This window comes from Primulina eburnea, chromosome 8 (genome assembly GCF_022965805.1).
Source record: "Primulina eburnea isolate SZY01 chromosome 8, ASM2296580v1, whole genome shotgun sequence".
Classification (NCBI taxonomy): domain Eukaryota; kingdom Viridiplantae; phylum Streptophyta; class Magnoliopsida; order Lamiales; family Gesneriaceae; genus Primulina; species Primulina eburnea.
The window spans coordinates 34,347,536-34,419,624 of record NC_133108.1 but is presented as its reverse complement, the minus strand read 5'-3'; the positions used below and the strand labels follow the sequence as shown (position 1 = coordinate 34,419,624).

At 35.7% G+C, this 72,089-nt stretch overlaps 5 protein-coding genes and 2 long non-coding RNA genes across 10 annotated transcripts in view; 3 read left to right on the top strand and 4 right to left on the bottom strand.

Annotated features, from left to right (window-relative positions):
* The first annotated feature begins 15,816 nt into the window (after positions 1 to 15,816).
* On the top strand, positions 15,817 to 20,007 carry LOC140839423 (protein LSD1-like). Of its 2 annotated transcripts, none has more exons than XM_073206109.1 (6): positions 15,817 to 16,270; positions 17,796 to 17,906; positions 18,893 to 19,002; positions 19,204 to 19,284; positions 19,407 to 19,478; positions 19,548 to 20,007. In XM_073206109.1, exons 1-6 carry the CDS (start codon positions 16,159 to 16,161, stop codon positions 19,569 to 19,571), a joined length of 510 nt encoding a protein of 169 aa, XP_073062210.1. In that variant the 5' UTR covers positions 15,817 to 16,158; the 3' UTR covers positions 19,572 to 20,007. The 2 variants fall into 2 exon arrangements, with proteins under 2 accessions (XP_073062210.1, XP_073062209.1); XM_073206108.1 differs by having other exon boundaries at positions 15,818 to 16,270; positions 19,567 to 20,007.
* Positions 20,008 to 35,544: 15,537 nt separating this feature from the next.
* On the top strand, positions 35,545 to 37,442 carry LOC140837898 (homeobox-leucine zipper protein HAT2-like). The gene is made up of 3 exons (XM_073203976.1): positions 35,545 to 35,983; positions 36,781 to 36,860; positions 37,009 to 37,442. Exons 1-3 carry the CDS (start codon positions 35,624 to 35,626, stop codon positions 37,343 to 37,345), a joined length of 777 nt encoding a protein of 258 aa, XP_073060077.1. The 5' UTR covers positions 35,545 to 35,623; the 3' UTR covers positions 37,346 to 37,442.
* A 3,596-nt stretch (positions 37,443 to 41,038) lies between these two features.
* On the bottom strand, positions 41,039 to 42,858 carry LOC140839421 (uncharacterized). Of its 3 annotated transcripts, XR_012119721.1 has the most exons (4): positions 42,422 to 42,858; positions 42,313 to 42,336; positions 42,011 to 42,077; positions 41,039 to 41,427 (listed from the first exon to the last, which is right to left on the bottom strand). It is a non-coding gene; the product is annotated as an uncharacterized lncRNA (long non-coding RNA). The 3 variants fall into 3 exon arrangements; XR_012119720.1 differs by lacking the exon at positions 41,039 to 41,427 and having other exon boundaries at positions 41,484 to 42,077; positions 42,303 to 42,336; XR_012119719.1 differs by lacking the exon at positions 41,039 to 41,427 and having other exon boundaries at positions 41,484 to 42,077.
* Positions 42,859 to 43,929: 1,071 nt separating this feature from the next.
* Positions 43,930 to 47,896, bottom strand: LOC140839189 (uncharacterized). The gene is made up of 5 exons (XM_073205820.1): positions 47,806 to 47,896; positions 47,144 to 47,709; positions 45,919 to 46,913; positions 45,034 to 45,352; positions 43,930 to 44,889 (listed from the first exon to the last, which is right to left on the bottom strand). The coding sequence occupies exons 1-5, from the start codon at positions 47,894 to 47,896 to the stop codon at positions 43,930 to 43,932; spliced, it is 2,931 nt and encodes a 976-aa protein (XP_073061921.1).
* A 74-nt stretch (positions 47,897 to 47,970) lies between these two features.
* On the bottom strand, positions 47,971 to 50,114 carry LOC140839422 (uncharacterized). Its single transcript, XR_012119722.1, has 3 exons — positions 49,529 to 50,114; positions 49,224 to 49,290; positions 47,971 to 48,656 (listed from the first exon to the last, which is right to left on the bottom strand). It is a non-coding gene; the product is annotated as an uncharacterized lncRNA (long non-coding RNA).
* Positions 50,115 to 57,775: 7,661 nt separating this feature from the next.
* On the bottom strand, positions 57,776 to 62,490 carry LOC140839420 (nucleotide-sugar uncharacterized transporter 2-like). The gene is made up of 7 exons (XM_073206106.1): positions 62,155 to 62,490; positions 60,189 to 60,340; positions 59,891 to 60,099; positions 59,706 to 59,799; positions 59,226 to 59,392; positions 58,948 to 59,118; positions 57,776 to 58,291 (listed from the first exon to the last, which is right to left on the bottom strand). Exons 1-7 carry the CDS (start codon positions 62,225 to 62,227, stop codon positions 58,003 to 58,005), a joined length of 1,155 nt encoding a protein of 384 aa, XP_073062207.1. The 5' UTR covers positions 62,228 to 62,490; the 3' UTR covers positions 57,776 to 58,002.
* An 8,390-nt stretch (positions 62,491 to 70,880) lies between these two features.
* Positions 70,881 to 72,089, top strand: part of LOC140839418 (uncharacterized) — a 2,058-nt gene continuing 849 nt past the window's right edge. The window contains exon 1 of the mRNA XM_073206105.1: positions 70,881 to 71,254. Coding sequence (XP_073062206.1) covers positions 71,065 to 71,254 — 190 coding nt within the window. The 5' untranslated portion in view covers positions 70,881 to 71,064. The remainder of the gene's footprint in view (positions 71,255 to 72,089) is intronic.

The window sequence follows — 72,089 nt, the reverse complement described above, 5'->3', positions numbered from 1 at the left end:
AGGTAGTTGTTGTGGGATGTAGAATAGATACAAGTGGGGGCTAATTGTGTGTCATTGACACACACCACTTGATTTTTAGTCGGCTCAAAATGGGGCACTAAGGACATATCATGTTCATTTGGTAGGCTCGAAGGCTCAAAACGGTTTCCAAAGATCGCCTAAATCATTCCTATGTCACATATTATCCGTATTTCGCCTCGAAAAGTGTTTAAACAAGTTCTAGACTTCCGTCAATCCATTAGTCAACTCATACAAACCAATCACATGCAATTTTCAATAGAAATGATATATGAAATAGGTGCACGAAGAAAATTTAAGCATCTCAATTAACTTGAAGCTCAAAGGGCTACAATTGACAGTAAACAAGAAACACAGGCCCAAGGATATTGTGAAACACTGCCTAGCTCATTTCTGTGATTGCAAAAGTGTCAACCAATGTCATGTAAGAATTACCAAAAATCAGATCCTCCTCATCTATTTAGCATCACAGGCATGCAACTTGTCTCTAAACAACGATAATATCAACAAACACGACAGTGCAAAATAGTTGTGACATATGAATATCAGGATTGCAATTCAGTTTTCATCATCGGCTACAAGTTTTACTTATCCATGACTTTTCCTAACAAATATAGAATGCAATAATAAAAATCAAACTAACTACTATGCAAAAAATAAAAAATTAACTAACAAAGCAATTAAACTAAATAAGCAAGCAATTAAACTAACTAAGAAATTGCACCCCCCCAAACTTAAAATATGCATTGTCCTCAATGTATGGAATTAAAGAACATGACAACACATACCTCGCACCCGAGTGTCAGAACTCGGGGCTCGAATTATCATCTCCAGATCCCTCATCATCATCTTGTGGAGCGTACTGTGGTGGCCAAGCTGGAGGTGGTGGCCAAGGTGCATCCTCGGGTCCAGTCGGCGGAAAGCGCTGGGCGAAAACCGACGTGAAATCCATCATATGTGTCATAAAAGCATCAGTTCTGTGTCGATGTGCAGCCTGCTCACGGCGTTCGACGCGCATATCCTGTTCCAATCGGAACATGCGATCTCCCAAACTTGATCGAGGGCGTGATGGGGGTGGCGGATTTCGTGCTCTGGCCCTCTGGTTGTATTGTGCTCTTTCCGCTTGTCGTTCTATATCGGATTCAAAGCGTGAACGATTGACCTCAAATACTATGATTGGGCTCTTGGCTTTCAAGATCTGTTCATCGTCTCCCCATCTCACACCGGCATAAAGGCATAAGGCGGTGATAGTGTGTGCACAAGGGAGGCTGACCGTCATGAGTCCCGTGCCGGCACGCATGATATAGCTGTGAATGAGCTTCCCAAGATCAACGGTTCGCCCAGTCATGATGGCGTAAATCAACGCCACTTTGTCTTTTGTAATTTCAGTCTGATGGGAGGAGGGCGTAATCCGTGAGAGAATAAATGATGCCCAGTGGCGTGGGTCACAAAGTAGATCAGATCTCTTCAGTGTAACCGGGGAGCCCTGATTCAGTCTCCACTCTGCACCCTCGATGCATAAAGTCGTTATAATCCGCTCGTAGTCCACATCTCCAGTGATCAACTCTGTGTACCCGTCATTATCAAAATCCGGCAGATTGTAGATGGCATTAATGGTGGCCGAATCAAAGTAGACAAGTTGCCCACGCACCAATACTCCGTACTCCTCATGTCTGATTCTCAAATTTGCATAAAATTCACGGACTACGGGTATAATGGCGTCTGACGGAGATTGTGCTATATCGACCCATCCACGTCGCACAACTTCCGTAATTATATCACAATCCAAGTGGGTCATATCAAGCCCTCGTTCAGGGATGAGAGATCGAGACACGGTGTTTTCATATACCCGAGAGGCTTCCTCGTTCCAAAATTTGTTCGCATCGTAGGAACGAGAGGAGGAAGCCCCATCCTTTGATTTTTTACGAGGAGCCATAATTATCACTTGGTATCAACAATAATACTCAACAAATCGAGAACACAAATTCCACCAACACAGCTAGAATTCTGAAACTCATCCCCAAACAATAATATTGTGGAAGGAACGGTACCCTTACTTGAAGCAAACGACTGGACAGAACACCGGCGCTTGGCGGCAGGAGGCGGCGACGGCGGCGGCGTGCCTGAGAGGGGGCGGCGGCGGCTGTTGTTGGTTGTGGGAGAGATGGGTTGTTTGTTTGTGAGAGAAGGAGGTGGTGTATTGTAGTAGTTTGGGAGAAATTTTTGCAAGGTTGGGTGTTGGATTTGTGGAGGAGAGGATTTTGGAGAGAAGAATGATGGAGGGAGGCGGCTGTTTTTGCTGAGTGGAGGAGAATTTTAGGGAAAAAAATCGGGATAGGTAGGGTTTTTATAAAAAAAATTATGTGCGATGCGCGCGGTCGCGCGAGAAGTCGCGCTACCGCGCGGCAGCCACTGTCTCGGAACAATCATTGAGGCGCGCGATCGCGCGAGTTATGACGCAATGGCGCGCTTGCTTCTGTAATTCGGTGATAAAGGAGTACGCGCGGTCGCTCAAGAAGTCGCGCTATCGCGCGTGACCTACTGTCTTCATCGAAGTTTGCTGTGCGCGCGATCGCGCGTAACATGGCGCTGGGGCGCTCGAGCTTCTATAAAACCGAGTGGTCCTGAGCGAGCTGCCGCGCGAGATGTCGCGCATGGGCGCGCTTGCCTCTGTCTCTTTTTTCTTTTTTTTTTTTTTTCTTTTTTTTTTTTACGATTCAAATTAGTACTTAATTAACGAAAATTAAAATATTAACTAACAAAGTTAAATAGAATAATGAAGCAGAACGAATGCGAAAATAATTAAATGCGGGTTGCCTCCCACACAGCGCTTGGTTTAACGTCGTCAGCCCGACTGTACTCTCTCTGATCAGATCAACTTGTAACTGTCGATATTTCTTGCTTCAGTCCCATAATAAGGCTTAACCCGCTGTCCATTTACTTTAAAAGTTCGTCCGTCATTGCACTTTAGCTCGACGGCTCCATAGGGGGACACCGTTTCCAAGACAAATGGCCCTGACCATCGTGACTTTAGCTTACCAGGGAACAACTTCAGACGAGAGTTGTACAGCAGTACCTGTTGTCCTGGTTTTAGCTCCCTTCGAATTATGAGTTTGTCATGCCACTTCTTAGTCTGTTCTTTGTAGATCTTGGCATTCTCATAGGCGTCATTTCGGAATTCGTCCATCTCGCTCAATTGCAATTTTCTAACCTCGCCAGACGCTTTCAGATCAAAATTCAACTTCTTCACGGCCCAAAATGCCCTATGCTCCAACTCCAATGGTAGGTGGCATGCTTTTCCAAATACTAGCCGGTAGGGAGACATCCCAATAGGCGTCTTGAATGCAGTTCTGTAAGCCCATAGCGCATCATCCAACTTCAATGCCCAATCCCTCCGGTTTGTGTTGACAGTCTTTTCCAGTATCTGCTTAATTTCCCGGTTGGATACTTCAGCTTGTCCATTTGACTGTGGATGATATGCTAGTGCCACCTTGTGCTTCACATTGTATTTGGCCAATAGTGAGTTGAAGATTCTATTGCAAAAATGTGTACCTTCATCACTTATGATGGCCCTCGGTGTTCCAAACCTGGTGAAAATGTTTTTCTGTACGAATTTCGCTACAACATGAGAGTCATTAGTACTGGTGGCGATTGCTTCCACCCATTTCGACACATAATCAACAGCTAACAGAATGTAAGAATAGCCAGAGGAAGGGGGAAAAGGTCCCATGAAATCTATGCCCCAAACGTCAAAAAGCTCCACTTCCAAAACATTTGTCAGTGGTAATTCGTGACGCCTAGAGATGTTTCCTAACCTTTGGCATCTATCACATGATTTCACTAAGGTATAACTATCCTTAAACAAACTAGGACAGTAAAAACCAGATTGTAATACCTTAGCTGCTGTTCGTGATGCTCCGAAATGTCCACCATATGGTGAAGAATGACACTTCTCCAAAATTTGTTGTGCTTCAAGACCTTCCACGCACCTCCTAATCACTTGGTCAGCACACCTCTTATACACGAACGGATCGTCCCAATAGAAGAACTTTATATCATGGACAAACTTCTTCTTCTGATGATAGCTCAAATCTGGGGGAAGAGTGCCGCAAGACAAAAAATTAGCAATATCAGCAAACCACGGGAGTACAGAGTTTACCTCAAAAAGCTGCTCATCTGGAAATGTCTCTTGTATAGCTCCCTCTTCTTCCTTTACTTCTAGCTCAAGTCTTGACAAGTGGTCAGCCACTTGATTTTCACACCCTTTCCTATCCTTCACTTCAAAATCAAACTCTTGGAGCAACAAGATCCACCTTATCAAGCGTGGTTTGGCATCCTTCTTGGCAAAAAGGTATCGAATAGCTGCATGGTCAGTGAAAACAATTACCTTTGTACCAACCAAGTAGGGTCTGAACTTGTCAAATGCGAATATTACAGCAAGCATCTCCTTTTCAGTAGTTGTGTAATTCTGTTGTGCAGCATCCATGGTTCGACTTGCATAGTAGATTGATCTAAACATCTTTTCCCGTCGTTGGCCTAAAACAGCACCCACGGCATAGTCACTTGCATCGCACATCAGCTCAAAGGGCTGCCCCCAGTCCGGCACTATCATAATTGGTGCAGTAACCAATGCTTTCTTGATCTTCTCAAATGCCTGCAGACAATCATCATCAAAAATAAAGGTGGATTCTTTTTCAAGCAAATTACACAGAGGTTTAGTAATCTTAGAAAAATCTTAGATAAATCTACGATAAAACCCGGCATGCCCTAAGAAGCTCCTTATTCCCTTGATGTTCTTTGGCGGAGGGAGTTTTTCAATTGCAACCACCTTGGCTCTGTCAACCTCTAATCCCTTGGAAGATACTTTATGTCCAAGAACAATGCCCTCTTGGACCATAAAGTGACACTTCTCCCAGTTAAGAACTAGGTTCTTTTCTTGGCATCTCTGCAAAACAAGGGATAGGTTATGTAAACAGTGATCAAAAGAAGAGCCAAATACCGAGAAGTCATCCATGAAGACTTCCATAATGTCCTCCACCATGTCTGCAAAAATGGCCATCATACACCTCTGAAAAGTAGCAGGTGCATTACATAGTCCAAAAGGCATCCTTCTAAAGGCAAACGTGCCATAGGGGCATGTGAATGTTGTCTTCTCCTGATCTTCTGGTGCTATGGCAATTTGATTATAACCTGAATATCCATCTAAGAAACAGTAGTGACAATAACCTGCAAGTCTATCAAGCATCTGATCAATAAAAGGCAATGGAAAATGATCTTTTCGTGTGGCATTGTTCAACTTTCTATAATCAATACATACTCGCCAACCAGTTACAGTACGAGTAGATATTAACTCATCGTTTTCATTTTTGACCACTGTCATCCCACCCTTTTTTGGTACAACTTGCACAGGAGATACCCAGCTACTGTCAGAAATAGCATAAATTACACCAGCATTTAACAATTTCAGTACCTCATTCTTCACAACCTCTTTCATTGCTGGGTTCAACCTCCTCTGGTGATCCACATAAGGGGTATACGTCTCCTCCATCAAAATTTTATGCATGCATATAGTGGGGCTAATTCCCCTAATATCAGAAATCGACCATCCTAAAGCAGTTTTATACTTTCGCAGCACTCTCAGTAATTTATCTTTTTCATCACATGAAAGGGAGGAAGAGATAATTACCGGATACGTCGACTTCTCACCTAAAAATGCATAGCACAGGTGGCTTGGCAACTCCTTCAAATCAGGGGAAGGTGGTTTTACCTCTAGTTTCTCATTCACATTCAGCTCATCATGCGGTGCATCTTTTCTCTTTTCTTTTGGCAGCGCATCAAGAGCCACTAATTGCTCTTTCACTTCCCAATTATCTTCATCGACAGTTCCTGCCGCACCTATCAGACAGCTCTCCAAGGGATCTCTCATTCATGCACAATCAAGAGACATACATGAGTTTATAACATTAATGCTTTTACAAGTGCTTACCTCATTGTATCCCTTCATGGCGTGATAGATGTTAAAAATAACTTCTTCACCACCAACTCGCAAGGTGAGTTCACCCTTATGAACATCGATCAATGCCCTTCCAGTCGCCAAGAATGGTCTCCCAAAGATCAATGGAGCATCATGATCCTCTTCCATATCTAAAATCACAAAGTCAGCAGGAAAAATAAATTTATCTACTTTTACCAGTACATCCTCGACGACCCCACGTGGATATGTGAGACTTCTGTCTGCAAGCTGTAGGGTGATAGTAGTTGGTTTAACTTCTCCAAGCTCCAATTTCCTGAAAATAGAAAAGGGCATCAAATTAATACTTGCTCCTAAATCACATAAAGCTTTACTACAATGAGAACCACCAATAAAACAAGGAATAGTAAAACTCCCTGGATCTTTCAATTTTTGTTGTAATTTCTTTTGCAAGATGGCACTACACTCCTCCGTAAGCTTCACTGTCTCAAACTCTTGCAACTTCCTCTTTTTAGACATCACATCTTTAATAAACTTGGCATAGTTCGGCATTTGCTCCAAAGCATCAGCAAATGGTATGTTGATGTGTATCTTCTTGAAAATTTCCAAGAACTTTGCAAACTGATCATCCAAGCTCTTCTTCTTGAATCTCTGAGGGTAGGGTAGAGTCGGCTTATACACTGGAGGTGGTTCAACTTTGATTTCAGCCGTGGATTTCTCCATTTCACCTTCTTCAACTGTCTTCCCACTGTCCACTCTCTCTTTGGGATTCTGTACCTCTAATTCCTTCCCACTCCTCAAAGTGACTGCCTTGCACTGTTCTTTTGGGTTAACCTCCGTGTTACTAGGAAATTGACCCATGTTCTGATCTCTCAAGGCGTTGGCCAACTGTCCGATTTGTGTCTCCAGAGATTTCATTGTGGCCCCCATATTTCCCATATGAGTCTCCATGTTGTCCAGACGAGACTCGGTTCTCGCCATCCTTTTTCCAGACTCAGTAACAAATGCTCCTACCAAATCTTCCAATGAAGGCTTTCCCTCCCCCTTTGATGTATTGAACCCCGGTGGAGGATTCAACACATTTTTATTGTTTGCGTAAGAAAAGTTTTCGTGATTTCTTAATCCAGGATGATAAGTGTTAGGGGGAGGGTTACCTCTATATCCGCCATATCCACCCTGATTTCTGTTGTTGATATACTGTACTTCTTCAGGGGTAGATAGTTCTTCAGCAACAGTCGATGGACTCTCATTTTCTGATATGCTCACTTTGTTCATAGCAGCGAGTTGAGTGGTCAGTGCTGATACCTGTGCAGTGAGTGACGTAATGGGATCCACCGCATAAACTCCAGCTGTCCTTTTTACTCCTGCCCTTTCCGACGGCCACTGGTAGCTGTTTATCGTCATCTGTTCGAGCAAGTCATAAGCTTGCTCAGGGGATTTGGCAAAGATCGTGCCACCAGCTGCAGCATCCACTGTTCCTCTTGTTTGCCCATTTAGACCGTTGTAGAATAATTCAATCTGCACCCAGTCTTCGAAACCATGGTTTGGGCACTTTCTCAACAACTCCTTGTATCTTTCCCATGCCTCATACAATTGTTCAAAATCAGTCTGCCTGAACGTGCTAATCTCAATCTTCAACTGCGCAGACTTTGCAGGGGGAAAGTACTTTGCTAGAAATTTCGTCGCCAGCTCCTGCCATGTTGTGATACTTCCCAAGGGAAGCGATTGGAGCCATCCCCTAGCTTGATCCCTGAGAGAAAACGGAAACAAACGCAGTCTAATAATATCATCAGGAACATTATTAATCTTTACCGTATCAGTTATCTCCAAGAATGTCCTCAAGTGAACATGAGGATCAGAAGTGGCAGTCCCAGCAAACTGGTTTTGCTGAACCATATTAATTAGGGCTGGCTTCAATTCAAAATTATTTGCGTTGATCGTCCCTCTTGCAATACCAGAGTAGTGATTGTTGATCACTGGTCGGAAGTGATCTCTGATAGGAATAGCCTCTGGCGGGATGTGTCTGTCATTTTCTCTGTTCTCAGCCATTGCTTGGATCTCTTCTCTTCTTGCTTTTCTTAATCTTCTTGCAGTTCTTTCGATTTCCGGATCAAAAATAAGCAAGTCAGGGCTTTGCGATCTTAGCATACACTGTCAAGCAGAAAAAAAATGAAAAACTAAATCAATATGAAATAAAAATAAAAGCTCTAAATTAAAATCTAGACTAATTGGTAACAATACTGATATAAATTCAAATTTGACACTCCCCGGCAACGGCGCCAAAAACTTGTTGCGTGTTTTCACTACCGCAAGTATACGGTGCCAAGTTTTAGTACTGGTTAGAGTACAGATATCGTTCCCACGAGGAGTGTGTATAAAAATGTATATCAATTCTTGTAATTCAAATAGCCAAAACTTTATTTAGAAAAATCAATAATCAAATTAGTTTGTTTAATTGAATAGCTAGAAAACAATGACTCAATTAAATCACCGAATTGAGAAGTACCAATGAGATAAAATATCTAGAGAAATGATTTCGCAAAGTTTCCACGACAATTATTCACAGTTGAATTATTATTCCTGAATTCCAATCGTTTAATGGCCAAGAACACTTAATTGTTTTATTCCCCTTTCCCAAGTGACGAATAAAGTGTACCGATTAAACTTCACTTTTATTATTCCTAATAAAAATCTAAGTTTAAAGGATAAATGCAAACAATGTTCTTACTAAGCCTCGCTAAAGTTATACGCCTTCCGAACGCTATAAACATTTAACGATGTGTTCTAATGATCTATAATCCTAGTTTCTCTCCCGAGTTGTAGAATTAATCAAATAACAAACAATTTATGGCCAGTAAATTGCAGTGCATTAAATACAGAGAACACAAGTAAACATAAAATGGAATTCAATCAAATAAAATAACCACGTCAAATTATCGTGTCCACAAAGCTACGTCATTCTCTAGAATAGGAGATTAGTTCATCACGAAATCCAAGAGAAAACAAGACATGTTTATGACTCTAGACATCGCTACGCACTAAAACGAAGAAACAAAAGGAAAGATAACAAATCCGAAGTGTCGTCTCTGTCCCCAGATCCGTCGCTCTTCGTGTTTGCGATTATTCTTCGCACTCTGAATCTCTGTCCCGTGTATGCGCTCCGTTTCTCACCTCTTTTTCTTCCCAAGAAGGTGTAATTTCGTGTGTTTCAATGGTGACGGCTGCTCTCCTCTTTGACCTAGACGATTCGCGCATTTTATACTTTTCTGGACGCGGCGCGCGCGCGGTGGCGCATGAAGTGGCGCGATGGCGCGCATGGTGTTGCTCATCTGCCGAGTGCTAGCTCGCGCGGGTGCGCGAGAATTGGCGCTGTGGCGCGTCTGTCTCGGGTCTGTGCGCGCGGGTGCGCGAGATCTGGCTCTGGCGCGCGCTGCTCTCAGGTTTTCTGCTGCATCTTTATGCGCGCGATAGCGCGTGTTTTGGCGCTGTGGCACGCGCACCACTGGTCATTCGCTTGTATCGGTGCGCGCGAGTGCGCAAGAGTTGGCGCGATGGCGCGCGTACCACTGTCGATCATCATGCATCTCATTGCGCGCGGCTGCGCGTGAACTCGCGCGGGCGCGCGCGATGTTCTGTCCGAGTATTCATGGCAATTCATTTTTCTCTTGGTTCACTTGGCTTCGTGATCGCTATTTTCACCATTCCTGAAATGACAACAAACACAAACCAAAAAAACGCATAATTCTGTTCGAAACAAGCATAATTCAAAATGGATTCTAATATAAATTAAGTGCAAAACTTGCACTTATCAACAGCCCCTATACTCCGCAACAAAATGGAGTTAGTAAAAGGAGAAACAAATACATCTTAGAAATGACTAGATGTATGTTGCATGAAAAGAATCTACCCAAACATTTTTGAGCAGAGGCAGCTCACACTGCCGTTTTCTTGTAGAATAGACTGTCAACAAAAGCTGTCAAGGATCAGACAACTTATGAGGCTTGGTATGATCATAAACCATCTCTAAGTTTTCTCAAAGTATTTGGTTGTTTGTGCTTCACTCATGTTCCACAAATCAAGATAGACAAGTTAGACAAAAGAGCACTTACAGGCATCTTTATCGGTTATAGCACTGTTGCGAAAGCTTTTAAAATTTATCTAACCGCAAACTGAGAAAATTTTTATAAGCAGAGATGTTCATTTCGTGGAAGATGAAAGAGTAGAACTGAGATGAGGCAAAGAAAAATGGCCAACTGTAGCAAATCTGCATCTTAAGTTTCTATTTCAATCACTGATGAAAATTGGCAGAATGAGATGATGGATGATGCTCCTGTAAGAGGTACTAGATTACTCACTGACATTTATGAAAGGTGCAATATAGCCGTGTGTGAACCTGCGGATTTTGAATCAGCAATGAAAGACAAAAATTGTATGGCTGCAATGAAGAAGGAGTTGTCCATGATTGAGAAAAACAAAACATGGGAGTTGGTTGATCAACCCCAAAATAGGAAAGTGATTGGAGTTAAGTGGCTGTACAGAACCAAGCTTAATGCAGATGGCTCAATCAATGAGCATAAAGCAAGACTTGTGGTGAAAGGCTATGCTCAAGTTTTTGGTGTGGATTACTCAGACACCTTCACACTAGTTGCTCGTTTGGACACAATAAGGCTTTTGCTTGCTATAGCTACTCAAATGAATTGGAGAGTGTATCAGCTTGATGTGAAATCAGCATTTTTAAATGGCATTTTACAGGAATAAATATATGTTGAGCAGCCTGAAGGCTTTGAGAAAAAGGGAAAGGAGGACAAGGTATGTCTCCTCAAAAAGCTCTTTATGGGTTGAAACAAGCCCCAAGAGCTTGGTACAGCAAGATAGATGAACATTTTCTGAGCTTAGGTTTTAAAAAAAGCCTGTCTGAGGCCACTCTTTATGTAAAACATCAAAGTAATGATGTTTTGATAGTCTCTCTTTATGTCGATGATCTTTTGCTGACAGGAAATAATGCACAGCTGGTTGAGGACTTCAAACAAGAAATGATGAAGGTTTTTTTATGATAGATCTTAGGTTGATGACCTTCTTCCTTGGAATGGAAATTAAGCAGGCTGAGCATGAAGTCTTCATCTGTCAGAAGAAGTATTCCAATGAGATTTTATAGAAGTTTAAGCTTGAAGAATGCAAGGAAGCAAGCACTTCTATGAATCAAAAGGAGAAGCTGTATAAGAAAGATGGAGCTGATAAAGTTGATGGAGGATAATTCAGAAGTTTGATTGGTTGCTTGATGTATCTTACAACAACACGTCTTGATATTTTAAATGTTGTAAGTATCTTATCTAGGTTTATGCATTGTGCAAGTGAATTACATTTCAGGGCTGCCAAAAGAGTGATTCGGTATGTCAAAGGTACAAGTGATTTCGATGTGAAATTTACAAGAAGTAAGGAGTTCAATCTGGTTGGATTCTCTGATAGTGACTGGGGAGGTTCCATTGATGATATGAGGAGTACCTCAGTCTACTGTTTTACTCTTGGATCTAGTATTTTCTCATTGAGTTCGAAAAAGCAAGAAATCGTAGCTCAATCCACTGCTGAAGCATAATTTTTTGCTGCAACAGCTACTATCAATCAAGTTTTGTGGCTGAGGAAGACTTTAATGGATCTCAATCTGGAGCAGAAAGAAAGAACTGAGATTTTTGTTGAGAACCAAGTTGCCATTGCCATTTCCCATAACCCTATGTTTCATGGGAAAACTAAACATTTCAATGTCAAGTTGTTTTTTCTAAGAGAAGTGCAGAAAAAAGAACTTGTGACTTTAGTATACTGCAAATCTGAAGATCAGTTGGCAGATTTGCTTACAAAGCCACTTCCAGTCAGCAAGTTTGAGTTTTTAAGGCATAAAATTGGTATTCGCAGCTCCTAAAGCAAGGAGGAGTGTTGGAATAATGCTTAGAACCGCTAAACAAGTCTAAGTTTGATTGAGTCAGGTTGTTCCTCATTCTTAGGAGTTGGTTGGGGTGTGCTGTTCATATTCAATTTTTCATGGCTTTTTTTTAGGATTAGTTTGTTAGTGGTTTGTTATTTAAATTGTAATGCTTCACGTTGAAAATTGTTTTCTGATTTCTCTTCAAGTTGCAGCAACTTATTTCAGTTTTCTCTTCTTTCTCATTTTAATTACCAACAACCTTGACCTGTTCCTTCATCAGTATTAGCATGCATAACAATGGAATCATCATCACGGAGCCATCGACTACCTTCAGTATTTGTATTTTCTCTTATTGGTGAACGAAGCCATATTCTCCATTCTTTTTTAATATCATCTTCAGGAATAGCAAAGAGCTTGTCACAAAATCCTATCGGTATGCCCAAGCAAGCCACGGATGAAGCAGAACTGTGTCAATCGTTCATACTTGAAATTGAGAATCGTCCGGTCTTCTCCTTACTTTCTGATTTTTTTTTTAAACGCTCAAGTGGCTTGCTTACATCAACTGTAACCCGAATTCGCATAAAAAGAATTGTTATTGATATCATATGTAACAAACTTTCCAATAAAGTTTCCTAGTAATTTGCCAATATGTTCCGACATGAATCCTATCGGTAAATCATACACTTGAACCCAGAAATCAACACTGTGAAGGGGGACCTAGAGATGGTATTCCTCTCGATTCCACTTTGTGCAGAACAAGAAGATGGTTATCAAAAGACAGGGACCACCATCCAAGACACGCAAAATTGGAATTGGTACAAGTTGCCTTGTAATTCTTTTATGCATATACCCTTACCTGGTCTCCATATGCTGGCCTTCATGGCATTAAAGTTGATGGATCGATCTGTAAGGAATCGTCCAATCAAACAAAATTATAGATCAGAGCTATTTCGGTGAGTGGAGTTTTCCTCATCCTCATCCGTTGACAATGTCAGGTTCTCCATAAGCCTTTCCATTTGAGATTTATACTTAGGAAGCAGGTTTTGGTGTGTGAATCATACATATTAAATCATGAGAAAACCTCTCTCTCAACACTTTTGAAAATAACACTTTGGATTTGGATTTTCTAAATCTATGGATTTGAAATTTACTTTTGTATTTGATGAAAATTTCAATTAGTTTGAAATAAAGTCACTAAATTTTGATAAAATAAGCTTTTAGAAAAATAATTTATATATTTTAAAATATACAAATAGTTTTAATTGACTATGAATTAAATTTTTCAAAGTATTAAACGAAGTACCTACGTATATATTAATATTTGGAAACCCGTTGTAAAATTTGGAAATTAGACTAAAAATTTACTTTAAGCAATACAAATTTAATTTTTTTTTTGTAAAATTTGAAAAATAAACTAAAAATTAAAATTAAGTTATACAAATTTAATTTGTGAAATTCCTTAAGTTTTGTGCAGATTAATTAAATCAAATCCATCAAAATCCTAAAAAATAATAATTGCAGAATAACATCTTATAGTACAAATCCAAAAAAATATATCTTTTTTAATAAAATTCTTATGTTTTAAAAAATTAGATATAAATTCCTCAACAAATAGTACAATTTTTTTTTTTTTAAATAAAAAAAAACTCAAGTTTGGCTATTTCTAAAGGCACTAAATTGTAAAAGAACTATAATTTTACATTTTAAAAAAAAATTTGGTCATACTTTCAATTTGGCCCGTTTCATTCAGAAAAGATTGGTCTCTTTACCATTATATATAAAACACACATTTCAACTACTTTAGGTTCATGGATGCCAAAAGGCTCTCGTCGTCGTCTGATTCGACGGAGATAATCAATAGGATCAACGATTTACTGACATTAATTTTCCTGTTCCTCCCAGCAAGACCCTTGATGAGATTCCAATTGGTGAGAAAACACTGGAGATCTCTCATCTTCGACGAGCGGTTCTCTTATCTCCACACCCTCTGCTTCCTTGCCAATAAGCGGCCTTCGTTCATCCTTATAAGGGCGAACTTACCAGTTTTTTTTTTACTTCAATCACATGTATAAAACCTTCCGCCACTTCCGTATCAGGTTTTCCTATCCCAGGATATTGCAATCTTGTAATGGGTTGTTATTGCTGGATTGCAGAAATTCTCCCTTCGGATGGAAGAAGTACTACGTCTGCAATCCCACAAGTAAAAATATTAGAAAATTGGTTTTCGAGAACAAGAAGAAAGAACTTATTCCAGTACTATGTTTAGCTTTCGATTGTGTAAAATCAGCAAATTATAAGGTTGTTTGTGTGGAAGGTAAGGAAGATTCACTTTTGGAACACATCATCGAAGTTTATGATTCCAAAGATCATGCATGGTCCAGCTTGGGCCCCCGATTTTCAGATTTATCCAACACTCAATTCTGCAATGGGATATACTTGAACAATGGGATTTACTGGATCAAGCCTCGCGCAAGATCTCGTTTCTTGGATCTTGAAAAGGGATCTGTAGCAGTTCTTCCAACAATCAGGTTTCCCCGAAGGAAAACGGGGGAAAGTAACAAGAACTTCGTACTTGAATCCAATGGACACATTCATTGTGTTTCTTTGTATTTACAAGTTAAGACAAAATATGTCTTGGTATTGGAGTTTTCAGAGGATAATTCTTGTTAGGCTCAGACATTTCGCGTTGATCTGAGTCCTATTTCAACTGTTTTTCGAGAGATGAATGATGCAAAAGTTAATTTTTTTAGTATTGTTAGAGGAGAAAAGGAAGAAGATTCCATTGTCTTGCTTCATTTTCATCATAAGATTGTGTTGTATAGGATTTGGGACGGTGAATTTGTGCTCATCTTCGACTTGAAAATACAAGAATTTGGTAGATATTGTAGGCTTTATTTTGATCGGAACCATGTGTTCCAGTTGGTTGAGACTTTGGATTCCGTTTGATGTCCACCGAGACTCAATTTTTTTTTTTTTTTTATGTTTTTAATATTAAGACGTGTTTGGATGGACTCGGAGGGGATTCAATATCCTTCAATTTGATATCCCTGTCTCTATACATTTTATTTCGCACGAAGTTTCCTTTAGTCTAAGGAGTGGGAAAATACACCTAAATTCAATTATTATCTAGATTGTGTCCTTCCATAATTTATTATTTTTATTACAAGCTCTAAAGTATTTATAACTAAAAAAACCTAATAATTTCACAATATAGCACGTTATTTTGTCGTCCAGTTCCAATAATTGGAGATTATTATATTTCTATATTGTAAGAAAAAATGGCAATTTTTTTTATTCTCTTTCTAAAGAAAACTCTATGCCTTAAATTAACAAAACACATATCATATTTTTAATATATATTTTTCATAAATAAATATATTTTATTCTATTCCTCACCACAATACATGTTTTTAATTAAATTTTTATAATTACACAAAAATAATTCTACTAATATATTATCTTTTAACTAATGCACTATTTTATATCTTATGTATCATCAAAATAAATAAATACCGTGAAATCACTAATAAAAGTAATGACTAAACATGAATTCAATTCTATTTTTTTAAAAATAAATTATAAATATATCTTTTTTTTAATACGGAAAAAAAGATTGTTACTATTGAATCTCGAATTCGATCTCTAGTTCCAAATATGTACCACTAAAGTTGTCCAAATAATTCAAAAAAACTGTTAAAAAAAACAAATAGATTATAAATATATCTTTTTTTTAATACAAAAAAAGTGATCATTACTGTTGAATCTCGAATTCGATCTTTAATTTTAAATATGTACCACCAAAGTTGTCTAAAGTATTCAAAAAGACTGTTAAAAAAACATGCATGCATTTTCAAAGAGAGATTTAAAAAAATAATGCTCTGTTCCTTAAGTTAAATGGTATGCAGTAAAAAGTGAAAGGGGCATCCACCGTAGTGGATAAAGTGGCCAAGAAACTGCCAATACACGGCATTCGCTTCCCTCTCCGATGTGACAACTGATAGAAAATTCCGATTCCATTTCCGATTCCTACCAAGTACCCTATCCTCAATCATCCCTCTGTTGCCCCATGAACACTGAATACATCCACCGTTGGTTGTTTTTTTGATCAGATCTGTCTTGTTTCTTGCTATAGATTGAGCATATTGATTTTTTTTTATATTTTTTTACTTTTGGGTTTTGAAGGTTTGATTTGGCCTGTGGGTAGTGAATTTGGCTGTGTTATTTTTTGAGAGATTTTAGCGCGAGCGGAGGAATGCAGAGCCAGATTGTATGCAGCGGGTGTAGGAGTCTGCTGATGTACCCGAGCGGGGCAACCAATGTGTGCTGCGCTGTGTGTAATGCCATCACTAATGTGCCCCCTCCAGGTAAATTTTAAAGTTTGCACGATAATTTGTACCCTTCAGCCGAAATTTGGATGGGAACAGATAAGTTTCCTGTTATTTCTCCATGTGCTTCTGCGAGGAAAAAAAATAGTGCTGTTTTTTTTTTTGACTTTGTGCTGTTAGTGATGTTTATGATATGATTTTGTTCTTTCTAGTTAATTCCATCGCTCGATAGGGTGAATCTTTTAGAAAGAAATATCGTTATGTTGCAATGCTTCTCCTCTTATGGTCCAAAAATGTTTCAACAGGCAAAATATTGCTGTATTTTGTTTTACCAAGTCTTGGGGGAGTTTGATGTAGCTCACGTGGATGTATATTCATATTTCCGAAAATGTATGGCACACGAATTATTAGAAGAATTTGTTCTTCTTGCAACTGCATTTTTATGATAAAAGTGCTGCTGTTTGAATATATATCTGTAGTTATCTATTATGCATCAAGCTCCAAAGTTTGAATCTTGATTCGAGTAAATTCATCTTTTCTTTAGGCTGTCGCCTTTTGAGGAAAATAAAATAAAATTGAAGCTTTTACGCCTGATTTTTCATGAAATTCAAGTTTTCCCCTACCCGAATCAATTGATTCAACCCCTCATCTTTAATTAGGGTCCACTCCTCTTTCAAGATGAGCACTCTTCTGTCAGTTTAGAGCTTTTTGAATACTATACTCACATGATATCATTATTCACAGGTTTAAGAGAAGGAAGGCAAGCATGTGTATATGTTATTTCTCATCCATAACGGCCTTAACAATCAACAATCATCTTGTTTATAATTAATTGAGGGGCATCATCTGATTGTTTTATCTTGGTTGATTGGAATTTTCTTTTGCATCATGACGATTGCTTCTTTCAGTGTTATACATGGACCACTTTGAATTTAGTAATGGAATATGCATTTTTATTTTTGGGTTTGAGTTTTAGAATCAAGGAATTGCTTTGTTGGGTTCTTGATACAACTCGAGAACCCAACTGTCAGAGGTCTTTTGATTTTTTCCCTAATTTTCACTTCATTCATTATTTTACTTGTTAAATCAACTGTTAAGACCTTAATAGTTACTCAATAATCTTTATACTTTCTACTATTTCCCACAAGTCATTATACTCTTTCATACTTTCACATAATATATCTCGTCAACTTTAAAAAAAATTTAACCAAACAATATCAAAGAATTATATTCCTAAGAATTACACAACTCTATTAAAAATCATTAGTTGAATAAAGTGTAAAGCCTAACTAAGCACCAGTAAAACCTTTCTTTTTATGCTGTGAGCTGTACATGTGTGTTAATATTCTAGATTGATCTTTATGTTTGTCAATATTTATGTACTAGAACAAAGAATGAGGTCATTTCTGAATCATGCTCTCAGATGTCTATATGTGCATGTAGCTCACATCTATGAGACCGCTTTGTCGAAAACGTAGCTTAGGGCAGAGCAATTCTCTAATATTTCCTAGTTTTAGGCTTCAATTTCATGATTTTTATGCAATTTAACAGCGTCTCTCCTCAGGAATGGAAATGGCCCAACTGATATGTGGGGGTTGCCGTACCTTGTTGATGTATACTCGTGGAGCTACAAGTGTGAGATGCTCCTGTTGTCACACGGTGAACCTGGCACCAGGTGATAATCATTGTTTATTGTAGATACTGTTTTAGTGACCACTGTTAAGGGATCATGTCTTCTATCTAGAGTATTTTTTCTTGTATATAAATATCATAAATGTCAGATCTTGGTATCTTTGCTTATCCATGAAAAATTTAGCTGTATTTTTGTTATTGGTGCAATGAAATGTGCATGGCACATGCAATGATTTTCTATCAAGTTATACTAGTGGAAAGATTGGATTATGCATTCCCTGCCGCTTTATCTCTCTACTTGTTAAAATTGTTTCGTTAATTCAATATGTGATTTATTTACTTCTCCCCATTGAAAGAGATATTCATGTTTCAAGACAAAAGTTATATCATGATAATTTAGTTGAGCCTTGAGCGTACTACTAATATATTTTTGGTGGATAGATTGAATAAAAATTTTCTCTTGTAATGGTTGTTAGTTCAGAAAGGAACATATAAGGCAAATAATCGGTAAAATGTTAAATGAATTATATACTGTAAGGAACACTCCAAAAGTTGATATTTGATGCCCGGATAAAGCCTTCTTGGTTGTTGCTTCTCCTCCAAGAGTGAAGAGATTTGTGTTTCTTTTGCCCAAGCCACATTTTATGGCCAATCCATTAACAATTACAGGATAATAGGCTGATAGATGTGTTTTTATGCTTCCAAATCTGCATTAGAATTATTGTATGCTTGATTGTGTAATTGATAGCATAAAAACAATGTACGCTTGATTGCGTAGAGGGAAGAATTATTACTTAATATTTACTTTCATTATTTATGGCTGGTGATTGCTATTTTCATTCTTACAGCCTGATTATATCAGTCAAAACCCTCATAATGATAAGATACTGTCGAACACACCATGTAAATCCAAAAGATATGCGGAAGCAACAACGATAGCTTATTTTCTCCATTGCCTGTCAAGCATCTTAATGTCAAGTCTATTCCGAATTTCCTTCGTGTTTATTTTGGAGTTTGGTTCTTTTTTAGCATCTAATGTCGCTCATGTGAACTGTGGAAATTGCCGGACAACACTTATGTACCCATATGGGGCTCCTTCTGTCAAATGTGCTGTATGTCAATTCGTCACTCACGTCAATGTAAGCATCCCAATATATTTCTCATTTATTTTTTAGATTTCGAAGCACAGTTAAGATCACTGTCAGTTTTCTCCTTCTTAACTAAATTCAACAAATGCTCAATTCCCATGTAGTATTTAAAATTTCATTTTGAGGTTATAAGAAAGAGACGAACGTTGTTCCTCTTCTGTGCTTGTACTATATATTTGTTTTGTGTTGCAGATGAGAAATGTTAGGGTGCCTATTCCCATGCATAGGCCAAACGGAACTCCCCCTTCGGCATCTCCACCTTCAAGTTCAGCCGTAAGTTCCTGATCTTTTTAGCTACTAAGTCAGAGCTGCATATGTGGATTAAAAATACCATTCACTGGAAAATCTTCTTTCTGAATGTTTTATTGTTGTCATGTTCTATTTTTTTTACACAGGCATTATCCAATTCTCAGAACCAAACGGTGGTTGTGGAAAATCCCATGTCCGTTGACAAGAGTGGGAAACTGGTAGATCTGCTGTTTGTGACATATGTCTCATAATCGCTCATACTCCCTTTCTATATGACCGAGTTTTAGACAATATCTCAAATTTCAGGTTAGCAACGTTGTTGTTGGGGTCACTACGGATAAAAAGTGATCCGGATAGATACTTTGTTGGATCACTGCAACCATCACCAAGCCAAGAAATGCATTCACCATTTTGCTTTTTGGGTATATGAGGTATGTATATTTGGCGGGAATATATCTTAGTGATGTTGCTGCTTTGTTATCGAAAACAGAAGTGTGTGTGTGATCATGTATATTGAATATATGTATAAATATAATGTGATGAAAGCTCTACCTTCTTCATCATTTGTAAGGAAATTGTTTTAAGTGCGGAGGAGGGAAAACTAAGATCGTCGTTGTCGAAATGTCTAGATTTGTTAGGCTGAACTTGCTGTGCGAAGTGTGATAACGAAGATGAAGATAACAGTTTCTTGTAATATCATCATCATCATCATCTTTAGCTCTTATGCTACCAATGATCTTTGATTTGTACTGGGAAGTATATCTGCAGCTGGGGGTAGCAACCTTGTTATTTTTTAAATGGACTAACTCGTTATTTTTTTTTTATAAGTAGTAACTGACTAATTATAAATTAAAATCAATTATAAATTATTCTTTTTTGTGAGAAATAAAAATAAGATTATTTATTTATTCTAATAAAATTATATGTTACACAGTGAATTGATTCAATGATTTGATGTTATATAAAATGACTGGTATGTCATTAAATCAAGAAATGAACAAACATTCATATAATTATTTGAAACAAGATAAAAACTTGTATGAAACGGTCTAACGGGTTGTATTTGTGAGAGTGAGACGGATCTCTTATTTAGGTCAAATATTTATGCTAAGAGTATTACTTCTTATTGTGAATATCGGTAGAGACCCGTCTCACAGATTAGGATCCGTGAGACGGTCTCACATGAGACCCATTTTTTGAACAATCAATCGATTTTTTTTTTCTCATAACACAGCGACATTAACGCAAGTTAAATTTTAAAATTAAACCAATCTACGTAACAAAATATCACGAATAGGATAACTATTCAAGTAATTTGAGAAAATAAATATTTATTCACCCGATCAAATTTTCGAATATTTTTTAAAAAATAAATTTTAGATATTAAAATATAATCTAAGATAATGGTGAGATGTGGTGATACGATGCGAAAAATCGCATATATGATTCTTTTAAATCAAGTTGATATTCAGACATGACAATTGGAGAAAATACCCAAAAAACTGGCCAAACATTCCAAAAACGTGTTCGATTTTCTTAAATTTCGATACGATACCCAGGCTATGCCAAGAAACAATGGACGAGCACTTGAAGAGTAGGAAGAACAATTTAGAAAATGGTAGGATTATTCTCTGTGAAACAATTGTAAGGTCCAAAATGAGATAACGTAATCTATTTATATGCAAATCTAAAAAAATGAAAAATATTTAATTAAATTATTTTAACTGCATTAATTAAATGTGGTATGCAGGGACGTGCTTATTCAGACTCAAATAAGTCTAATGACTCAGGTCCATGTCTTTTTTGGGGCTCAAAAAAAAATTTTTAAAAAATATTATATATAATACTAGATAGTCCAACTATTGAATCTCTCTAATATATATTTCAGTATTTAATTCTTTATTTGCATGAGTATCGCCGGAACCAACTATTAAATCTCTCTAATATATACGTCAGTATTTAATTCTTTATTTGTAAGAGAGTATTATACTAAAATTTGACTGAATATCTAAAATTAAGGGCCAAAACTAATGTTATACACTGAGTGGGTCCACCCAAACTTAATAATTGAATAGAAATTTATTAATCTATACATAATTTTAAGATAAACTAATGCACCGAGACTGACGCACATGTTGTGTACATGTATAATATTTTTATAATTTATTTGAGTTATATTTAAATAAATATCAAAATGTAATTATAAGAAATAATGAGTGATTACACTGTAATTTTGATATATGACTCTATCCACTAAGCTATATAAGTAAAAGATACACACGTGTTGCATGTGTTATTATTATTTTTAATTTGATCAAATAATACTAAACAATTAACACGAAATATTTTTAATTTAAAAGGGTTTTTTATTTAAAAGGGAAGTTTTGTTTAGATTTTTTTCTATATAAATGTGAAGTGACTTGAGGAGATTTTTAATAAGTTGTAATTATGAATTGAATATTTTGGTTGTCCTCTAAGGGTCTCACAATTAATGGGGATGATCTATTTTCGGAGTTGACATTTTTTAAGTACTCATTACCAAGAGAAGCAAAATATGTCATTGATGTAGTGAATTACTTGAAGAAAATGGATGGGTGTTTCCCAAATGCTCATATTGCTTATAAAATTTTTTTGACAGTCCCGGTCACAGTAGCAAGTGCAGAGCGAAGTTTTTCAAAGTTAAAGCTCATCAAAACTTTTCTCTGATCAAGCATATCACAAGAAATATTGAATTAATTGGCTATGTTAGATTGAGAAAGAAATTACTGAATAACTTGATTATACAGACGTGATTAGTATTTTTAGCTCTAAAACTATTAGGCGAGTTGTTTTTTAGTGATCATTTTGGACATGCTTGATATTTTTTTTCATTTAGTTTTTTATATTGTCTTTAACGTATTGATTTAATTTGAAAAATTGTTTTAGAACTAAAAAAAATATGAACACACATTATGATTCAGAGACCTCTTTTTAAAAGTTAGACTCATGTCCAAATATTATTAGGATCGGCCTTGGTGATATGCATGTTTACATATTTAAGATATGAATTTCTAGTAGAATGCATAAAACAGTATTTTCAAGGCTATTCGAGATGCGAATTAGGAACGGAGACCGGGGACTGTAAAGGAAAAATATTTTTTTATTGAATAATTATTTTAATTACTTAATATATGGTATAATTAATAACTAAATTTCAAAAATGATTTCTTTTGATATACTTTTACGGGTCGAGTCATATTTAAACAGGTAATTGATTTTTGACTAAAATAAAAACCTTCCTAAAAAAGATATTTTTCCTACATTATAATGTTAGCCTAGTTGTGTACCCAATTATTTGTATTCTAAACCTTGACTTCCAAGTCCTAAATCCCCTACAAATTCACGCCTAAAACACAAAGAAACCTAGCATGTTCTCCCCCTAGCAGCACCGCACAAACCACATGCCCCCAAGCCTCACACGTGATTTTGAAGGCCAAAAACACAGCAAGGTGTTCCTCATCGCTCCGGCAACATTTCTCCATGTCAAGACTCAAATATTCGTGTGTGAATCACGCAAAGGCACGTCTTATTCCTTCTTTTATCATCATTCATGCCATAATACGTGTGAATATATATGTTTGCATGAAATATCTGATATCCTTTTTAATATTTTCGTTTTTATGATATATATATATATATATACATGGAAAAACTTGGATTTCTTGCTATGAAACTCATGATATTGATATTGTACAAGGGGATGCCAGGTTAGGGATGATAGGGGCATGATTTAGGGGTTGTCTAAGAGTCCTATATGGGGCTGTACAGGGCATAAAGGAATGGCAAAGGGGCTGAATGAAATTGGGCTCCAAGGGAGCTAGGGTTCGCCTTTTTTGGTTCATGAGGGGTGCAAGCGTGTGCGAGGGTTGGGCTGCATCCATATGACCTTGGAGGACTGTCTAGTTGTCCTAGATGGGTTGAGGGGTGGCAGATGCAGGGGGCAAAGGCTGGAGTCGTGAGGCTTGACCGTGCGGCCATGTTGTGCACGGGTTGGGGGACTTCGCGCGCATGGCATGTTAGGAATGGTCCAACACTGTGCTAAGGGTTCGGCCATGGTCCTAGTATGGTTTGTTAGGGTCTGGTCTCGTTGGTTTGAGGCCAGGGTCGAAGAACTTGTGGTTGTTCTAGGGCTAGGGTTTGATCGATGCATGCAAAAAATTTCATTAGGGTCCTAGGAATTTCTAAAAATTATATATTGCTTGAATTGGGTTGAAAAGGGGCTGGTAGGATGTTATTAAGCTATGCTTAAATTTTGAGAAAGTTTGGTTAAGATTCGAGATGAATCGGGGTAAAGCCGAGACTTCGGTCCAATTTTTAAAACGAATTACGAAATTTAGTCAATGGGCTTAAGTTTACGTCTAAGAAATGTTCATGGACGTGTTTTAAGGTATTATGGTAAGTTTGGATGGATTCGGGTCGAATTTTTAAGGTCTAGGGATAAAATGAGAAAGTTAGGGTTTCAAGGACAAAACGATCATTTTGCACATGAAAAATGTTAGGAGTCTTGACAGTGCCCCGATAACTGTAATAAATGTTAAAAATATTTATTTTGAAGGTTATGGAATTTTATGATGAAAATTGGAAAAAGATAAAAGACGTGTTTGCATGCTTGATTTAAAAAGAAAATGATGTTTATGCATGTATTTTCATAAAGTGATGGAAATGATAAAAATGTTTTGAATGAAGTGATTTCATTGTGGTGGTAAGAAAATGAGGATTCGTGAGGCAAAAAACTCCAGTGGAACCCGTTTATGGGACAATGTCCCGTGGGAACCCAACACCGAATTTTCATAGGGCAAGGCTCAGTAAAGGAAAAAGTGGTTGCTGATGTCCCCGCCAACTATAAGCCAAGGCACAGAACGGAAAAGTGGTTACTGTTGCCACGCCGCCTAGTACTAGGTTACAACTGAAATTGATCAATCAACTGAAAAATGAAAAGATGGTCACAATTAATGAACTAATTTTCACTCCAAAGGAAATGTATATGATGAAAGAAAATATTTATGTTTGTGTATGTTCATATCAAACATATCTTACTAAAAGCATTTTTCACTGTTGCATGTGGATGGATAGTATTACTTATTACTATGGTTAAGGCGTGCTGATTCATAGACTCATTGGATGTGAATGATGCAGGAGAAGATATTTCTGTTGAGACAGGAGAACTCGATGACTGAACTGGCTGGACTGATGGTGCACTGAACCCAAGGACCTTGCTACTTTTCCGCATAGTTAATATTTTTATAGTATTTTAAATATTTTCATGACTTTTAGGCGTAGAAGTGGTTTTTGAGAGGATTTATGACATTCATGCTACTTTTGAAAAATGTTAGTTTTAGGTTTGGTTTAACGTTTAAGATTTTATGGCTTTTACTACACTTACTGAGTTTTGAGTAAAACAGTTGATGAATTTATTTTAATGGTGCAAATAGTAAAAGTGTACATATATATATACATACATATATATATATATATATATATATATATATATATATATATATATATATATATATAAGCCGAAGCCTGTTTTTTTTTAAAAAAAATCTTGTAAATTTTAAAGAAAAATGAGTAAGGGATGTTTCAACTTTGTGTGGAATATTTGTTGGAAATTTTTTCAGCTTAATAAATTGAAATTAAACAAAGAATACAAAGAAAACTCGAATGAAACAAAAAAAAAAGAAGAAAAGATCTCACTTCTAAAAGTTGCCTGGAAAGCTAAGCCGCAGGGGCACTCCAATTCCTAGGCAGCTTTTAGGCACAAGGGCGCCCAAAAGGAGGCGCCCCTGATCCCTATGCTCCTCCCGCACATAGCAGGGAGGACAGGTGTAACGCCCCAGATTCGACGAATGTACTCATTGTACCAAGACGAGTCTTTCCAGCGTACTTATGTCCTCACTCACACGCACCCTAAGAAACTTCTCAGTGGGTCACCCATCCCACAATTGTCCTAAGTGAAGCATGGTTAACTTTGGAGTTCTTATGTGATGAGCTACCAAAAAGAAGATGCATCTTCTTGATATGAGTAGTACATATCAAATCTTTTAAGCCCTCTTCAATTGCACAGTCTCATATCTGAATAGTTTTCGAATCCTTCTCGGTTCATCCATGTTCCCTCCGCCTAGAAGCCTGTTAGGAGCCGCTCATTTTCCATGCAATCTCATGGCACCGGCGATCACCCCCCGCCATCTTCGGCCCCTAGCTTCAGATGCCCACCAGCTTCTGCTTGTTTCGTCCCCGATCCACACCGTACTTGGAGAGAACCTGGCTCTGATACCAACTATAATGCCCCAGATTCGACGAATGTTCTCACTGTACCAAGACGAGTCTTTACAGCGTGCTTATGTCCGCACTCACACGCACCCCGAGAAACTTCCCAGGGGGTCACCCATCCCACAATTGCCTCAGGTCAAGCACGGTTAAATTTGGAGTTCTTATGTGATGAGCTACCGAAAAGAAGATGCACATTCTTGATATGAGTAGTACATATCAAATCTTTTAAGCCCTCTTCAACTGCACAATCCCATACCTGAACAGGTTTCAGAATCCCTCTCCTTCAGGTGTAAGATCGGTTCATCCATGTTCCCTCCGCCTAGAAGCCTGCCAGCAGCCGCTCATTTTCCGTGCAACCTCATGGCACCGGTGACCACCCCCACCCTCTTCGGCCTCGGGCTTCACAGCAGGGGGCATCTCTAATCTTGTTTCACGAACATGTGTGAGTTTTCAGCGGATTTTCAAAAAAAAATTCATTCCAATTGTGTCCTTTGATAATTTTCATCAAACTTTTTACCCAAAAGACTCCTCCTCATATGTTGAAACAATATGTCCCTACAGATAAACACGCAAACAAACATCATTTTGAGATACTTTCAAATTATCTAAGTTGTCATTCTCATATTCATATTGAAGTTATTCTTCTTCCTTAAAAAACAAAGAGAGTTTATATCACTTTCTGGATATTGAATTTTTTATTTATGTGTTGTTGTCGCAAATAAAGTTGTTGTATTTTGCGAGAAGATTTCCGACTAACGAAGTATCAAGATCGAGGCAAAATCTTCCTAAAGAATTAATGTCTAACACAACTTATTGTTGTTCATTGTCATCTTCGAGATTCTCACCAACAAGCTTAAGAAGATTTTCTGAAAGTTTGAAGATGGCTTCTTCATCCACAACGATAATTAACTCCATGGTCACAAGGAAAAAAGGCCTGAAAAGTTCAACGTCGCTGATTTCAAAATATGACAACATTTAAAAAAATTCTCTTACAACTCTGAGTCTTGCAAGATCTGAAAGAAGATCTTCCCACCGTACCGAAAGATAAAGTTGATCCTTTGCATAAGGGCTTTAACGGATGCATGAAATCAAGATGATATTTTTATGCAAGAACTACATTTTGAATGGACTTGTCAATTCATTATATAATGTGTATTGTCAAGTAAAAACTGCAAAAAAGTAGTGAGAAATGTTGGAAAAGAAGTATAAGGCAGAAAATGTCTACCTTAAATAGTTCACAGTGGGACGCTACTTGTATTTCAAGATGATAGACTCCATATCTGTAGTAGTCAAGTGCAAGAAATACAAGTAATTTGGGACGATATTTCTACAAAGGTAATGAGTCTAAGCGAGTCATTTCAAATTGTTGTATTGATTAAGAAATTCTCTTATTTGTGGAAGAATTTCAAAAACTAATTGAACCACAAGAAAAAGGAAATAAGACTCAAAAATTTGATTGTGAGGTTGGGGATGAAGAAGAGATGATATGTAAAACAAAACCAATACTATGGATGTAAAAGTTAACATGGTGGAATCTAGAAACAATGAAAAAACGGAATTTCATGGATGGGAAAACAAACTAAGAGTCTGTAAAGTTTCAAAGGAAACTGCTACAACTGCGGGAAGCTGAACCACATGGAAAAGGACGACATACACCCAAAAAAAGGGAAGTAAAAAGCCAACATAATTCAAGAAAGGTTAGCATCATTTGATTTTTCTAAACTTGATTTAATTGTAGTTTGTTTGAAATAAATCTGGTGGACAACCCAAATAAATAGTGGGTTGATACGGGTGCAACCCATCACATATGCTACGATAAAGATATGTTCTCCACATACACTTCAATTTCTGGGAGAAAGCTTTTCATAAGAATTTTGCTACAACAGACATAGTCAGACTTGGAAAGGTGGTGTTGATGATGACATCGGGGATGGAAGTGACGTTTATCGATGTGCTTCATGTTCCTAAAATAAGGAATAACCTTGTATTGGGTTCATCATTTGTCAAACATGGATTTTGGCGTCTATTGGAGTCTAATAAATTTGTATTGACTAAGAATTGCCATTTTGTAGGGAAGGTCTTGATGACAACCTCTTCAAGTTGAATTTAACTACGGTTCACCGCGAGTTTAATGTAAACAAAATAAAAAATTCTATTTACTTTCTTAAGTGTTAGGATATGTGATTATATGACGTCAATGAATTTGAAATTATTGCCTAAGTTTAATGTTGATCCAACACAAACGCAAAGTATGTGTTAAAGAAAAAATGACTAAAGTGCATTTCTATTCTGTTGAAAGATGTACAATTCCTCTAGAACAGATTACAACTGAAATGCCAAGAGTGGAGCAAAATCTTCTGAAGAAAATAATATACAACGGTAGCCTCAACTTATTGTTATTCATTGCCATCTTCGAGATTCTCACCAACAATGGGTTGATCTCAAACATTGGTTTGGAATGATAACATTTTATTATTCAATGATTATTAAAATACTCGATAAGTTCACATGGATTAAATTGAACATATGATGGAATTGTTATTCACAACTTCATAATTCTATGAAAAGGATGGATAGTGTGGGCCATTAACTTTTAATTATTATTCTCATGCATTTTATTAGAGTTAACTAATTATAGCAGAAAAAAGAGCTAAAATTTTCTATATAATGAGCCCAAATGTGACCTCTATGATTATAATACTCAAAATAATATATAATGCAGCATCGTCTACACATCACAATATCAAACATGCACACACATGATTGGAACCAAATAGCCATGCAAACAACTCATATCTCCGGAAATGCCACGATATATAGATACATATATACATTAGGATATACAACTCAACAATCAACTCAGATGTGGCTCCCTCCGAAAGTACTATATCTAGTTTCCTGATTACATGTGATACATGTTATTGTCCACACACAAAGATTATAACAACCCAATTGGGGAAGAGAAAACGCGTCGTATACAGGCTTGATCATGGTTCAGGTTTGACTTTGAGCCAAATCAGACCATGGGTCAGTTAATCGGGTCAATGGGTTTAATCCAGAACCGTGACTGTGACCATCCATATGCAGGGTGGTTATGGTTCGTATCTAAAATCCGTCAACTCGATTGGTCCAACCCAACAGTTCAATGGTAAAAGAAAAAAAATGGATCTATGTCTAATTTCGTATCGGTAGCTGAGATTTAGGAATTTAAATTGATAAAGCATGTGTAAGAAAATAAAAAAAATACATGCACTAAAAATATTGTTTTGTCATAATCAAAGTAGATCGCTAAGAAAGACTACGGACATCAAAATGTAATATTTGGCTTTTTATAAGTTATATATATAACCATTTCTAATATTAGGACATAATAATTAAGAGTGTTTTCACTTGTCTTTTACATATCTTTTTTTTATATTTTTTGTGAAAAAATAAAATCGGGTTGAACCAAACTCGCCCGGCCTATAACCATCATAGATTGTTACAGTTAAGGTTCGGGATTTTCCCTACCCTAATCTGTCAGGTCCAACCCATACCGGTCTGTGGCCAAGCCTAATTGTATGAAACAACCATAATAAATACAATATGTATCTATAAAATAATATATGTTATGCAATGCATGCATTTTGTGGATGCATCAGTTCAATTGCACATTAACTGAGTATGCAACAGAATTAATTGAATCGCTACCAAATTATCAAAGATCGAGCTGACACACCGGTTTCAATCAAGTACAAGGAAATATTCATATGATATCGTCGACAGAACGTCATCAAATCTCAAATCTCAACCAATCAATCATCGGGGGCCACAAATAGCTATATGTGTGTGTGTGTGTGTGTGTGTCACATAATGTGAAACAAACTATCGTTCAAAAACTAGGAATCAATCTCAAATCCAATTATCAATAATTGTCACACTCCGAGACCGAACTTGGTCGACACCGGCGTTGTTTTACAGCTACACAATTCAAAACAATAAGCCTCGTAGTACATATAAACCAAAAACCAGTTTATTACTCATAATCAATCATAAAATTGTCTTTACAACATAGATTCTCAAAACGAAAAAAATATGTGGAACCGTTCACAACGGGAAATAAAATTCTTAAATAAGCAAAAAATAAATTAAACTTCTCGATTCATCTTATTATCTGGCCCAAAACTAGTCTTGATCATCTTCTTCGATTCCTCTTCTGACTTATCTTTGAAGGGTAGAGTAAGAGATGAGTGATATGATCATCACTCAGTAAGTGGGGGTCGTTCGAACACCAACTCAACAAATACATATGATATTCGAAAACCACATACCATATCATGTATAACATAATTCGCATACATGTCATAAACATAAGCATATTTTTTGCTTAGACACTGAGATTCATCTACTTTCAATGATTTACTTATATTAATCCCTAATTTGTACTCTTCTAAAGGGTTGAGCTCGTATAACGGTTACAATCTCATCATGTAAGCGACATAAACATATCTCATATTGGTATTCCAACTCATATCCAGTTGCATCCTCATAGTGGCAAATCATAAAACATACGATAATCGTATCAAGAAGAGGTAGAAACAGAATAACATTGCTCGATCGAAACTTTCAAAAATGAAATAATCCATACACTACATATTTTAAAATAAATTCACTTACCTTAGTATTGCTTGAAGAATTTGAAAATAGCGGAAGAATCATGCAAACGACACTTCCAAAACGTAGCAGCACTCCGATTGAAAAATCAGTCGCCTTGCATAATTATTTGCGACTTATTCCACCGTTGGATCGGGTTCAAACTTTCACACTACGTTCAAATTTACGTCAATTAAATTATGAACGGTGAATATTTAGTCTGATAAAATCTTGGCCTGAATGTGTCACTCGGAAAATACACATAACTTCGCGTTGCAAAATTTTCGAAAATGTCGCAGCACTTGGGAGAGGATTTTCGAAATATAGACTAAATATGAAGCATGATTTTTGAAATGAGGTGGTGGTATTTATAGGTGTGATATAAAAATCTTACCATAATTTGTTGATAATCCAATCCTTCCACAATTTTGAGATGCTATTTCCATAAATTTCGAGATGCCTCATTTTGAATTTCATGTATTTATTGCTTGGAAATTTTTAATATCATATAATATTTAATATTTTCAAATTTATTATTTTTTCAATAATATTATAACTAAAAAATAGATTCTTATACATGTCTATATTTAAATAAATAATTACATGTCCAAAACTTTTCTCATGTTCGAAACATTCAAGCAGCATCAATTAGATGCACCGTCGCAAATTTTTTGTTTATTAGCACACATTTTTACTTATTTATATTTATTTAGGTCATATGAAATTTAAAAAATAAAAATAATATTTTAATATTTAATAGACTGTTTTGCACAAAAGTTTCTCGAAATACTAGTTAGGTTAATAAATAATCCAGTAGGTACATATTTCTGTGAGTACTTGAGTTTTATTTTTTGAGTTGACAACTCGAGATCTCGTTCAAATTTGAGATTTGATGTTGAAAAAGCTAGAAGTCATCCGGTTCTCCTCACTATTTCCTAGAAATAACACACAAATGTTAGGTGGGTTCACTAAGTATTTTGTAGTTGAAAATCTCAGTGTTTTCTATATTATATTATTAAATTTAAATATGTCATATTAATTAATTTTGATACGTCAATGTGATATAAAAGTTTCTACAGTTTTTTTTCAAAATATTTGTTAGATAACTTTGTTGGTGTGAATTTATTAATAATTTTTGTACATCCATCTATTTTTTTCGATTTTTCCTCCGACTTATCTTTAATTTATCTAAAATTCAAATTATTTCAATAAATCTTATCCACTCACAAATCTATACCCGTTGGACTTAGGGGTCTATTGGGCTTGTTCTTTTTTAATGAGAAATTGGACAAGAAAGTCTTAGTAGATGGTAAGAGGGAAATGTCTCGCATAGGAAAATAATCATGACATTGGTGAGTCCAAAGAGATGTATGTTTATCTCCTGTTGTTGTCTTTTATCGCTTAGAGATCAGTCTTATCATTTAGGGGTGTTCATCGGTCGGTTCAGTTTTCGGTTTTTATTTCGGTTTTCGGTTTTAGAAATATATAATCCGAATCCGAATAATTTTTCTTCGGTTCGATTCGGTTTTCTACCAAAACGGTTCGGTTATTTCGGTTTTGGTATAATTATTTAAATTAATAATATAAATATATTGTAAAATATAATATGTTAACTTTCTATATGTTTTCTTAGTAAAATATTTAAATATAAGGTCTAAATTAATTAAACAAACAACCAGCAACTAAAAATTGTTCAAAATGATTTTTCATTCACTAAATATCATATCAAAATATATAATATAAATACAAATATAAAAAAATTATTAATTTAATGAAATTTCGGTTTTTTCGGTTTGGACATATATAATCCAAAACCGAACCAAATAAACTTCGGTTTTAACATTTATATCCGAATTACAAAATTCGACTTTCGGTTCAGTTCAGTGTTCGGTTTTTTCGGTTTGGATTTTCGGATTTTTCGGTTTTATCCGAAGTTTGAACACCCCTATTACCATTTTCCTACCTGTAGTCATGTCTCCTATGTCCCTAACAGTGACATATTACACATTTAGATCAAGCATCACTCTTTTACAGTCTATTTAGTCAGCCAGATCAAGCAGCGTGACATCAACAACTTAATGCACGAGAACTTCTCAAGAGATCATTTATCACAGTATTACTCTCATTCATTCACAGTTAACTCAATATTCTATTTTTTAATATTTTATAAATTTAATCACTTCCACAAAAATATAATCTTTTGTAAAGAATTCCTAATTGTGTGAATAATCTATATATATGATGTCGAAAGTACAAAATTTTGAGGAATTAAAAGGTATATGTATGTATATAGTAATATTAATTTATTTTTATATATATGAAATATTTGGTATGATGAAGTAAATATATGAATGTTCGTGTATGTAATGAATGAGAAATCCATAAAGGAGCTGTTGCGTATAAATAATATTGAATAGCCGCCAGTGGTTCTAGATTTTTCTTCATTTGCTACATAATTGTCACTTCCATATTTATTTGACATTATCATTAATTAAGAAATAGGGAAAAAAGACCGTGTGTCAATAAAACCACAAAATTATTACGAATTAGACTAGGGACAAAATTAACTTTATAAATAACAGGTGTGTGTGTGTGTGTATATATATATATATATATATATATATATATATATATATATATATATATATATATATATATATACTCAACTCAAGTTCTATAATATATTATTAAAATTGTGCATAATTTTGTTATTCATATATATTGATTTATAATTATTTTATTATACATAATTCATCATCTAATCACACAGACAAAACAGTATAAATTAAAATTTTTAAAATTAAAAAATAGATATATCAAAATCTTATTCTTTTTTAAAAAAAATATAAATTTGTTTGTTACCGCTATCATTATTGCCGAAGAAAGATAGGTTATTCGATATAATCTATGTTATATTAGAGTAAATAATCACCGTATTTTACATCATATGTATTATATAATATTATATTTTGATATTTAGAAATATATTTTTCTCATAACCAAAGTACCAAACTGATTTTATACTTCATCAATGTTTTTTTCGTGCATATCTAGGGAAGTTGCATGTTCATTAAATCGCAATAATTGCCCATCTTAAACTGAAATTTGAAGTGAAATTGAGCATAGATGGGGGTGAATTGTAATTAGTGACAAACCACTTACAAATTGGTTTTAGATTAAAAATAAAAAAGGAAAAAACATGTGATATTATACTAAAAAAGAAAAAATCTCGCAAACGAAATGCATCAATAAGATATTTAGTGATAGGGAAGTTTGAAGGTGGTGTAATTCTTCTATGTCTCCTCTTTTTTGTTGCTGAAATGATATCAATAGAAGATTTTTGTAGTTACGAGCAATAATGAAAATCAACTATGGCCTACTGAAACTCCTAGCTAACACTCAACTTAAAAATCTGACAGAAAAGACACTTTTTGTCAGTTTTCAAGTAGTTCTTAAAGAGATACGTCTAATACAAATAGATCCTCACGATGATCGAATAAAACTTAAGTTTGTACTTCAAGAGTTCTTGATCTGTTGGGTTTTCACATACTCGGTAATTAAATAGCTTGTTTTAAGTAAGAATGTAGAGTCCGATACATTCAAAAACTTGCCCTTTTACACAAGAAAATCACTTTCAAATCTATATGTACAACTCTTTTTGAATCAAATTTATCAATTCGGAAAAATAGAATCTTGCAGTCACGTGTCTTCGTCCTTTCCAGAAATAGTATCGACAGGTAATACACATGGATTCTAACACTTACGATTCCAAAAGTTGTTATATACGAAGAATATTCATCTGATTTAATCAGATTGATTGAAGAATGTAACTCTGCATTTTTTAAGAATAATCTCGATTGAATGTTATGCATTTAATGATGTTTAAAATATATGATTGATTTTGTCTTAGATACGTTGTCTTGAGAGATCAGTTTTTTTCGACAATTCAGTTCGATTGTGCTTCTTTTTAATAGTGGGTTAGCCTTAGCTCCATCAACCTTAGATTATTTTGTAAATCAACAAAACTTAAAACCATCACTAAACTTATCTACCAGACTTAACTAGATAATCCTGAGATAAATACTGATAAAATTCCAAACCTTCGTCCGTCGCTAGCCCGCTGATGCCGCTAGCTCCCAACTAGAGCACAGCTCTGCTACAAGACCAGCAGCTCCCCGCTAGTGCCCAAATCTCGGAACAAGACTAGAACCTGTCAGAAACGACTGAAATGCTATGGAATTCTCTGAATTGGCGAGTCAAAATGAGGAAATCCGACCACTATTTATAGGCCATGTTCGGATCCTCCGAACACCACTTCGGAACGTCCGAACGCTACGTGTCCACTGGCTCTTGACAGCTCATGATCGGATCCTCCGATCATACACTTCGGACCGTCCGAACTTGCACGTGTCCAGCTGCTCTTGACACCTAATGATCGGATCCACCGAACTCACTTCGGACCTTCCGAACTCCCACGTGTCGATCAACTCTTGACACCTAATGATCGGATCCACCGAACTCACTTCGGACCTTACGAACTCTTCGGTGCTTCCGAACCATCTTCGGTCCGTCCGATCATGACTCGGTCAAAATTACACATTAAACCTTCTTAATCACCATTACTCCGTTAATTACCCAATTTGGGATTCGGGCTACTACATTAATTGTCAAACATGTAGTACAAAAATATATTTTTGGTGATTTAACTTGCATGTTTTTTTTATTTTGATTATGTTGTCGATAAATTTACGATCTTAATTTTCTAATACATTTTTTTTTTCAATTTTATTCATTTTTTATCATATAGCTTACGTAACACCAGAAAATAATTACAGGACAACGTAAAATAATGGTGTGTCACCAAAATTGTTTATGTGACATTGGATGTTACTAACATATCAGCACTCCGATGAAAAATGATTAAAATTGAAAAAAAAAATACAAATTAGTATATTAAAACCGTAAATTGTTTGACAACAATAAAAACAGGAAAATATGTAAGTTATAGACCAAAATGTGATTTCCCATATATTTTTTTTATAAGATATGAATTTTTATTGAATGGGACTGTACATTTTATTATATATTACTAGCTAGTGCCCTTAGGTGTATAGTAATGCAAGAATACTAATACCAACTACAACGTAAACAAAATACCAAAGACAGACTCCTATTAATACATACCAACTCGGTTTCCTCCTTAGAGTCGTAATCCTAACGCGTGCATGCCATTATTATTGCCCTCTTTTCTTTGCAATTAATAATTACTCTACATAATAAATACATAATTAAAATTTAATTTTACTTATAGCCTTAACTGCATCACAATAAATCACTATAAAATCGATCTCTTGTTAATATTTATACCATCCGGTTCTCATCGAAAAAATCCCCTCTCTTATACATTATTTTTTCATTTTCCATGGAGGAAACCGATGCATTTTCGGATGCGAAGCTCGGGCTCGATTTGGGACTCGGATTAACAAAATATGAGCCCAAAATAGATAATTCGAAGAAAAATAAGAAGGTGTTTTTTCTTGATCTTTCAATCCCACTCCATGGAAGTGATCTTGATCATGATGGGTATTCGAGCTCGAGTAGTATCGGATTCATGCAAGAAGATAGGAAACAGACGAGGAAGAATGGAATTTTCAGTGGTTGCAAGGAGGGTGATCATGATATGAACTATTCCAACGATTGTAGCAGAAAAAAACTGAGGCTCAGTAAAGATCAAATTACCTTTCTTGAAGATAGTTTCGGACAACATTCTACTCTTACTATGGTAATTATATGTTTTCAATTAGTCTATTAAATTATTCGTGATATATAAACACATAATATTTTTTAAAATTTGATATCGAGGGTTTATTCAGTTTTTTTAATGATAATTTGACCATTTTGAAATTAAGGCCAGTTTGCTGTGTTTTTTTTTTTAGTTAGTTAGAGGAGAATTTGTCAAACTCAAGAAAAATTTGAAGATCGTTATGTTATATGAGGCAGAAACCAAGGGCATGAACTCCTATGTTGATTTGCCCTTGTTTATGTTTGTTTTAGTAAGAAATTTCTTAGCAATAAAAGATTAATTTTCTTGACATATCAATTATGATAATGAGTTTTGTTCTGTTTTGTTTTATAAAGAACTAAACCCTACAAAATTGCTCAAGAGAAATTGTACAAGTCCATATATGCAACTCTCAGGAACTTTTCCAACCTATATGGGACATCTTAACACACCTCTCACGCCCATGAATGAACAACTGGAGCGTGAAGATATTAACGGGTTGCCCAACAATGGACAGTCCAACACATAACGGTGAATTTGTGCTCTGATATAATGTTAAAATTAGAACTTGAACCTAACTTCACTCCAAGATTGAGACTTGAACTTAACTCAACCCCAAAAGCTAGTTCAAAAGAGAAGATTGTCTAAATCCATATATTCAATTTTCAAAAACTTTATCCGACCGACAAGAGACATCTTTAACATGTTTCTCCACACACACATATATATATATATATATATATGTATATATATATATATATGTTACAAGGACATTTATAAATAATATTTGGTGGCAGGCTCAGAAACAAGCACTTGCAGAGAAGTTAAACCTAAAATCTAGGCAGGTAGAAGTTTGGTTTCAAAACCGAAGAGCAAGGTAATGATTTCTTCTGTTTTATGGGAATATCTGTTACATTTTTAATGCAGAATTTATCTATTTTAATCTTCTTCAATTTAACGTGGGATTTTAATAAAATCTCCAACTATTAAACAAAAAATATGTTAACGATATCTTTTGAACGCAGAACCAAACTGAAACAAATTGAGAGAGATTGCGAATTTTTAAAGAAGAAATTCGAAAGATTAAGCGACGAAAATCGACGTTTGCATAATCAGTTGTTAGAATTTCGCTCAGCGGCGAAGATGGAAAAAATACCTCCGCCACCGCTGCCGGTCATAAACACATCGGTAGAAGCAACAGCTCCGTCACTATCGCAGTTATTCCATCAAATGCCAAAAGAGTCGGCCATTTACAGAACTTGCCCGACGTGCGAGAAAATTTTGAAAAGTAGTGGCGACAACAGTGGCGGAAGAAAGAAGGAAGCGGCGGCCGTAGACGCCGGTTACATAAGTGATCCATGAAGATTATTCACGTTAATCACTTAAACGGCCATTCACAGAACTTGCTTTTTTGTTTTTATTTAGATTTATTTTAATATGTGTTATATATATATATATATATATATATATATATATATATATATATATATATATATATATATATATATATTCTCAACTCATAACTTATGTAGTAAAACATCATTATCAAATAAAAAATTTTAAATTAATTTAGTGGTTTTTCGCGAAAAATGGACAAATTTCAAAGAATTGGATGAAACTAAACGTTCACAAATTATAAAATTAAAACTCAAAATGAAGCAATTTACAAGATTAATATTACAATATCTTCTATGATTGTTGACATCATTTATATAACTTTTTTTAATAAATATCAAATCTCTTATATGAATTCAATAAAAAAATCAAAATATTCATAATTTTATTTTCAGAGCTTTAGGTACACTCAATGCTAAAATTAGGTTAGAAACAATAGTACCATCAATAATAGATTTCAGAAATATTTGAGCATAATAATTTAATTACATAAAGAATAATTGTCTTTACACTACATTATTCTCAAAATTACAATAATTTATTTTCAATATTATCCTTCTCAAATTACATTATGACCCCTCACTAATTTATATCAATTATTATTAAATTAAACTTGAAATTAAAATTTTAATAATAAAAAAAAACTTATATAAATTATGATTTAATTTCACACACAAAATGTGTATGCATAATTTAATAATATATATAATATATGGATATTAAATTGAGATATAGATAACATGATTATTTTTAACTCCAATCATTATAAAATTTGAATAAAATATCTTATGAAATATGAAACGTTCACTACTCGTTTTTCTTAAATAGCACTAGAATTTTTTTTCCTATTCTATCCAATCGGCCGAACACATACTTATATATACATATATATTTTAAAAATATTTCTGCACCATATAAGATAAATTCACCAACTATTATTAGAAAATCTTAAAGAAAGAAATTCAAAGCATAAAATCATAAATCATCAACCAAACATAACTTTAACAATTTCAAATCTAATTTAACTCTAACAACCTCTCAATTACCTCTCAAAATCATCATAAGTCATAAAACCTTCAAAATAACTCAAATGATCTTTTAGCATAAGTCGTAAACGTAAGTCATAAACATAAATGCAGAAAAACTAGCGCGGATCCTTGGGTTGAGTGCACCTTAAGTCCAACAAGATCAACCATCGAGTCCCTCACTAACATCAACATCATGCTCACCTGCATCGATCACACCTAGTGAGTCAACATATTCAGCAAACCTTAACCATGATAATAAGTACTACATATACATCCACATGCAACAATGAAAATACATTTACTTAAATAGATTTTCATGAACATGTATAAACATAAACATCTTTCCTTTCATCATAAACATTTTCTTGTCATCATAAACATTTTCATTTTAGTTATATACGTATATGTTTTCCTTTTATTGAATTCGGATAGTTAATTGTGATTTTCGTATCAGCTAAAGGTCGATGGATCCATCTAAGTCTAACCACAATACTGGGCGACGGGGACATCAACGATACTCTCACCCGTCAACTGAGCCTTGGCCTATCATATAATCATCATGTCAATGAAAATACAATCGTTGGGCTCCCTCTGGTGTTTTCTCCCTTAAACAGACTCTCTCTAGGGCTTTATCCGGTAAACGGGCTCTCTCTGTGGAATTTTCTCTCACGTTATCTCCAATCATATCATCGATGTTAGTCACAATCACTTTACCTCCTCCAACATTTCATATTTTCATCACACTTATAAAAGATTCAAGCATATATATATATATATATATATATATATATATATATATATATATATATATATATATATAAAAATCATTTTCTTTTAAATCGAGCGTGCAACACGTCTTTTAGCGTTAACATTTAATCATAAATGTAACATCTCCTAATTTAAAATGCGGAAATATAAATATTTTTTTTTAAAAAAGCTCACATTTTCGAAAATACCCATCTAAAAGTTTTACATACATGCAACACTACTAGAAAAATATCTCACTTAAAGATAATCGTATATATTTAACAACTTAAAATAGTACAGTTTAAAATGGTCAAACTCAACCAAAAGAAAAAGGCATAAACATAACGAGTAAAAATTCTAGTAATCATCATCAATGAATAAAAATGCTTATGTCCTCTCAAATCTCGAAGATCATAATGTGCGGAGGAAATGTGGTCCTCGGGTCATGCGCGAACATCCAGTCATGCCTACTCAGAGTTCGGCACCTCCAGTCCCCTCATAATCATGCTCACTTGCATCACACACGCCTAGTGAGTCTAGAGACTCAACACACCTGTACTGGGGATAACAAGTACATATACATAGCATACAATAGTGAAAATATACTGTAATCAACATACCTTTCATGAACTAAAAAAAACGTAAATGTAAATGTGCATATGAAATCATAACATGTCAAAACAACTCATCGTAACATCATATACTTATATATTTCCTTTAATTGAATTCAGTTCATTAGTTGTAACTTTCGTAACATCATTCATTATTATACGATGGATCTATCTACACAGAACCGTGGTATCCGGCGGCTGCCGGACATCAGTGACAGTATTACCCATCCATTGTGCATAGGCCTCATCATCAGCATTTATATATACATCTTAAGCATTTACATATATATCATTAATCACAACTATTCACATCCTTCAACACATCATTATTTTCATCACTTATCAAAAATCATGTACATGCGTAATTTTTTCTTAAAAGCAAGCATGCAATGTATTTTTCATAATTTCATAAAAATCATAATGATGATTCATAAACATTTAAAAGCATGATAATTTGTGCTTGGGACACTGCTAGGACCAAAAACTCACTCCGGGTGCAAAATGATCATTTTGCCCCTGGAAACCCAAAATGATCGTTTTACCCCTAGACCTCTAAATTTTTCACCGGAAGCTTACCAAACTCCTTAAAACATCCCAAAACATATTTAAAAGTGTTTCTTAGACGTAAACTCGAGCCCGTTTCAAAACTTAAACGATTCGTTTTAAAACTTGGATCAGGGTCCCGATTTTAACCCGAGTCGAACCGAAACTTAACCAAATTTCTCCCAACTTTTTACCACACCTTAAAAACACATTTACAGCCTTAAAACCCTCAAGACCAGACTCCTAAACTCCTCGGCCATAACCCATATGTTGCTGGAAAAGTTCTGCGTAACACAACTGGAAACCCTAGCCGCCCCCTTCCCAAACCATCGATCCTAGCCTTTAGCCAAAGGGACCAGCAACTAACCAACCTCACCTAGACCAACCTAGGATCCCTCTGGACCTGCTGAATCCACAGCCCCATCCCCATGCAAGCGGTAACTCACCTACATTCGCTAATCACCAAGGAAAATATACCCGCGGACAACCTCCCTACTCCACGATTGATCGGCTTTAGGGTTGGCTCCAGCAGCGTTTGAGCCATCCTAAGCCATGTCTCAGACCTCCAGGGTCTGGTATAAGTCTTGGATTGGCCCTTGCACCGAGATCTCGAACCCCTTTCACGCGATCTCCCCAAAACAGAACCAAACTTGGCCCTACGACCCACGGCCTATAGCGTGCAGCACCAGATCGTGACTCCACTTGTGAGGTCCCGTTATCTTAATCACGATTTATTAACATGCAATCTTGATTAATCAGTAAACAGCGGAAAAGTGAGTTAAAAATTTGCATTTGGGCCTATAAAAATTTCGGCATGACCTTCCTGTAAATAGGACATACCAGAAAATCAAATACTCAAAATAAACAACATGTGCCCTCAATAAACACAACAGCATACACACGTGTCAGTCAGACACGATCATGACATATGCAAATCAAAATATCATAGAGCCGACAAGGCTTGATAATACCATAATACAATCCTCCAAATATATACATATAGTATCTGGGAGACAGCAACTACACGCAATACCTAAATACAACTGATCCTACTCTCAAGGAGCTCTGGTACTTCCTGAGGCTTCCTATCGAGCGCCTGAGGTCGAACCACCTGTACCACCTATCATGTCCACACACAAAAGACACGACAGCCCCCTCTCGAGGGTCAGTAACCCCAGTACGAGGCATCAAGAAACCACGATATATGACATAGAAATGCAATGATGCCATGCTTGAATGCAATGCATGAATAGGTGCAAGATATCATGATATCAGGAGTCAAATGATCGATATCAACAATCATTCATATATGCTCGAGCTGGTCCACGACTCAGCGGACCGTGCCTAGGATATGGCCCAGCCTCGAAGCTAGCAACTACCTAAGCCGGACCGAATCAAGGTAGCCAAACATCTCCAGGACACCATATCATATCATATATATAACGGATCTCAACCGAAATATAACTGGATCTCAATAATAGATAGGCTCAATATGATATGTTCAATGATATTGATGTGTCTAACCAAAATAAAATGTGTGTGAACCAAAGAAATATTTTATTTTATTTTGCACATCAATTACCAACTGATAATATGCGAGTCAGCATATAATATCACATAAATCAGCAAATAGCAAATAAATCATACACAGGATCATCAGATGCCTCTGTCAGACATCGTGAAAATAACTGATCTCTACGTACCTCAACTAATTTACCAGTAACTTAAATCCTCAAGAAAATCTTGAAAATTCCAACTCAGACAAATCACCTGAATATTAATTTAAATGGTCTTATTATCACATAACAATTCTACAACCATTTAAATTCACTAAAAATCCAATTTCAACAATTTAGGCATTTTATATTCCTAAAATTCCAATATGCAACTACAATGCCTAAAATCAATCATTTCTATTTTATCGTCGCAAATATTCTTTTTAGCTTTATAACATCAAACTAATATTTAAGCAACTGCGATAAATTCTAGGTTCACCAGATTATACCTCCAACTCGCACAATTCCGGAACCTACAACAATAACCCAATAATTAATCAATAATGATACATTATTTGAGTGGAAATTGAATGAATTCACATAGGCAACAATTCGCACCGAGACAGCTAGTAATCCCAACAACAGTGACTGGAAATCGAGCCTAACCCAAAGCTAACCGGCAACAGGCGGCAAACTCGCCGGACAAGATGACCGGAATCACACAGAAAAACGAAGCCGACGGGTCGTTCTCGAAAATTTACAAAAGTGGTATCAAAAGAAAGCTTATACCACAAGGAACAAAACCCCTCAATCAATTTTTAGTTTTGAGCGGCAGAAGACGGCGAATTCAACGGCGAAACCGGCTGCGCTTTTAGCAAGTTTTCAGGAATCTCGATTCTACCTAGCAAGAGTGATATCAATGGATAGCTCTCATCGACAGGTTTCCATTCGTATATTTACTTGAAATTTTAGGCGACCGGTGTGGCCACAATCGACGGTCAAAGGTGGCGAAAATGAGTTTGAAGCTTTGGACGGAAAGTTACGGTGGAGAGATGAGGATCTGTGTCTGTGTATAGGTGTAGTGTGTGTGAGAGAGTGTTTCATAATATATATATATATATATATATATATATATATATATATATATATATATATTATGCATGTTTATCTTTTATCTTTTCGGGGTTCGAAATTTGACCCGGTCTATTTTATTTCAACTCTCGTGTGTTATAAAATTTAAATATCCATAAACACACAATTTAATTATTTGGCTTAATTATTTTAAATTCCTCAATTTAAAACAATTAATCTTAATTATAGCCAAATAACATATAATTAAATTGGGTCATTACATTTCTCCCCCTCTAACAAAAAGATTTCGTCCTCGAAATCAAAACACACAACACACCTTATATACAACCTAGTCACATATCTACCACAGATAGTACATAGGAAAGTCAGAGTACATGGAATAATTTGTGACAATTTCAAACAAGTGAGGCCATTCTTGCCGCATTTTAGCTTCCAGCTCCCATGTAGCCTCTTCAGTCCCATGTCTACTCCACTGTACCATAACTAATGGAATCGTCTTATTTCGAAGTTGCTTATCCTTTCGATTAAGAATCTGTATAGGATACTCAACATAGCTAAGAGAACTGTCCAACTCCACATCCTCGGGTCTCAGAACATGAGATGGATCCGGCTCATACTTCCGCAGCATAGATACATGAAACACATCATGTATAGCAGACAAACTCTGCGGCAAGTCCAATCTATAAGCTAATAAACCGATCCTCTCAACAATAGTATACGGTCCAATATAACGTGGAGCTAACTTCCCTTTTCGCCCAAATCTCGTCGTTCCACGAAATGGTGACACTTTCAAGAAAACTTGATCGCCAACCTCAAATTCTAAAGGTCTACGTATTTTATTTGCGTAGCTAGCTTGACGATCTTGAAATGCTTTCATTCTTTTTCTAATCAAATTAATCTTTTCATTCATTTCTTCAACAAACTCAGGTTGTGCCAATGGTTTTTCTCCAACTTCATTCCAACATACGGGCGATCGACACCTTCTACCATACAAAGCTTCGAATGGTGCCATCCCAATAGTTGTTTGAAAACTATTATTGTAGGAGAATTTCAACCAATGGTAAAGATTCTTGCCAGTTTCCACCAAAATCCATAACCACTGATCGTAACATATCTTCCAAAGTTTGTATAGTCCTCTTTGTCTGACCATCTGTTTGGGGATGATAAGCTGTACTCATTGCCAACTTAGTACCCAAAGCATTCTGAAGACTACTCCAAAACTTGGAAGCAAATCTAGGATCTCGGTCGGATACAATAGATACTGGAACTCCATGCAATCGAATAACATTATCCACATATAATCGTGCCATTTTATTATAAGCATAAGTACGATCGTATGGAATAAAATGTGCTGATTTAGACAATCTGTCAACTATCACCCAGATAGCATCAAAACCTCTGTTTGACCTGGGCAAGTGAGTCACGAAATCCATTGCAATATGTTCCCAGTTCCATTGTGGAATTTCTAAACTCTGTAACATACCTCCAGGTTTCATTCTCTCGGCTTTAACCTGCTGGCATGTCAAACATTTCGCTACAAATTCTGAAATGTCTCTTTTCATCGCATCCCACCAGAAATATGGCTTCAGTATGTGGTACATTCTATGAGTACCAGGATGGACACTATGACGGCTACAATGTGCCTCTTGAAGCAATGCTTCTCTCAATCCTGTGACATTTGGTACCACCAATCTGTTATTCATTCGTAAACAACCATCTGATGAGATATTGTATTTATCTGGGTTACTAGACAAAACCAGATCTTTCGATTTCTGAACCTGTGAATCATTCTTTTGAGCTTTCTTGATCTTCGAAATAATCTTCGGCTTAAATTGTAAAGCAGATACAATAAAATGATTGCATTTCGGCTGAAAATTCCAACCAGAAGTACATAAATCATCATAATTCTGCCAGACATGGATAGATGCTATCAAAAAATCCTGATACTTCCGGCTTAATGCATCTGCAACTTGATTCATTTTTCCTGGCCGATACTGTATTTCACAGTCAAAATCTTTCAATAAATCTAACCATCGTCTCTGCCTCATATTCAGTTCTGATTGAGTAAACAAATATTTCAAACTCTTATGATTTGAGTAGATAATAAACTGCTCACCGTATAGATAATGTCGCCAAACTTTTAAAGCAAAAACAATGGCTGCTAGTTCAAGATCGTGAACTGGATATCGGGATTCATGTGTTTTCAATTGCCTTGAAGCATATGCAATAACTTTTCCATGTTGCATTAAAACACATCCCAAACCTCTCGATGATGCATCAGTACAAACCACAAATCCACGTGATCCAGATGGTAATGCCAACACTGGTGCTGTTGTCAGCTTCTCTTTCAATGTAAGAAAACTATTCTCACATTCATCTGACCAAATAAATCTTGCATCTTTCTTAGTTAGTTGGGTAATAGGTCGGGCAATCTGCGAAAATCCTTCAATGAATCGTCTGTAATAACCAGCCAATCCCATAAAACTTCGCATCTCTGGTATATTGTTGGTCTAGCCCAATTCAGGACTACTTCAACCTTACTCGGATCTACAGATATACCTTGGGCTGATATCACGTGGCCCAAAAATATCACGCTATCCATCCAAAATTCACACTTTGACAACTTAGCATACAATTGAGAATCTCGAAGTGTTTGAAGAACCAATCGTAAATGCTCTTTATGTTCCCGTTTTGATCTCGAATACACCAGTATATCATCAATAAAGACATTAACAAATTTATCCAGAAAATTTCTGAACACTCTATTCATTAGATCCATAAACACTGCTGGTGCATTTGTTAAACCAAATGGCATTACTAGGAATTCATAATGCCCATATCTAGTTCTAAAAGATGTTTTAGGAACATCGTCTTCTCTAACCCGAAGTTGATGGTATCCTGATCGAAGATCAATCTTCGAATAAACAGAATTTCCTTGAAGTTGATCAAACAAGTCATCAATTCTAGGCAGAGGATATTTATTTTTAATAGTAACTCGATTGAGCTGCCTATAATCGATGCACATTCTCATGGAACCATCTTTCTTGTTTACGAACAGTACAGGTGCTCCCCAGGGTGACATACTAGGGCGTATATAACCTTTTTCGAGTAAATCCTGTAACTGCTCTTTCAATTCTTTTAGTTCTGCAGGAGCCATTCTGTACGGCGCTCTAGAGATCGGCGCAGTACCCGGCATCAAGTCGATGCTAAAATCAATTTCTCTCTGCGGTGGAAAGCCTGGTATTTCTTCAGGAAAGACATCAGGAAATTCTTTTGCTACTGAGATATCAGATAATTTCGGTTCTTTCTTGGTAGCATCCACAGCATAAACCATATATCCCTCATTTCCTAAAGACAATAATCTAAACATTTCCATCGCTGAGACTAACGATATCTTAGCATGTGATCCTCGACCATAAAAATTCCATTTCCTACCATAGTATGGCCTAAATCGTACTACACCATGAAAACAATATACAGTAGCTCGATAACTAGACAGTGTGTCCATACCAATGATACAATCAAAATCATGCATCGGTAATACAATCAAGTTTGTGATCATAATGCTATCATCAAAATGTAACACACAATCTAACACAATTTGCCCAGGAATAAATCGACCAGCTGGCGTAGACACAGATACAGTTTCATGAAATGGTGTAGTCCAGAGTTCATATTCATCAACATAATCGGATGCAATGAATGAATGAGATGCTCCAGTATCAAATAAAACTCGTGCAATATGATCGTAAATAAGGCAAGTACCTGCGATCACCCCGCCTGGAGCCTCTCTAGCCTGATCCTCGGTCAAAGCATATACTCGAGCTTGTTGAGGACCTTGGAAAGACTGTGGCACATTACCCCTGACCTGTGGGTAACTGGACTGCTGGTAGGATGGTGTAGGAGAATACGGTCGCTGAGATGAGCCACCTAGAAAACTACCTCTGGCATAAGGCAACTGCTGTGGCTGCATCTGTCCCTGTGCACGGTTCGGACAAACTCTGGCAAAATGCCCTGACTGACCACAAGTATGACATGACCCCAGTACTCCGCTACACTACGCAGTAGGGTGTCTTCCTCCGCATAGATCGCAGTAAATCACGGGGTACCGTCCACTTGTTGCACTTTGCGAACTGCTCGAACTAGAGGAACTGGACTGATATTTCTTTTTAAACTGTTTTCCTTTTGGTCTGAATTGTTTTTGTTTCTGCTGTTGGTATGACTGCTGAGATGGAAAAGATGGTGTACCTGCTGAAAAAATGAACCACCACTAGGCATTTGTGGAGCCTGTGGTTGTCTACCCCTTTTCAATCCAGCCTCAATCCCAATCGCCTTGTCAACAGCTTCGGCATAAGTTGCAGGCGACCCAGCCATAACCATAGCATGAATTTGAAAGTCCAGTCCTTCCAAAAATTTTGAAATTTTTCCTTTTTCACTCACGGCCACATGTGGTACATAAGTGAGAAGAGCAGAAAGTTGTCGAGCATATTCTTCCACAGACATATTACCCTGAACGAGTCGATAAAATTCAGATTCTCTGGCTGAGTAGTAGGATGGTGGAGCATATTCTTGGAGAAATTTAGTACGAAACACCTCCCAAGAGATCTGACTACCTGTTTGCTGCAGTACATTTGTAGTAGCCTCCCACCAACGCTGTGCACGATCCCGTAGTTGGAGGACTGCCATAGTTAATCTTCTATCAGCATCATAATGTACTGTGTTGAACAGGAATTCCATGTGTTTCAACCATCCTTCTGCTCGATCACTGCCTTCATTTCCAAAGAATTTCGCAGGATGCATATTCTGAAATCGAGCTACAGCCAATTCCATTTCATCAACTCGGTTCACTAACTGTTCTACCTCTGCATCTGCTTTAGCGGCTATCTATGCAGCAGGACGCCCACTCCTACCTCGAGGAACTCTGTCATTTCCTCCGATATTCTGTGCCCCAGACTCCTGAGCCACTTCTTTTCCTTTCCCTTTATTTCCTCTAATTGCCATTCTACAGGATTTAAGGTTAAATTCCCAAAATATTCCATAACCTGTGCCCCAGACTCCTGAGCCACTTCTTTTCCTTTCCCTTTATTTCCTCTAATTGCCATTCTACAGGATTTAAGGTTAAATTCCCAAAATATTCCATAACCTCAATATAATCCAAAGCACTGAAATACAACTCAAATGTATAATCTACATGTCATATCCCTAAGATACTAACATGTAATTCATTCCAGGCAAGAGCAAGTAATTTCAAATAATCAAACACATGCGCACAAATATCTTGTGTCTAAACTCGAGTGTACTAACTCTAGTACGAGCGTATCCCAGTCTACGCTCTGATACCAACTGTGAGGGCCCGTTATCTTAATCACGATTTATTAACATGCAATCTTGATTAATCAGTAAACAGCGGAAAAATGAGTTAAAAATTTGCGTTTGGGCCTGTAAAAATTTCGGCATGACCTTCCTGTAAATAGGACATACCAGAAAATCAAATACTCAAAATAAACAACATGTGCCCTCAATAAACACAACAGCATACACACGTGTCAGCCAGACACGATCATGAAATATGCAAATCAAAATATCATAGAGCCGACAAGGCTCGATAATACCATAATACAATCCTCCAAATATATACATATAGTATCTGGGAGATAGCAACACCACGCAATACCTAAATACAACTGATCCTACTCTCAAGGAGCTCTGGTACTTCCTGAGGCTTCCTCTCGAGCGCCTGAGGTCGAACCACCTGTACCACCTGTCATGTCCACACACAAAAGACGCGACAGCCCCCGACAGTAACCTCAGTACGAGACATCAAGAAACCACGATATATGACATAGAAATGCAATGATGCCATGCATGAATGCAATGCATGAATAGGTGCAAGATATCAGGAGTCAAATGATCGATATCAACAATCATACATATATGCTCGAGCTGGTCCACGACTCAGCGGACCGTGCCTGGGATATGGCCCAGCCTCGAAGCCAGCAACTACCTAAGCCGGACCGAATCAAGGTAGCCAAACATCTCCAGGACACCATATCATATCATATATATAACGGATCTCAACCGAAATATAACTGGATCTCAATAATAGATAGGCTCAATATGATATGTTCAGTGGTATTGATGTGTCTAACCAAAATAAAATGTGTGGGAACCAAAGAAATATTTTATTTTATTTTGCACATCAATTACCAACTGATAATATGCGAGTCAGCATATAATATCACATAAATCAGCAAATAGCAAATAAATCATACACAGGATCATCAGATGCCTCTGTCAGACATCGTGTAAATAACTGATCTCTACGTACCTCAACTAATTTACCAGTAACTTAAATCCTCAAGAAAATCTTGAAAATGCCAACTCAGACAAAGCACCTGAATAATAATTTAAATGGTCTTATTATCACATAACAATTCTACAACCATTTAAATTCACTAAAAATCCAATTTCAACAATTTAGGCATTTTATATTCCTAAAATTCCAATATGCAACTACAATGCCTAAAATCAATCATTTCTATTTTATCGTCGCAAAATATTCTTTTTAGCTTTAAATGACGTCAAACTAATATTTAAACAACTGCGATAAATTCTAGGTTCACCAGATTATACCTCCAACTCGCACAATTCCGGAACCTACAACAATAACCCAATAATTAATCAATAATGATACATTATTTGAGTGGAAATTGAATGAAATTCACATAGGCAACAATTCGCACCGAGACAGCTAGTAATCCCAACAACAGTGACTGGAAATCGAGCCTAACCCAAAGCTAACCAACAACAGACGGCAAACTCGCCGGAGAAGATGACCGGAATCACACAGAAAAACGAAGCCGACGGGTCGTTCTCGAAAATTTACAAAAATGGTATCAAAAGAAAGCTTATACCACAACCCCTCAATCAATTTTTAGTTTTGAGCGGCGGAAGACGGCGAATTCAACGGCGAAACCGGCGGCGTTTTTAGACGAGTTTTCAGGAATCGCGATACTACCTAGCAAGAGTGGTATCAATGGATAGCTCTCGTCGACAGCTTTTCATTCGTATATTTACTTGAATTTTTAGGCGACCGGTGTTGCCACAATCGACGGTCAAAGGTGGCGAAAATGAGTTTGAAGCTTTGGACGGAAAGTTACGGTGGAGAGATGAGGATCCGTGTGTGTGTATAGGTGTAGTGTGTGTGAGAGAGTGTATTATAATATGCATGTTTATCTTTTATCTTTTCGGGGTTCGAAATTTGACCCGGTCTATTTTCTTTCAACTCTCGTGTGTTATAAAATTTTAATATGCATAAACACACAATTTAATTATTTGGCTTAATTATTTTAAATTCCTCAATTTAAAACAATTAATCTTAATTATAGCCAAATAACATATAATTAAATTGGGTCATTACACCAGCCTAGTGACAACATACTCCTCGACATAATCAAACCCTATAGACCATTGCTCGGCGGCCCCTTGGACCATGGTAAACAAGAAACGTGAGATGCTAAAGGATTTAAGCGTGAATCATGGAAAAACCGAGACCCCTTTCAATTGTTCATGCAAAAACCGACAATGCATATACATATCACACATGACAAATTAATATCGACATGAATGATGCGTAAATAAAATACATGGCATGCCTTTATGATTAATGAACGATAACTAGGAGAAATGAGCCTTGGGGAGGTACCCAAAGAGCGGGTAAGGAGGCTTGCTTGAATAAATTCGAAGGTTGAAGGTTGCTGAAGGTTGGCTGCTGGTTATTCACGTGTGGGAGGCTGCTGATGGAGGGGAGGGGTGGCCAATGTGATTTAAGTAAGGTTAGGGTTTAGGTAATTAGGTTTAAGTGGGATGATAGTGCACTAATGGGCCTTAAATGTAAATTAAAAGGGTTTTAAGCCCATATAGCAATAAAACAGTTTTAGAAGATTTGGAAGCAATAGATTTAAAGTTCAAGTGGTTCAACCTCTTATGCCACAACCAGTTTTTAGAAGATTTGGAAGCAATGAAACAAACTGGTGCATAAGGTTGATCAGTCCAACTGACTTTGTAAGTATTTCCACAACGATTGCCTGTTAGGATGACCTCATCAGTTGAGTCTCTAACTGAACAAGTGTGTTCGTCGAACTGAACTGAGAAATTATTGTCGCATAACAAACTGATGCTAATCAGGTTATACTTCAAATTCTCAACTAGTAAAACATCTTAGACACTAAATTTACCATGGATAAGCTTAGTCTTACCCATAGTTTTACCTTTGGAGTTGTCTCCAAAACTGATGTTTGGTCCAGTGTATTTGATCAGTTGAGATAGCAGAATTGCATCCCCTGTCATATGTCGGGAGCATCTACTATCTAGATACCAGGTGGATTTCTTGTATGTACATGTCACCTGCAATCACACACAGTATATGATCTTGGTACCCATATTCATTCGGGTCCTATAACTAATTAGTCCTTAAGGAACCCAGACTTAGACCAATCTAACTGACTTTCTAGTTGCTGTGTTCCAAATATTTGTTCTCGACTTTTGGGTAATAAGTGTGTGGTGTGAGGAAGAAACAATATGATTTTTACCATTTTTCAACTGAGTGTTCTTTTTATACCGTTTCTGAACTGGCTTACAGTTGTAGTAATTGTAATAGCCATTCCTTGAGTGCTGATTTTTGTAACTGAGTCGTTTAAGTGAACAGTTTCTTGAATCAGTTGAACTCTCAGAGTTATATCCAATTTCATACCGTTTGACTCTATTCTTACTTTCAGTCGATTGAATTGTTGGTTTACTTCGTTCTGAGAATTCATTTACCATAGTTGATTTTACAAAGGTAATGTAATTTCCTTTGTTTTCATTCAAGCTTGGCTGTGTATCACTTGCAGAGTTTTCAACATGACTGTTAAAGCCTAAACAAATTTTATCAGCAACTAATTTTTGTGAGTTCTGCATTTCAGTCAATGTAACTGAAGACTTGTTCCAAGCTCGAATCAGTTCAGTATGTTTTGAAATTTCAGTTTTTAACTGATATATCAAAGCTTGGTTCTCAATCATTTCAGCTTTTTGCTTTGCAATCTCCCCTTTTAGACTCAACACTACAACTGACTCATCAGTTTCAGTTTTGTTATCATTGGGATCATTTTGCTCAGTTTTGACCTTCTCAAACGATCGAGCAAATTTGTGATACGCATTTACCATGTCATGTAATGTGATAATGAGTTCCTCACGAGTGAAATCAGTAGAGCTGAAGTCAAATACATGTTCACTTGTTGACTCTAGTTCAGCATCATCTACCATTAAGCACTTGACTTCTTCTTCATCATCACTTGAACTGATTTGGCTTTCAGGTTATGACTCCTCACTGTCAGTTTTTGCCCACTTTGACTTACTCTCCTCAGCTAGAAGCACTTCATTTTTCTTTCTGAGAGATTTCTTGTCATTCTTGGTTCTTCTTCTGTGCTCATAGGGCTTCTTTCCCTTTTCATTTGATCCTCGACTGTCTTTCTTTGGCTTGAGAGAGTCAACAATGAAATGGTCAATCTTTCCACAGTTGTTGCTATCATAAGGTTCTTCTTTGGAGTGATTTTTCTGGTATTGTTTCTGGAAGTTTCCTTGATTTCTCCTCATAAACCTTCCAAACTTCTTGACAAACAATGACATTACGTCATTGCTCAGCTGATCAGCAGATTTGTCAACTAAACCAGTTGGTTCCAGCTTGACAACAGTTAAAGCAGTTGTGACATTTGATGTAGAAGGTTCTCTTTCTCTGGTTTGTAGTTCAAACTCGTATGCATTTAGATCAGCAAACAAATCATGAAGTTCAACCTTATTAAGATCCTTTGATTCATGCATAACCATGGTCTTGACGTCCCACTCTTTGGGAAGACCTCTGACCACCTTCAATGTTATTTCTTTGTTAGAATACACCTTTCCAAGTGCATTCAGCTCGTTTATAATACCACTGACCCTCTCATCATATTCGTGCATGGATTCTCCAGCTTTTGTCTTGATATTGTCAAATTTCTGAACAGCAACTGATAGCTTGTTCTCCTTGGTTTGCTCGTTTCCTTCACAAAGCTGAATCAGTTTCTCTCATATCTCTTTAGCAATTTTGCACATTTTGATTTTGTTGAAAGTGACTTTATCCAGCGTTTTATATAAGATGTCCTTAGCCACATTGTCAAGGTTGGCTTTCCTCTTATCTTCAGTTGTCCATTCCTCTCTGGGCTTCTCAATGCGATGAGGTGCCCCATCAGTTATTACAACTGTTGTATTTGCTTTTAAGATTTTCATGAGTCCTTCAGTGATGACTATCATATGTCGTCATCTTGTGCAGCTAAATGAGCCTACATTCTGATTTTTCAGTCATCGAAATCTTCTCTGGAAAACATTGGTATTTTATTGAATGAAGACATGGTGATCAGTTTTGTGGATAAGAATATTTTGGGACAAGATTCAACCGCTCTGATACCACTTGATAGGATCAATTAACTGGTGAAATAGTGTTTAGAATGGGGGTTGAATAAACACTCACAATTTTCACAATCTTTTTGAATATTGAGTCAGTTTAGTGATAAACTGAAACTCGGAATCTTGTCAATCGATATCAATCAGTTAACAATAAAGTGCGGAAATAAACTGAGTGATAGATAGAATAAAAACTGAAATAAGAACACGAGATTTTATGAATGTTCGGAGATTTCAATCACTCCTACGTCACCCCTTCTATCACAAGGATATGATATCCACTAAAAGACTTTAATCGATACAAACACTTGTATAGACCCACTTCAGTTTGGACATAACAATGCCAAAACTGAAACTCTTAGTTTACAATATGTTTCAAAGTACTCAACTGCACTTAACACAACTGATCTCTTTTAAGATCGAATTTACAACAAAATAATTTGTGCTAGTGAGCTCAAAAAGTAGCCTAGAATGCTACGAATATATGTGATAAGTGTGAGCTTCTATTTTTTTGAATATGAGCGAGAATTTCAACAGAGTAACAGCAAGATTGATAGAATAGTGAATCGTTGTTTTTCAACTGCTCTTCTATGCTATTTATAGGCTTCTCTTCAATGGTAATAATGAATGTAATTTGAATCTTTATATCCGTTGTTTACCACGTCAATATTTTTCTGACATTCGTACAATGCATCTTTTTTGAAATGTGGCGTTCCCACTATTAGTTGCAGTCTGCTTTGTACTGTTGTCGGTTGAATGTCCTTTTCGTTAACTGATGACGTGTACAGCTGAAGGATCAGCTGATAAGCTCACAACTGAATGTAGCAACTGATCAATTTCCAACTAATCAGTCAGTTGTCTGCGTAAGTTCACTTCAGCTGGTTCAGTTGTCTTTGTTAATCTGCGCATTAATCTTCAGTTATAGGCAACTGTCAGTTTGAGTATTTGTTCAGTTACTTTCAAACTACTTGATCAGTTAATCCAATCGATTTAAGCATTTAGTTTGTCAAACAACAAAAATTTAGTTTCCAACATTATAAGTTGTTATTCTGGTATTCGATCGGCCCCGACTGACTACGAGCCTTATTGTTTTCAATGAAATTGTTAAACAATGCCGGATGTCATCTACGTCTCGATCTCGGACTGTGACAATAGCGGTCACAAATACGGATGTAAATGAACCGAACTGTTCGCGAGCTTTTCGGATCTCGGCTCGTTAAAAAGCTCGTTCGGGCTCGTTCATTAAGCTTATCGAGCCAAGCCCGAGCCTTATTTTGGGCTCGACAATTTTGTTGAGCCGAGCTTGAGATTAATAATGTTCGGCTCGTTAGCTCGTGAACATGTTCGATAATAGGTTCGTGAGCTCAAAATTGAGCTCGGCTCGTTTAAGTGGTTCACGAGCTCGGGCTCGAGCTCGGCTCGTTTAGGTATATCGTGAGCTCGAATTTGAGATAATTAATGAGTTAAAATATTAAAATAATTATGTATGATAAATAATAATAAATTAAAAATTATATTAAAAATGTGAATGTTATGGCAATAATGGCATATTCCCGTAACCTCATCCTCATCTATTCCAAATCCCAAACCCTATTCGGCTATTCCCGTAACCTCACCTATTCCCCCCGAATCCGCGCCTCCCGACCTCCGCCCGCCGTCGCTGAGGGTCTCCGGTCGTAGCCCAGGTCCGGTCGACCATTATCGAAGCAGAAATCGATAGATTTGAGCGTGTATGGGTAGCGAGACCCCTTTCCCATCCACCTCTAAACCGCGTACGATTCTCCGTTCTTCCGCGGGCGCCGAGGGCTGAAAATCCTTGTACCGTCTGGGTCGACTTTGATTGAGGCGTGAATCGAGAGTTTGGAGATCGTATAGGTCGCGAACCCTAGCTCTGGTTCTGGTTTGGTTTCATCTCCAAATACAGTGGGCAAAACAATTAGAGACAAAAGTTCAAAAGTTTCAGCCTCTCAGGTGTGTTTGAATATTGCTGCTACGGCAATGAATTTAGTCTATTTAAGAAACTCATATTTGTTGGATTGTTAATGCAATGATATAAATATCTGTTAATGCAATGATATAAATTAATTCTAGCATATGCACTCTCACTCCGTAGAAATTAATTCTAGTGTATGTAGAGACAAAAGTTCAAAAGTTTCAATATGTTATTGCTGCTACGGCAATGAATCTAGCGTATGCACTCTCACTCCTAATTAATTCGACATATGATTATACGTATATAATCTTATTATTTAAAAATATTATGGTTTGAAATTAATTATACTTTAAAGTAAATATAAAAAAAATTAAAATATTTTAATATAATAAACTGAATATCAGACATCAAAGACAACTGACTAGATATCTAATGTACCCGCATAGAAGAAACCTTAGCATTGTGAGGTCCAAAAATACAAGGCCACGTACGTGATACATTATATAGTATCATATTATAATATGATATGGTCCAAAATTATATAGGCCCACATAATTTATTATATTTATATATATATATAATATTCATTTATTCAAAATTCTAAAGTGTATCTTACAGAAATTACAATGTTATAACACTAGTAGAAAAATCAGATTTCACTTCGGCAGGCTTTACTTCGGCAATAATAAATTACGAAGTAATACATTACTAATAACTTCAGTAATAACACAAGCGAAGTAAAATAATATATTTTACTTCGGATATTTAAAAACACGGGCTTCACTATATTTTTTTATTATATTTTACTTCGGCATATCAATGTTGACGAAGTAAAAAAATAAGAAAAATAAGTTCATGCTGGAGTAATAAGATGAACCGCGCAGATTAACAAAGGAAACTAAACTATACTGAACATTCAGCGATGGTTTGTCGCTAACAAATCGTCGCTGATTTAATCAGCGACGGTTTTTCAAACAATCCGTCGCTCATAGCGACGGTTTTTTTCGCGCATATGCGTGCACACTTCAGCGCATATGCGCGAGTGCCTCTGTTCTCGCATCGTAGCTAGTGGCCTCCTCGCGCATATGCGCGCGACAGAGCGCGCATATGCGCGAGGTCTTCTGAGCAGAAACGAGCTCGCTTAACGAGCTTGTTTAACGAGCCGAACCCGAGTCAGGCTCATTAAACAAGATAAACGAGCCATTAACGAGCCGAGCTCGAGCCGAGCCCGAGCTTCATAACTTCCGAACGAGCCGAGCCCGAGCTTCAAACCAAAGGGTCGTAATGAGCTCGAGCCGAGCCCGAGCCTGAAACTGTTCGGCTCGGCTCGGCTCGACTCATTTACATTCCTAATCACAAATTTCGTCCTCATAAAATAAAGCAAAAAAAAAATGGAATACTTGTATTGTTTTTTATGCTCCACAAAATTTTTACTTTCCATAGTCTACTAACCATAAACCACAGCTAAAATTAAATGTTAATATACTTACATCTTATACTCTAATTACAATTAGCACGCCTAAAATGAACAAAGAATGCATAAATGTAGACTACTCTACGATGTTAATTACTAATAGTGTATATATTATAGATAATTCTCAATTAATGGCAAATGAGCGCATAGTCCCGCTATCCTAATAACTCAAGAATTATTTTATCATTTTAAAAATATAGAAGACTTTGATATAAAAATTATTACCTTAATTATGCGACATTTCGTGTACTTCCTTTTTTATAATATTGAAATTATTTTTAGGTAAAATCTTGTAGTATCAACTCCCTTTAATGCCCACTTAGCAAGTCAAATGCGATACAATGTATAGATACATATTACATGATTTCAATTTTGACACCCGTATGGGGATAACTTTTGTAACCCGTTTTTCATTTTTTTTTCCCCAGAAAAGAAAAAAAAGAAGAAGAATTTGTCCGAATGTCGTTGCACAAACATAGGGATGTAATCGAGTCGAATCGAGTCGAACCAAACATTTGAATATTTGAACTTGACTCGTTTATAATCGAGCCGAGATCGAACTTTATTTAACGAATATATTCATGGCTCACGAGCTTATCCAAGCTTCTATCAAGCCTAAACGAATTTAATAAATATGAATTATACATTTAAATCTTCATTAAATTCATTAAAAAATAAATTATATATCTATAGAAAAATACAACATTCTTATTTAAATTTTATATTTATTATAATAAATAAATTTAATAGATTTTCGTATATAATTCATAAGTAATGTTCTAAATCAAATATCAAAACTATTAGTTTTTCATCTAAGAGATGACTCGTGAACTTACCAACGAACATGTTCACAAGTTAACAAGCCAAATATTGTAAAACTTAAACAAGCTTAAACGAGTTTTATCGAAACGAACTCGAACAACTCACAAACGGTTTGACTCATTTACATCTCTACACTAACATACACACACAATTCCGTCAGGGATTAAAAAAATAAAAATGAACAAAATTAAAAATTCTCAATAAAAGCCCAGAAAAATACAGGCAATATACACAGATCAGTTGAAATAATAAAGCTGTGTGTAGATCACATTTACAAGCCTGTTTGTACAAAAACGTTTAACCAAGCAAAAACACGATACAATAATTAGAAACCGGACGATAAATGTATACATTAAACCAGCAGGGTTGGTAAAAGCTTTCAACAATCTCTTCTGCAATTCTCCATTACACATGCTCCACTCCACCATCTTCATGGTGGTTCTCGCCATTTTCTTTTCCGAGGTTCGATTTTGATAATGGCAATGCAGATGATTGCCTCGGAGAATTTTTGGTTGCCGATTGGTGCTGTGAATTCAAGTTGAGGTACGTGTAGAAGGACATGCCAACGAGTGCCGTGGCTGCTCCAAGAATGCTAGTTGGTCCAGGATTTGAACCAAAAAGATGAAAACCTCCAAGAAGGATGACACACGTTTTGAACTGTCCAAGAACGACGTGGGTTGTAGCAGAAGTTGCCCTAATCGGAAAAAACAGTAAATCTCGGATCATCGACACATTATAACCAAGAAGCATCTTTAGATTTATTACAATCATAGTTTAAAAAGCATACTAGATTCAGTTGTGTTAGAACGTGGATCGGAAAAACAAAAACACGTCATAAGTTACTCTACAATTGCCGGTCCACACAACTAGGAACAGCAAGAGAGCCAATGAGAAGCCACTGCACAACTCGATTCACTTTGGATGCCTTTTGCTCAGCAAACTAACAGGTGCATAGAGCTTAATATAATGTGAAGAAACGTTCCGTTACCCATACCGACTCAGATAGTAGCCATTTCCAAGGATGCCACGTCTAATTTGCAAAACACTAACGAGGTTTTTGTCGAACACCAAAGGAACAGATTTTCAAGAGTGAAAATTCAAATCCCAATCTTGAGAGTGGAACTCATATGCTATCATAAAGCTTTTTGAAATATTTTTATAAATGAACACAACTATTTCCACGTGAGTGGGCAAGTAAAGAATCAAGAACTTCAATCAACTGTATAATAAGCAAATCACAAGAACTTATTGGTCATCTATTTCAAAATTAACCAAATCAGATGAGGGGAAAAAAACTGTTTCTACAAGAATAGAAGCAAGAAATCAATTGTCAAAGCAGAGAACACATACCCGAGTGCTAGAGCACCAGACCATTGAAGCAAGAAGCCAAGAAAGGCTGAAGCACCAATGGCAGCAGAGTTATGAAAGCTCCAATCAAATGATAGGACACCAGGAGGGTCCAGTGATGGCATTAACATCAGCAAGAAAAACAAAGTAATTGGTGTCGTCTTCCACATTAGCCTGTCATACATAGCATGCAAGCATGAACTTACAATCAGTGACGTTTTCTGAATGTGTCAAGAGAATGAATAAATACATGTTTACTCGGAAATCCTACTATGCCTTACGCTAAAGCGGTCCAGTTTTCTTGTTGTTGAAGATTAGACCACAATATTTTATTAACAGCACTTGGCACAATCCAAGCCAGTGCTATGCAAGAACCGAAGAAATGAAACTGAAGATCAGTCACCGTAGCCACAGCAACACCAATTGATACTACAGCAAGAGCAGACACCTAGAGAAATTGTACCAAGCATCAAACACATTGAAACCAAAGTAAATCCCAATTTTTCTTATTTAAGCAACAATTACAAATTTCACACGCATAAATATACATGAATAACAAGAATATACAGGATGACCTTACAAATATAGGTGATGACAAAAGTCATTTTTGACCAACCAAACAACCCAATGTAGAGCTGCTTGTTTTTCATAGTATAAATTTTGATTCAAATCACATCAGTGGGTGAAATTTAAAATACCAAAATAATTACGTTGGTCCTTAAAAAGTTTTGCATTTCCCAACTACCAGAGAGTATTATTACCTTCCGTGCTGAGATTCTTTTCCCGAATAGCATGAACTCTGCTAAAACAATTGCTGGTGTTACTGCAATCTTAGCCATCTGATAAAATCCAACACTGAAAATATATCTTCTCTATTATTCAAGAAGTACAGATACAGATAGAAAAAAAAAAGAAGCAAAAACTAAAAGGTAAGTTGTCGCCTCACCTATTGTATTTTAAGCTAACGTTGGCAAGACCGGTAGAGAGCGACATAACAATACCGAGAGACAACAATGAAAAATATTTGGTTGATTTCGGAGGAGAAGATAAAGAGAGTATGGACAGAGCTCTTAAAAGAGCCATTATCACCCAACTAAATAAATAATGAATAAAAGTTAAGAAAATAGGATAATTGAATCCAACTTTTATGAGAACCTGAAAAAACAAGAAGAGATGGTCAGAATCTTTATTATTAATTGATTTGCAAGTAGCATGAAATATGTGCGGGGGGATATATGGCTTACCAATTTATTCATTAAGATTATACTGACAGAAACCAAGAAATTAAATGTAAGTGCAATGGTGGGCCTCAATAAAGATTGTTGCGGTCGCTTCGCCCCACTGAGTGACCGCAATTTACTAAACATGGAAGCGCGTAACTCCTCCAGGGCTCTACCTAAAAGAATTGAAGAAGCATCAGTGTTATGCATCTTAAAACAGGGTAAAAAATCCTTGGAAATTAAAAAAAAAAACTTGGTGGCTGCAAAACATCAAAATTTGAGGAAAAAAATATGAAACATATGTATTTATAGATAGAAGCCATGCCTTGACAAATTGCTAGCTGTTGAGTCATTACAATTACTCAACCAAATTAAACCTAATTTCAGATCTTGAGATTCCATATTTTAAGATTTGGTCGTGGAAGCAAAGGATCAGATACAAGCATAAAAGAGAGAGAAAATTGAACAGCGTGTATGCTCCTGAGAATAACAAACAATGACTGATTTTACAAAAACAAATTGATATGACTAATAGACAAGAAAAAATAACACAAGAAAAAAAAAACTGAGAAAACAGAAACCACAGAAAATTTTTAAAAACCATAGAGATGCATCAAATTAACAATCCAAATATGGAATATCCCACTCTTTCCCAAGTGAAATATATTTGAACACGATCTTTAACATCTCATAAACAAAACAAGAAAACCAGAATTCAAAAAGAAATTGGAATTGATTAGTTCAATCATGCCCTTCAACAGGTTTAATAAGCTGTGTTTTAAACCAGCTACATCTTGGAAAAAATTTAAGTTGCATGAGATTTCAGTGCTTATTATAGCTTCTTAGCATAACAATTCGAAGCGGAAGATAGATCAAAGCTTTTTATACCTAGATGATAGGTGAAAGGAGGAAGGTTGGAATGTGCAAACAATTGAAACAAGCAAAGACGTCTCAAAGTGAATGGGATCGCCAAATGTAAAGGTGTCCATGAGCCTACGCAACAGAACTGAAAAAAGCACTTGTAAAACCATTCCGAGACTTCCTAAATCAAGCTCAGTTCAATGATGGATCTATGATAAATCTTAAGCTTTTAGTTTTGATTTTCCTCTAATCTGAAGTTCAATGTTTTCTCTCAATATTTCTCAGGGATGATTATTGGCACTCAGATGTGTAGTGGTGGTTCTTCAACTCTACTTTTATATGCCAATTTCAACTTCGGATATGGTGTGCACGGCGTCATGCATGGAAAAGATCTATGGCCCCTTATTTTGGTTAACCTCATCATTTCAAGAGCCAAAATACAATCGAAGATCCTCAGGATCATCACCTTACTAAAAACACCATCAAGATAAGCACTAACCACTAACTAAAATGACATGTCGAACATCAGTTTGGTTACTTAAATCCACAGCCGTATTTTAGCATCTATGACTATCTTTCTTCCTTGAGTAAACTTGTGTAAAAAATTGAAACTTTATAAAAATCATAACAATTAAAGGGAGGAAAAAATCGAATCTTGCTATATGTCAGCCCCTCTCAAGCAACCAAAAGTTCATTCTTGTTAACAATGTAAACTGGTAAATACAATTCAAGGCTTGAAACAGAGAACCATATGCTTGGAATTATGTTAATCCTACATTCAAAAATCAGTCATCTAAAGCGATGAAAACTGACTCCAAGCCAACTGAATACACGTAAAAGAAGGAAAAAAAACGCACTTCATACAGTTAAATTTTCAAAACTGCTTCAATACACCAGATCAATAAAAATTTAATCAGTGTGTTAGTTGATTGATTAATACCATTTTCCCAACGTTACCACAATCGTTTTTACTAAATGGTGGAATTTGCGATTTCTTAAAGAAAACACATTTCAAATATTTTTCACAAAATAAATGTGTACACGTTTTAAAAAGAACATCAAATTCTGAGGGAAAAAAAATACAGAGCTAGCAGAAATAAAAGAAAGAAAGAACGTGAAAGTAATTGACCTCTTTCTCCACCATCACTATCCTTTCTCTTCAGAATTTTCCTTATATCTTTTCCAACAAAAACACCCAACATTTTTTCTGCTTCTGCTGCTGAAACTGCTATTTTCCGTATCAGAATCCCAGCATTTCCTTTAACAGATAGTGTGAGTAAGCACTGATTTAAAGAACATAATATGCATTAAATGGATTCATATCTGCAAACCCATCTCTTTATTGGATATAAATGACAAAATAATTATATTTACAACAAAGTTTTGCGCATCGAGCAGATTTAGTGAGAGAGAGTGCATGTGTGTGCGTGAGAGAGTGCGGCGGATGATCTTGCGGTCAGATTTGAGTGTGTTAACGTAGTTAAGGCCCTGTTTGGGTGGTGTTGATAGATATTTTCAGTGACATCTTATTTTATATAACAATAAAATCTCTTAACTTAATAATATTAAAACTGTGAATCATATTTTTACTAATTGCTTTTAGTTATATTTGTAATTTTAGAGAAAATATTAATTTATAATATTGATGGGACCAAAATTTTATAAAAATGTTTTCCAAAAAATCATTATGTTATTAATTTATCGAAAATATTAATTTAGCACATTAACTCAACGCAAGATCAAGGAAAAAATATTATTTCAGATAAATTATTAATTCATAGAGACGTTGTTTATATAAATTTTTATATGGTCTTTTTTATTTTAATAAATTGTCTGATATCGAAAAAATTCTACTCTATAGTGTGATATTTGTAATTTTTTGTCACTTCCCATAATTCGTTCTGAATTATATTATCGTTATTTTTTAAAAAATACAAAGTTAATAGAATTTTTAAAATCTCGTAATATTAATTTATTTATATAAAAGATTATTGACCTATATATTCCTACCGACAGAATCACGAGCAATAAAATTAGAGGGTGGGGACCGATGAAGCGAGCGAGGGTTTGGAAGCATTGGCCACTTGAACAATTGATATTTTGGTTTCTACTTTGGAGTACGCATAATTGAATTTGATATTTTTTTCCTGACTATTCCTACCTTTGTCTAATTTATTTTTAGTCCCTATTTTTTAAAATGAGAGTTGTAAATATTGAAAATTAGTGTGTGATGATATACATAATGATATATTTATTTTTTGGATTATTTCCAAAGAAATCTATAAATAGGTCTTTCGATTTGTGAAAAACAAACATAATTGAGTGGAGAAAATTTTATAAAGTGTGTAGTTTAATATGTTTTGTGAGTTTAAGATTTTTACTTTTTATCGTAAATTTTTACTTTTAACATATTATCAGCACGATATTCGAAGGTTTTTCGTATTTTTCCAAACTCCAAAACACAATAAAAAGATAGCAATATTCAAAATTAAGAATATTTATTTTAGTTTTTATTTATTTTTATTGTAAATATATTTAATATATAATCTCGTTATTACATAAAAGGAGTCTATGATACCGCATTATAATAACGTGATGTGATATATTATTACAATATTTGTATATTTTTATTGTGTTACTGTTTATTTGTTTTGTGTATATATATATTTGAATAATATCATGTTATTATATAAAAAGATTATATGACACCTCGTTATAATAATGTGAAGTGATTTTTTCATTGTTTATATATTTTTATTGTGTTATATAATATATATATATATATATATATATATATATATATATATATATATAATATATTTATATAATGTCACAGTATTATATAAAAGGAGTCTCTGACATCTCATTATAATAATGTGATGTGATATACATAATTATTTAAACATTATATACATCATATTATTACCATAAAATTATACTTATACATACATTTATTTTTGTAGATTTTGTAAACGGTCATAAACGGTTAGTTTTTACCCTATAAATATGATTTCACAAACACATTCAATCACTCAAAACTTACTTTTCCTCCCTTCAATTTTTCGGAGAAAAAAATGATTCTTTCAAGGTTATTTTGTATAATTATTTTGGTTATTATACTTCACTAGTCTTGTCTTTATCAGAAAATATCAGTCTCGTGTTTTTTCGTACTCTTCAGTTCCCGTTCTCAACCCATGACCTTGTACTTTTAATTTATTTGTTACTTTGTATTGTCATATTATTAGATTTAGAACTTAACTAATAAAATGCATTGTTAGTTTTATAATACCACAACGTCAAATTTGGGAAAGCTTGAATTCGTTGCGCTCGACATTGCGGGAAAAAATTATATGACATGAACTCTCGATGTAGAAATGCATCTTGAGTCATTGGATCTAAATGAGACCATTAAAGAAAATGATATCTCATCATCACAAGAAAAAACAAAAGATATGATATTTTTGCGTCGACATCTTGACGAATGATTAAAATATGAATATCTCATTGAAAAGATCACATGGCTTTATGGAAGGATTAAAGGAAAGATTTAAACATATAAGGGAAGTTATACTTCTGACCACCCGTGAAGAATGGAATACGTTATGATTCCAAGATTGTAAGAAAGTCGCGGATTACAACACGAAAAATTATCGAATAATCTCACAATTAAAATTTTGTGGACATGAGGTTATGGAATCGAAAATACTTGAAAAAACATTTTTCACGTTTCACGCTTCAAATATAACTCTACAACAATAATATAGAGTGTGTGGATTTGTGATATATTCTGAACTTATCGCATGTCTTCTTATGAAGGAAAAGAATAACGAGCTGCTAATAAGAAATCATTAGTTCCGAGCCGCTGGACCAACAATATTTCCAGAAGTAAACGTTGTAAGTAAAAATGAATTTAAACCTGGAAACCAAAATCAAAGTCAAAGAAAAGGTTTTGGTCGAGGTCGAGGTCGTGGAGGTGGACGTGGAAGTGGTCGTGGTCGTGGTCGTGGTCGTGGTCGCAACCGTGGTTTTGAAAACAATCGAGACAGTTACTTCTATAAATCATCTCAAAAGGAGGTCACGAACCGCCCACTAAAAAGACATCATGGGAACATGTGTGTTAATGAAAATCAATCAAAACGATTTGAAAGTTCTTGTTTTAGATGCGGCACTTCGGGACATTTGTTTCGTATTTGTCGAACCCCAGAGCACCTTTGTAAGCTCTATAAAGAATCAATAAAGGAAAAGAAAAAGTGTCACGGCCCAGCCCACTTGTGATATTGTCCGCTTTGGCCCGAGGCCTCATGGCATTAAGACACGTCACAATGGGTTGCTCATTTGAGAAGGCCCTTAGGCGAAATCCATTGTGACGTGTTTTAAAGCCCATTGTGACGCGTTTTAAAGCCGTGAGGCCTCGGGCCAAAGCAAACAATATTATAAGTGGCCTGAGCCTGACATTTGGTATCAAAGCGACTCCGCGTGAGTTTGGAATGGTGGGGAAAATTTCAGCGAGGATGCTGAGTCCCGAAAGGGGGGTGAGAAGGCCCTTAGGCGAAATCCCACATCGCTAAACAACATGAGAGAAGCTGGGAATTTAAATGAGTGAGTAGCAACCCCTTGTGACGCGTTTTAAAGCCGTGAGGCCGCGGGGCAAAGCGGACGATATCACAAATGGGCTGAGCCGTGACATTAAAAGACCAACTTCACTAAACACAGTGACCGTTTGAGTTATTCGACTCATTTTGATGATGCAGATATTATGAATGATTTATCTGAAAATGATCAATATATTGATGGAATAGAAATATTAAATATTTTATTTTTCATGTACTCATATGATAATATTTTATTGTCTAATTATTATATGTGTTATAATCAATAGACTGGTGGAATAGAAATGTAAAATATTTTATTATTCATGTACTCATATGATAATGTTTTATTATATAATTATGATATGCGTTATATTTTTCAATAAATTACATATGTATTGTGAGTAAAAATTTTCATTGCGTATTTTTATTAAGTTCAAATATGCAAAATCCAATGAACAAAGCTAAACAAGGAACAAATCCTATGAGAGTTTGCATACCTGATAGTGGTAAAACGAACACTACTCTCCGATAAAACCAATAAAATAATGGTGAATATAATATCATATCCTGCAGACTTTATTAAAAATTGCGGTAAAGCACATTTTTTGTTATATAATGCTACAAAATTTCTGATAATGATGTTTTATATTCATCACAATCGAAATTTTTTTTGTTGAGCTTTAATGACATATATTCCCATGGGTATGATACTCAGACAATAAATGAAAGAAATGAGAAATATATGTGTCTTACCACATATAAATCAGGAAAGAAATATGTAGTTGAAAAACTACCAATGCTCACTACTGGATTGCATTATAGACATATAAGTCAAATTGAATCAAACATAGTAGTTGATAATTCTTCAATATTAATTAATTACCATGATCGATTAGGACATCTTAGTTCAACAATAATACGAATAATTATAGAAAATACACATGGTCATCCGCTGAAAGACCAAAAAAATTTTCAGAATAATAAATTTCAATGTAAAACACGTTTTCTTGAAAAACTTATTATAAGACCATCACTAGCTAAAATCCAAATTAAATCACCCATGTTTTTTGAACGTATTCAAGGTGATATTTGTGAGCCAATTCATCCACCATGTGGACCATTTAGATATGTTATGGTATTGATCGATGCCTCTAGCAGATGATCACATGTATGTTTATTATCAACGCGAAATGTGGGATTTGCAGGATTACTTGCTCAAATAATAAAATTATAGAGTCAATTTCCCGATTATACAATCAAGAAAATTAGACTTGATAATGCTGGTGAATTTAATTCACAGACTTTCAATGATTATTGTATGTCAAGGGGAATAACTGTTGAGCATCATGTTGCTCATGTACATACACAAAATGAATTAGCAAATTATTGATTAAATGTCTACAACGGATTGCTAGACCTATGATCGTGAAAACAAAACTCCATGTTTCTATATGGGGACATGCAATTTTACATCTGCTGCATTAATTCGCATCAAACCAAGTGCATATCATAAATACTTCTCATTGCAGCTTACCTTTGGTAAAGAACAAGACATTTCTCATCTGTGAATTTTTGGATGTATGTTATATGTGCCTATTGCACCATCTCAACGAACAAAAACGGGACCTCAAAGAAATATCGAAATTTATATTGGTTATGACAGTCCATCAATCATTCTATATCTTGAGTCTCAGACAGGCGACGTGTTTACAACACATTTTGCTGATTGTTATTTTAATGATGAAATCTTCCCAATGTTAGGAGGAGAAAAGAAACATATTGAAAAAAAATTGGTATGCATAATCATTGTTGCATCTGGATCCAAGAACTAAACAATGTGAACAAGATGTACAACAAATTGTGCACTTGGAAAGAATAACAAATCAAATATCAGATGCATTTGCAGATACAAAAGGTGTAACTAAATCATATATACCTGTTGTAAATGTCCCTGCTCGAATTGAAATTCTAAAGAAACAAATTAAAAACACTCATGATGTCATAAAACGATTGAAACGTGAAAGGACAATCAAATCCGAGGATAAAATCATCGAAAAAGAAAATGCATAGAGAAACACGATGATCACAAAATAGAGAATGATATTCCGACAAAAAGATATGATAATGAAAATGTTCTGTTAGAACCACAAACTGATGAGAATCGTGAAATCTCTATAAATTATATTAATATTGGAACAATATTAAACCGAAAAGATATAAAAGAAATTGATGAGATATTATCTTAATGTGGCGTTTGACGTCATAAATAACAACGAATATCATGAACCAAAATCTTGTGGTGAATGTAAAAATCGACAGGACTGGATAAAATGGAAAGACGTCATCTGGATTGAATTGGATTCTCTAAATAAACGTAATGTTTTTGGACCTATAGTCCTTACACTTGAAGATGTAAAACCTTCTTTCACCAGCCTTTTTTCCTTGAAATTCTGATGTAACATCAAAACTCGACTGAAATATCGACCTGCCAGGTTGTAGGCTATTCTCGGATAGATTACTTCTACAATTTTTTTGGCGCAGAGATTTCTTAAGATAGTTCTCAGTACTGAGTCTTGAAGGTTCCACATTCTTTTATTGCATATAGCATATCAATGGGTGAATCTATTCCTTCTTTGAAAGTAGCTTTTATCATAATTTGGATTGCTCCGATACGAATCCAGGACATGGTCCATGCTACTTCTATATTGAGTTTTTGTAATTCCTCCTTAATCTCTTCAAAAGGAATTAGTTGCATCTTCATTTTATTTCATGTAAGTTCCATTGAATTGTCATTTCCCTTCTGGAAACTTTATAGATTAGATGATGCTTTCTGTTTCTTAGGCCAAGACTTCCTAAGAACTTTTCTACCTGTCCTGCAGAGAATCCTTGATATCTCTGTAGGCTAAGATTTTCTCTCATGATTCTTTGAACCATGTTATGAGATATTGTTGTCTGGCTAAAGAAACCAGACAAATCTTCATGTGTTTCGTGTCGAAACAACTCGTCTTCACTCAAATTCCGATTTGGTTCCATCAGATTCTTTCTAACTCAAGACTTCTTCTTCTTCATATATACTTTCATCTGAGGAAATATCCTCAAATTGGTATACCTGAATAAAATCTTGGTAATAAACTGCTTTTTCAATATCCCGGGTTGGATCAAAGCATTTAATCCCTCTTTTTCATTCTCTGGACACTTGGTTGAGATATGACCTCTTGCTCCACATGTCCAGCAGTTACAAACCTTGAAACTTTCATTAGCTCGAGTATGAGCTTTTCTGAAAGTTTTCTTCGTAGGTATTCTTCCTGTGCTTTGAGATGTACTCGATGCTTGGGATGATATCTTACTTCTTGATGGTCCACTTCTTTGTCCAAATTTATAAAATCTGACCTTTTGTTTAGACCAAACTTTTCTTGGTTTCCAAGAACTTCTTCCACTTCTAGCATAAGGATGAATCCTAAAAATTTTCCTCTTATGCTTCTGTGGTTTACTTCCAATAATTGTTGGAAGATCATTTTACTTACAACACAAAGGATTACGTTTGTTAATACCCCTTAATCGTTTGTAATTCTTTTACAATGCTGCCAAATGACACAATTCTGCCAATTTTACTTTTAGAAAAGAGGCTCTTCGTGCCAATGTATCTGGATTGCCAGTGACATATTCCCTTATCAGCATTTCTCTCCAGAGACTTGGCATCTTGGCGAAGAAGAGCTGCATTGCTATATCCTCTTCGAACCCTGAATTCCATCTATATTTAGTGAATAAGATAATGTATTCATCCACTAAACATATGTCATGTAATTCAAGACCATACGAAGCTTGAGTATATTTTTTTTTCTTCTCTGTATCTTGACTATTAAAATAGTCTACCATATGAATTGTGCTTTAAACAGGGTAGCCATTCTTCCGACTACCTCGCTAAGAGATTCTCCGGCTAGGACTGACTCTTTGGTTTCTACCGAAGTCATGTCCCAAGCAATTTAACTGATCCCATCAGACTCATTTCCAGAAGTTTAATGAATCATTTTCTATTGAGATCAAGAGTTCCTGCTGCGATTCTCATAGCAGATGTCCAATCATCTATGAGATCTTCTCTGTTTTTGAAATCTAATATATCTAGGTTAAGAATAACCCCATAAGGAAGTATAGGTTCCAGAACAGATTATCCATAGGGTGTTTGGTGCAAAGGAATTTGACTCTTCCTTGACCTTGTTCCCGCTGGGTGCGATTCTCCACCAGTGTAAAAGTCTGGTTGGGATTATCTCATATTTATATTCTGAGATCCCACACTTTCTCTTGGTGGTTCCTGCGAAGATGACCAGGTTATGGTAGGTTGTTCGCCACCAGTTGTGTTCATGTTCAGATCTACAACCTTGAGATTTGCAAAATATTCTGCAAGTTTTTGTAGATCTTCTAGACCAATCCTTTCTAAAGTTGTCATCATATTAATTTATTTTCTGGGACTGTTTTAATTAGATTGATCATTTTTCTTCTTCATTTAAAGGTTTTGACATCACTTTGGTCTTCCCTCTTTGATGTAATAGGGTTTCAGTACCAAAGGATGGTGGCAACCTTCCTTCTGAAGTCTTTTTACTAGAACTTTGTTGTTGTTCTAGATTTTGAATTCTTGTTCGAATATCCTTTAATATACCAAGAATTTCTTCCAGTTTTCCAGGATTTTCTCCACATTCTGTGGTACATAATATATCATATTGCCATAATTTTGTACTGTCTTTTGAATTTCTCTAAGATCTCCATAGAGCTTAGAGGAATTCGGTACTATTTCTAAGAACCTGCTATTTTGAATCATAAGTTTACCTTAGGACTTTGATATGTTCCTTCTTGATATCTAACATTAGTTAGATCTTCTTGTTACAAATATTCCAGAGTTCTGGAATAAATCCTGTAAAGACTTAATCTCGAACCTGGGTTCAGATTCATGTTAATTGAGAAAATTCTCCTCCTCAAACATGTAATTACTTGGTAATAATAAATTTGTATGTTTGAAATAATTTTACCTCGACTCTAATACTATTTTCTCCCAAGAAAAATCAACCATTTGATTCATCAGTTACAAGGGCAAATAAGGGTATTTTTGTCCTTCTAAGTGCTTTTTAGGTAGTAAAATCAAAGTTTTTTTTAGTATAGACAGTAAATTAAAGTTTAATTTAGTTTAGATATTTTTTCACAATTCACCTTTGATTTATTTACAATATTAATATTTTAAATGATACATGATGACAAATTATAATATAATTGATTAGATTTGAACAAAACAATTTACGCGTCCAACATTGGCAACCTTCTCCTCCGCTCCAAAGCATAGTACATCATCCTCCCTTTCCCCAAATTCCGAACGAAACCTCTTCTCTTCGAACTCAAATCCTAGTGAAGACTGTAAAGAATCTGAAAAACCCCTATTCAAGATCATTTACAGAAAAGGGATGGCGTACGTGGACCACGCGTTCTCGATTTCGGATGATGACGTAATGATGGGAACCTCGTACACTGTGAATAACAAGCCGCCGATCAAGGAGATCACGCTTGCTGTTTCCCTCCTCGTTTTCGGGGCCCTAGGCATCGTCCTCGGGGTACTAATGGCAGTCAACAATGTTGGCGGCGACCGAGCCCACGGTAAGTTTTTCTTTAGATTTCCCATTTCGCTCCTAATCTCCTTTTCCGGTTTAGTCTCCATGTGCCTGTTCATGCTCCAATTTCTAGACTTGATTTGTTTTCTGTTGGAGTTGTGGTGGTCAATTTTTTTCGAGGGTTTCGCTGAATTGGCTCCTACAGCAGCTAATTGAGTGAGTTAAGTAATTGATTCTTGATTAATTCATAATATTTGATCTTTGCCAAAGCAACCGTTATGTCTGCAAAAGATCAGTAAAAACGAGAATTTATAAGCATGCATAAAACATTAAGCGAAACACGATTGAAAAAGAACAAACGTGTCAAAAATTTACGAGAATCTAATCTATCGTCACTTTGGCTCGCTTGTGAAGTAAAATAAGGAACAACTATAATGAAGTTTTACTGCAACATAATGTATCGTATCTCATAGCTTGTTTTTTAGATTCATGGATTTTGTTCAAATTTTGTGTTTGGCATATAAGCCAAAAGGTTAAGTTGGTGCAATTGAAGGTAAGATTCAGCTGGATGATGATGATTATATGTAGGCTTGAATTTATTATAGTTTGGCTCAATTAATTGACTTCCTGCTCAATGTAGAAGTATGCCCCAGTTAGATTTTTTCTCCAAACGAAGAGATTTAAAGGGGATAAAGAACAGTATTGAGCAAATATAGGAGGCTTAGATCGTTGACTTGTGAGCTCTCTAAGTTTTATATGTATATTTTGTTTGAAAAACTTTGTGCATAATCATCTAATAAGCTCTTCAAATACGACGATACATTGATTTGGTCTCTTAATGAAGTGAATAATCTTGTTCCTGTCCATGAGCTTATAAAATT

What these genes read in the sequence shown, in the direction of transcription:
- LOC140839423 (XM_073206108.1), top strand. Translation starts at nt 16,159, where the DNA reads ATGCAGAGCCAGATTGTATGCAGCGGGTGTAGGAGTCTGCTGATGTAC. An exon ending in CTCCACCTTCAAGTTCAGCC is followed by an intron (nt 19,285 to 19,406) that starts GTAAGTTCCTGA and finishes TTTTTTACACAG; the next exon opens with GCATTATCCAATTCTCAGAA. An exon ending in TTGACAAGAGTGGGAAACTG is followed by an intron (nt 19,479 to 19,566) that starts GTAGATCTGCTG and finishes CTCAAATTTCAG; the next exon opens with GTTAGCAACGTTGTTGTTGG.
- LOC140839420 (XM_073206106.1), bottom strand. Translation starts at nt 62,227, where the DNA reads ATGTTGGGTGTTTTTGTTGGAAAAGATATAAGGAAAATTCTGAAGAGA. An exon ending in TAGTGATGGTGGAGAAAGAG is followed by an intron (nt 60,341 to 62,154) that starts GTCAATTACTTT and finishes CAATTCTTTTAG; the next exon opens with GTAGAGCCCTGGAGGAGTTA. An exon ending in GAAAACTGGACCGCTTTAGC is followed by an intron (nt 59,119 to 59,225) that starts GTAAGGCATAGT and finishes TATGTATGACAG; the next exon opens with GCTAATGTGGAAGACGACAC.
- LOC140837898 (XM_073203976.1), top strand. Translation starts at nt 35,624, where the DNA reads ATGGAGGAAACCGATGCATTTTCGGATGCGAAGCTCGGGCTCGATTTG. An exon ending in AACATTCTACTCTTACTATG is followed by an intron (nt 35,984 to 36,780) that starts GTAATTATATGT and finishes ATTTGGTGGCAG; the next exon opens with GCTCAGAAACAAGCACTTGC. An exon ending in TTTCAAAACCGAAGAGCAAG is followed by an intron (nt 36,861 to 37,008) that starts GTAATGATTTCT and finishes TTTTGAACGCAG; the next exon opens with AACCAAACTGAAACAAATTG.
- LOC140839189 (XM_073205820.1), bottom strand. Translation starts at nt 47,896, where the DNA reads ATGGCAATTAGAGGAAATAAAGGGAAAGGAAAAGAAGTGGCTCAGGAG. An exon ending in GTGGTTCATTTTTTCAGCAG is followed by an intron (nt 46,914 to 47,143) that starts GTACACCATCTT and finishes ACTTGTGGTCAG; the next exon opens with TCAGGGCATTTTGCCAGAGT. An exon ending in CCATTGTTTTTGCTTTAAAA is followed by an intron (nt 44,890 to 45,033) that starts GTTTGGCGACAT and finishes TGTGAAATACAG; the next exon opens with TATCGGCCAGGAAAAATGAA.